General features: G+C 35.5%; 2 pseudogenes, besides 1 other annotated feature; one reads left to right on the forward strand and one right to left on the reverse strand.

Annotated features, from left to right (window-relative positions):
• Window positions 25,749-26,287: an enhancer, noted in NCBI's record as "NANOG hESC enhancer chr3:175778986-175779524 (GRCh37/hg19 assembly coordinates)". NCBI's record gives its function as "activates a minimal SCP1, AML or CMV promoter by ChIP-STARR-seq in primed H9 embryonic stem cells {active_cell/tissue: H9 hESC(primed)}" and the evidence as "EXISTENCE:reporter gene assay evidence [ECO:0000049][PMID:30033119]".
• EI24P1 (EI24 pseudogene 1) lies at window positions 32,387-33,451 on the reverse strand (annotated as a pseudogene).
• On the forward strand, window positions 33,658-33,803 carry EI24P6 (EI24 pseudogene 6; annotated as a pseudogene).

The raw sequence follows: 72,089 nt of genomic DNA on the forward strand, positions 1-72,089 counted from the left end.
ATTTTCAAGTATACAATAAATTATTATTGACTATAGTCAACATACCGTACAATGGATCTCCAAAATTTACTCAAGTTATCTAACTGAAACTTTATATTCTTTGACCAATACCTCCCCATTCCCTGCCTACCTGTTCTCATCCCTCAGCAACCATTCGTCTCTTTCCCAGTATGACTTTGATTTTTTAGATGATTTTATAAATTTTAGATTTTATAAATGAAATCATGTATAAGCCGTGCCAGCTTATTTCACTCAACGTACTGTCCTCCAGGTTCTACCATGTTGTCAGAAATGACAAGATTTTCTTCTTTTTTAAGGCTGAAGAGTGTTCCTCTATCTCTCTCTCTGTGTGTGTGTGTGTGTGTGTGTGTGTGTGTGTGTGTGTGTATTACATTTTCCTTACCCATTTATCAGTCAATGAACACTTAGGTTGATCTGTATCTTGGCTATTGTGAATAATGCTGCCATGAACATGATCGTGCAGATATCCCTCTAACATATTGATTTTGTTTCCTTTTGACAGATGCCAAGAAACGGGATTGCTGGATTATATGGCAGTTCCATTTTTAATTTTATGAGGAATCTTCATACTGTTTTCCATATTGGCTGTACTAATTTACATTCCCATCAACAATGTACAAGTGTTCTCTCTTTCCCAGATCCTTGCCAACACTTGTTATCTTTAGTCTTTTTTTGTTATAGCCATTCTAGCAGTTATGAGGTAATATTTTACTGCATTTTGAATTTGCATTTCTCTGATGTTTGTTAATGTTGAACTTTTCCCTCCCATATATCTGCTGGCCATTTGTATGTCTTTTTTTGAGAAAAAATGTCTATTTAGGTCGTTTGATCATTTTTTTGAATAGGTTATTTCTCAACTCTTCCAAACAGTTGAAGGACAGAGCACACTTAAAACTCATTTTATGAGATCAGAATTATCTTGATGCCAAATCTGGACAGGGATACCACAAGACAATAAAATCACAGGCCAATGTCACTGATGAACATAGAGGCAAAAATCCTTGACAAAATACTAGCAAGGCAAAATCCACAGCACATTAAAAGGATCATACACCATGATCAAGTAGCATTTATCTCTGGGATGCAAGGATGGTTCAACACAAGCAAATAAATCAATGTGATGCACACATTAACAGAAATAAAAATAAAAATATAGTCATCTCAATAGATTCAGAAAAATCATTTGACAAAATTCAACATCCCTTTATGATGAAGATGCTCAACAAATTAAGCACAGAATGTACCTCCATATACTAAAAACCATGTATGACAAGCAGAAAGCAAGCATGATATTCAATGGTGAAAAGCTGAAATCTTTTCCTCCAAGATCAAGAACAAGACAAGGATGCCCACTCTTGCCATTTCAATTCAGTATTGTATTAGTCCGTTTTCATGCTGCTGATAAAGACGTACCCAAGACTAAAAAGAAAAAGAGGTTTACTTGGACTCACAGTTCCACATGGCTGAGGAGGACTCAGAATCATGGCAGTAGGTGAAAGGCACTTCTTACATGGCAGTGGCAAGAGAAAATGAGGAGGAAACAAAAGTGGAAACCCCTGATAAGCTCACTGGATCTCATGAGACTTATTCATTATCATGAGAATAGCATGGGAAAGACCAGCGCCATGATTCAATTACCTCCCCCTGGGTCCATCCTACAACAGGTAGGAATTCTAGGAGATACAATTCAAGTTGATATTTAGCTGGGGACATAGCCAAACCATATCAATATAGTACTAGAAGTTCTAGCCAGAGCAATTAGGAAAGGAAAAGAAATAAACTGCTTCAAGTTGGAAAGAAAGAAATAATATTTTCTCTGTTTGCAGATGACATGATCTTGTTTATACAAAACCCTAAAGACCCCAACACAAAAACTGTTCAAGCTAATAAACAAATTTAGAAAAGTTGCAAGATACAAAATCAACATACAAAATAGTAGTGTTCTTGTACACTAGCAACAGACTATTTTAAATTATTTTAAATGGTTATTTGAGTTTTCTGACCAATAATAGTAAGATAATAATAATGGTAATAATAATGGCTACAAATTGGTCCTTTCTATTTTTACTTATATTTTATTTAAATATCAGACATATTATTCTTATATTGACTTATCATGGTCAAAGGTTACTTCAAGACAATTCGTAACATGGGAAAGAACACAAGGCTAGTACTTCAATAGCACACTCTGCTTTTCCAATATTTTTAACATGTGAGTTTACTAATGTTCATCCTTAAGGTATCTCATAAAGGTCATATCCACAAAAAGAGTCATCCCCATTTTATGGGTGCAGTGCAGATCTAGCCTAAGATCTCTGCTGAAAATTGAGCATGTTCATATGTGGTGCAACACTAAATGATTGTCAAGGAGAAGGAGTAAAGATGAGAGAATTGTTGGCCAACTCCCTAAAGAAACATTTTTGAAGTCTTAACATTCATTTATATTTCTACTGCCTTGTAATAGTTGAAAAAGCTCAGACAAAAACTTTAGCCTTGCAGAATTAAATGCTATAAAAAGGCTTTTATTTTCTTGCAATTGTTTAAATTCCTTATACGTTTTAGATAATAACCCCTTGTTGAGTATATGTTTGCAAATATTTTCTCCCATTTCATAGGTTGTCTCTTCACTCTGTGATATCTGCTGTGCAGAACTTTTTGTTTGTTTCATGCAATCCCATTTGCCTGTTTTTGCTTTTGTTGCTTGTGCTTTTGGATGCGTTTTTAAAAATCATTGCCCAAACCATTGCTGTGGAGCATCTCTCTTCTGTTTCCTGCTAGTAGTTTCACAGTTTTCAGGTCTTAGGTTTCAGTCTTTAGCTTATTTTGAGTTTGTTTGTGTGTTGTGAAATAAGGGTCTAATTTAATTCTTCTGCACGTGGTTATCCAGTTTTCCCAACACCATTTATTAAAGAGACTGTCTTTTCTTCATTACGTGCTGTCAGCAACTCTGTCAAAGATCAATTGACCATAAATATGTGGATTTATTTCTGGGCTCTCTATTCTGTTCCATGGGTCTTTGTGTCAGTTTTTATACCAGTACCATGCTGCTTTGGTTACTATGGCCTGATACTATATTTTGAAATCAGCGTGATGCCTCTTAAAAGTTTTCTTGAGGCATAATAAGCATACAATAAACTTTGCATGTTTAAAGTAGACAATTTGACAAGTTTTGACATATGTAGACAGCTTTGAAAATATCACTATCATCAATATAATAAACACATTCATTACTCCAAATGTTTCATTTTTCTTTGTAATTTCTTCCTCATATTTCTTCCTATGCTCTGCCTTTCCAGCAATCAATTATCTACTTTCTGTCAACATAGATTAGTTCTAGCATTTTCTAGAATTCTATGTAAATGGAATCACACAGTTTGTATTATTTTATCCCTGGCTTATTTTATTTTGCATAATTATTTTGAGATTCTTCTATGTTGTAGTGCAGGGGTCAGCAAATATTTTTATGCAAAGGGCCATACAGTAAATCTCCTAGGGTTGGTGGGTCATAGAAGGTCTCTGTCTCATCTTCTTTGTTTATTTACAACCCTTAAATATTTGAAAAACACTCTTAGCTTGTGGATTATACTAAAAGAGAGCATAGACCGTGTTAGCCCAGGGTCATAGTTTGTCTATTTTGTTGAAGTTCTTTCCTTTTCTTAACAGTTATTATTCCATTTCATGGAGAAACCACCTTTTGTTTATCTATTCATCTATTGGTGAATATTTGGTTTGGTTACAGCTTTCGGTCATTAAAAAATAAAGCTGACATGAAGATCCCTGTATAAGTCTGGGTGTGAACATTTATTTCCCTTTCTCTATGCTAAATACATAGTACTAAAATGCCTAGCGGATATATTTTGGAAACTGCCAAAATATTTTTCAAAGGTGTTCGCACCATTTTTCTTTTGCGCCAACAGTGTATGGAAGTTCTAATAACTTTACATTCCAGTCAACAAATGATAAAATTAGTCATTTAAAATTGTAGAAATTTTAATCAGTGCATAGGAGTAACCCATTGCAATTTTAATTTGTATTTCCCTACTGTCTAATGATGTTGAGCACTTTTAATGTGCTTAGTGGCCGTCTATATATCTTCTTTGGTGAAGTGTGTGTTCTATACTTTTGTTTACTATAAAGAAAAAAACTAGGTTGACTGTTTTATCATCGGCTTTTGAATACTTTTTATGTATTCTAGATTTAAGTTCTTTATCAGATTTGTGATTTGTAAACATTTTCCCCAGTCTACAGCTAGTCTTTTCATTCTCTTACCAGTGTCTTTTGAAGAGAAATATTTAATTTTGATTACCTTCAAATTATTATTTTTTAATGCATTGTAGGTTTAGTGTCTTATCTAAGAAATTATTTTCCAACCTAGTCACAAAGGTTTTCTCCTATGTTCTTCTAAAAGAAGTTATCCTTTTAGGTTTTACATAGTTCATGATCCAATTTTACTTAACATTTTGAGAATGATATATGGTATAGATTGGTTGTAGCACAGACATACTGGTGATGAATTATTTTAGCTTTCAGATGACTGAACAAGTCTGTACTTTGCCATTATTTTTGAAAGATATTTTCACTGACTATAAAATTCTAGATTGCCAAATGTTTTTTCAATAATCTTTTATTTGACTGCTGCTGGCTTACATAATTTCCAACAGATTTCTGCTATCTTTTTTATTTTTTGTCCTTTGTATGTAATTTGTCCTTTTTTTCCACTGGATACTTTTATAATTTTCTCTTTATAAATGATTTTAAGGAATCTGGTTATGATGTGTCTTGGTATAGTTTTCTACACAATTCTTACACTTTGGATTTCTTTAACTTTTACACACATGGGCTTATAATTTTATCAAATTTGGGAAATGTTCAGTCCTATTCTCTGAATTATTTTTTTCTTTCTTTCTCCCACTTCTGTCTCCTATGATTACCTTAATTATTTTTTATCTGGCCACAAACTAAAGTTTTACCTTAAGATTTACCCAAAAATAATTTCTGAGTTTCATAAAGGCCAAGGAAAATGGAGAAGTATGAGCTATTATAAGATATAAAATGTCCATATAAAAAGCACATCATTTCTCACAAAAACTGAGATATTCAAGCAATGGGTACTGTGAGTCCCAGGAGGGCAGTACTCATCACCTATGGAGTTTGTCACATTTTCTATATTTACCATGGAATAAATTAGGATTTTAGAATTTTGGTAATTTTGAAAAATAAAGCTATAGTAGTTCCCCCAAAATGTACCACTTTCTTTAAGAAGAAAATGTTCATTATATCCCATAAAGTTTTATAGACATCACCAATATTCAGGAAGTGTCCTGAGGGGGAAAAAGGGCATATTACAGCACAGAAATTGGTTAAGAGACAAAATCAAACATGGTAAAAAATGTCATCAAAACAATTAATAGAGATGATAAAAATTAAACAAATATTTGTTTATCCTAAATCCTCAGTTATTTATTATTGAGATAAATTATCTTACATACTTCCAACTCTCAAATAGAATGAGAAAAAAAAACTAATGAGGTCCCTTCATATGGAGCAAATTTATAACATGTGAAAGACATTGAATATTAAATGTACCTTTGTAGCTTCACAAAATTTATTTTAGCTTTATATGGAAGACCGCAGCAGTGGCATAATTAGTGAGGTTTTATAAAGAGAAATGCCTTCCATTCCTATTCATTTTTCCAGCATGGTTAATATTAATGGTTGAACGGAAGGACATAGTGCCTGGCACCTAGTACGTACTTTAAAAATGTTTTTAGAAATGAATGTCGCTTCTTCCAGATCTTCAACCATCATTTTTTCAAGATCAATTCTAGGCTGAGCAAGAGTGAAACTGGAAGTGAGAGAAACAGATATTGCCAGGATGGTGAGTGAGAGAGAGGGATTAAAACAGACAGAGAGGGGAGAATAGCAGTAACATGTTCTCCATTGCCCAGGACTGTTTAAGATGTGTATATGCTGATACAAATATCCGCATCCTGGCATTGGAGATAACAAATTTTGACTTCAGTTTGAAAAGTTGTAGCTTACTGACATATTCATATATGCAAATTATTTGCATAAACATTGTATTAAGAGAATGCATGAGACAAGATTCCCTCTGTGGCCACAGAGAGGTGAATGTGCTAGTGGGACTATCGCTATCACTGGCTTTACATGACTCTACTTGGAATGGCTGCTCTTTGTCTGGCCTCAAAATGTACTCCTTGCATCTGTTACCATGACACATACCTTTCCTAACTTCCTCATGCATTTAGGAATATTTCATTTATCCAAGTATAGTAAATAGTGAAAAATGAGCTCATGGTTTGGTCAAAGTCTCTCAAATTGTAAAAACACAATTGAATCACTGAGCATTACTAACATACATCATAAAATCACACGTATCAAATAAGCAAACAAACAAAAAGCCAGAGTCAATTGACAAGCGGAGGTTAAATCCTTGCAACACATAGCAATACAGGTCCTATGTTTGGTATCTGAACTTCTTAAAAACTTTCTGGAATTTCACCAAGTCTGTCTCATCAGAATTCATTTCCCCTGCCAAAGCATTCCATAAGTGTGGATGAGATAAAACTGCAACACAGAAACATATGGGCAGAAGATAAAAGGAGATCAGTGAGCAGGAAAATATGTTTCTTAAAATCTGTGCTGCAGTCATTTTTCTTCTCAGTTTTGTTGTTTGTTATGCCTTTGAATGCCCATAGACAACATTAAGAGTGTTTCTACACAACAGCAAAAGAATAAATCAGTTCAGACCAAAAAGAGTCAATTGCATTAAGAAAATAACAACAAAACCAACATCCACATCAACAAATGATGTCAAGTTGTTTGGTGTTTCATAAGAAATTGGTTGATTTGTTTGTTTTGTATGCACAGCCAGAATGACTAGTGACAAAGGTAGGTTCTTCATTTATAATTTGCTTTACCTGTGATTATAAGTGCTTTAAATATCCATGTTCTATTGTGCTTTATGCAGTGTTTACTGTCACATGTCCTCTGTTTTCCCCAAAGTACTATGTATGAAAACTGAGTGAGTTTTCATAAACAGGAAAATGAAATTTGAGAAACGGTCTCATGTTATAACTAGGCAGGCTTCCTTGAGTTAGTGAGATGGCAAATAGATATTTTTCTGAATATCACTTTTCCTAGAAACATTTATTTTCTGTGGTGTAGGTAATGTTAAAACCATTGATTTAAACTATTTTCTTACTTGATTTTTCTCAGTAATAAATTCTCAATTCTGTTTATTTTGCTCTTTTATTTTGCTACAAATGGTTGAATAAATTCTCCAAGCCACTGATTGGCAGTTGGGGTAGTACTTACTTGTCTCAAGTCCAAGATTTGCTAGGACAAATCTATTATGCTATTTTGTTAAATAGTGCCCATACATTCTGAAGTATTCTAACCATCTAAGTTATGAAATAAAAAATTGAATCCAAAAATTGAATTAAATAAGCAAGAGCTTTAACAAAAATGTGCAGATGAAAATAATTGTTGGTAGTGAAATGAAGAAACTTGTTGAAAAGTTTCATAATTGCTTTAAAGAAAGCAAACATGCTCACCTTTTTATTTTAATTCCATAGCTAAACACATAATTTACATATTAGTTGTGCCTGTCAAATCTCCAAGAAAAAAATACACCTCCTAATGAATAAAGCTTCTTGGACATAACCTTAAGATAAACTATCCTTGAGGGCAACTTTAGCTCCCAGAAATTGAGCCAAAACATGGGTAATCAGAGAAATTAGAAGAAAATAAGGTGCAGTGTTTCAAGAGAGGAAACAAACTAGCAATAACTTCATTTATTCACATTTGGTTTTTAATTTCAAATCCTCAGATTCAACTAGAAACCTGAGAATTTAGAATGACCTGTCTTGCACTGCAAAAGGCAGACTTCCCACAAAGATCTGTTGAATTAATGAATAAATGAGTGAATGGATATGCTTAAAGCTGAGTTCAATAAACTAACTGGAAAGAAAACACACTGTCTCCATTTGTTTGGGCCACTGTAACAAAATATCATAAAATGGGTGGCTTATAAACAACAGAAATTTATTTTTTACAGTTCTGGATGCTGGGAAGCCCAAGATCAAGGTGCTGTCAGATTTGGTATTTGGTGAAGTTCTGCCTTCTGGTTCATAGGAAACTCCTTGCCATGTCGTCATGTGTAGAAAGGGCAAGGCAGCTCTCTGGGGCCTCTTTTTACAAGGGCACTAATTCCATTCAAGAGGGCAGCCCCTTCATGATCTAATCACCTCTGAAAGGCCCCAGTTCCTAATACTATTATATTGGTTATTAGGTATCAAAATGAATTTTTTTGGGCAGCACAAACATTTAGACTATAATTCTGCCTAATGGGTTTTTTGATCTTCAAACTATCTTTGAAATATAGTTATTAATAATAGTTGCTAATTTAATCAATGAATATTTGTTGAGCCTCTGATCCTATTGGTCCTAGAGATACTTTGGTAAAGACAAGGCAAAACAAAATATATGTCTTCTCCCCATCCCTAAAATGGAAATATAGGAGATGACATCAGAAATGATTAATATCTAAGCAGAGAACTAAATCAGGTTCATGTGCTGCAGAATAGGATGGACTCTTCAAGGTGATGGCAATTAAGCTGACATTTGAATGATAAGGAGAAAATAGCCATACAAAAATCGGGAGAATATTATGACAGGCAAAATAAAAAGTTAAGTAAGGAGCCATTAGATTAGAATGTGTTTAATATCTGTGACTGTCATGGTAAAACAAAAGTAGGCCCATGTATCTAGAGGTTAAGGCAATAATCCATAACAGATGGTGGGGTTCAGATCATTTAAGGGCTTTTTAGAAAGGGGATAGGTGGGGTGGTTTTCATGAAACAAGTGGAGGAGTTCAAAAAGAAGATGTCACATACATATATATATGTGCATACATATGCTTATTTGTTTGTTTTATCTCTGAATCTGGAGTAATTTTATCCCTGAATCTGGAAAGAATTCCAGGTTGGAAATAAAGACAGTTGAGCCACTACATATACAATAGATATTTGAGTCATGTGGTTCCAGGTTTTAATCTAAAGTGTGATAAAAAGGAAACTGAAAAAAGAAAGGGACAAAGAAATGAAGTCTTCAGAGGAAGCTGAGAAATTGATCACAAACACAAAGCGCAGAAAATATTTGATGATTTTGATACGTATTTTATTTTTCAATCAGTAATTTTTAAATAAATGACAAAAATTTTTAAAAAGTCATAATGTTATCTAACTTACATAGTGATTGCTTCTATGGAAAAGTGGGTCAGTGGTTTTGACATATATGTAAATTTATAGGAATTAACAGTATTAGTGACTTTTACTGGGCCATGGGGTTTTGCACATTTTTGAGGAGGATATTCAGAATAACTAAATATTCATTATTATTCAGTTCCTCAATATATTCAGTTATTCAATAAATAAATATTATTATTTATTTTGATTTTTAAGTTCCTGCCTAGAAAGAGTCCTTAAAATTAGAAGGCCTTCCTGAAAATTTTAATGTCCATTTATTGCTGAATTGGTTTACTTATTTTGATGCAAGATCAAATAAGTTAAATAAATGTCAGTCATATTTTCTGATTTAATTTTGAAGTTTCTTATATTGATCAAGAAAATTGATTATTTAAGATAACAGAGAGGGGGACAAGACAGTTTTCCCAATTGTTTAGGTTAATTGTTTAGATGGCTATTTAACTCAGACATGCTAAATAAATTTCATCTAGTAAAAGTATTTTAAAATTTAAGCTGATGCTTTAAAAAATCACTTACATGTTAAAATTGGGTAGAAAAAATTAAATAACATTATGGCCAATATTTTCTAATCGAATAATTTTAAACTAAATATCATAATTTTAGTCTTATAATAATAAGACTTGTTGAGTATTCTCCACTGGTAAAACTTCCAAGTTATTTGTGAGTGGAACCATGAAATATGTTTTCATTTGTTTTCTGTGATGCAAATTGCCACATCACTCACATATTCAAAGTGTATTTTCCCTGTGTCCAGTGTTTTAGTGTAGTTAAGAAACTCCCCAATTTAAAGCAAATGTTCACCCTTTATAAATAAATAGACCAATTAGGAAGTCAAATTCATCATTTGAACAATATCTGAGCATGTACTACATGTCAGTTTTGGTCATATTTGATCCTAGTAGTGAGTTCACTGGATATCGTGCAATTAGTAACATCATTGATAGAGTATGAGAGAGTCAATTAAGCATGCAGTATTTGCACACAAGCTATGTACACAAACCATGATCTTTTGGCATTGTAAAGTCTTCCATGGTATGTGGAGATGTAAGAGAACTTTCAAGTCATCTAAATTTATATTTCAAAGCATACAGAGCTCTTTTCTGTATCATCCTTGTTGCAGTTCTGCACAAGTTGTGCAGACATTGAGTGTTAGCAACTGGCAGAAAACTCACTTTTTGATAGAGTAGCCCATTCTATTGTTCAGTACCTGGACATAGCTTATGTTAATTGTATCCTCATTTTTTTGATATGATTGTAAGAGATTTTAGTTTGGTTTTAACTTTTCTTGGTTTATTTTCACATATATTGGAGTTCTCGCCTTCTGAGGAACTTAAAATGTCAATTTTAGCTCGTAACTCTCCAGAAATAGGAACTGTATCTTTCTATTTTAATCACAGTTTTAAAATATATGGAGAAGCACACAAATATTTTTATGCCTTTACAGTGTTCATTTTGTGTATAATTTTAATTTTTCTTTACTTTTTATATTTGTAAAAGGTAAGCACTGTCTTATGTATATATTTAAAAACATATTTGTATCTTTACATTTATGTCTATGTCTGTAAAGTGACTAGATGTCTAATTCCAAGGTCTTGGAAACCAATTGTTTAAATAAAGTCCAATTTTTTTAAAAAACAAGAATTTGTGGAAATTAAAGACCAGTTTTTGCATTGGATTCCAGGCCTTACATTTTGCAAATTTGGAATCGTGCTGATTTTTTAAGTGAGGAAGCTGTACTTCCTGATTTATTGGCTACATCACTGAAGAATAGATGAACTTGTATGTGTAACAGATTATTTTTTATTCTTAATTTTATATTTTTGAGAATTAGACCAGATTTTTAAACTCCCAAGGGTTTATACAATCATATGTCAACAGCCATAAAAGAAACCGCTCTTGCAACTATACATACATGATTTACTTATTTAGCATTCAGAGAATGTGGGGCTATTGTGCACCAAAAAGCTATAACATTTTCACAGAAAATTTAGTGTTTCTTCCTGCTGCCTACTGTAATTGATGTGATAAAAATAGCAGGCCTGAACTTCAGCCTATGTACTCAGAGGGAATTCTTCCATAGAGTTACACTGAATGAGGTTGGAGCCCAGCATATTTATCGCCATGGTAATATGAAGATATGATCATATTCCTGCCTATATTAGATTGCCAAAATGCAAGAGGCAGGACATTTGCTGCATATCCATCTGTCAACCCGTCAAGTGGCTCAGAGGTGAAACAAACATGGATGACCCAGATATTCCAGCAGCTTTTCTACTACCTACTTGGTATATCTTTGGAGAGGACAGGAAGAAGAAATGAATGGGATAATACAATATTTTAAACTGAGAATATCATAATTTATTATCTATACCAACACCTCAGTATTAAAATTAGTAAGATGCATGATTTAGAAATGCTGATGTGGACCATGTTATTTCATGGAATACACTGGAAATTTTAGTTAGGCCTCAACTATGACTTTTCTAAGGATGAATTCAAGATTTTTTTAAAGTTAACAATACCTTAATGTATTTTTACAGTGTAATTTTTGCAGATAAAATTCATGAGCCTATTTGATGTAGAGACTTAAAGTTTCTTATGAATTTTTCCATAGTATTTCCACTCTCTTATCCTATTGTCCACAATATTTCTATTTATCAGTAATATATTCTCTAAAAATACTTATTTTATTATGGTGTTTCCCTGAGGGACTTTGAAAGAATAATGTTTCATATGTTATTCCAACAGCCAAATAAAATGTGAGAGATAGAAACAGTTGTTTTTTTTTTCAGTGATGAAAGATAGTTTAAAACAATGAGTACAAAGAAGCAACTGATATATTCTCAGGATGAAAAAATATCTCTAAATTTTTAAAAAATCAGTTGCATATGAAACCAATTCTATTATCACGATATTAAGATGGCAGGCATCCTTACGGGATAGTACCACATACATTGCCATATATTGCTGTTTTCTAAGTGGCCTCTCTGTTTTGTCAAAAAGCCTTTGAACTTTTATAAGTCATGGCCAAGAATTCAAAATCCTCCCAGAATTACTGGTCTTTTAAACATCTACATATATTCTCTGACAGTTGTCTTTTGCAAGAATGATCTCATCTTCTTACATGAAGTATATTCTAGCTATATGTCTGTTTGACTTGTATTATATAAAGATCATTATTCTCTAACAGAATGTCTATTAAATATTTCTTGTTTGATGACCAATACATTTTGAAATTCATCTACACAGAAATAATATTGACGATTTTGCGTGCTTGTCTATGCCTTTTTGAGAACAGGGCTTTGCAATCAAGCTCATTCTCAGGGTACCATTTATCAAAGTTCTCATGCCATTATGAATTTTTTAAAATTGGTATTCATCTGCCAATCTCAGTCATAGTATTCCAACAACAGACTTAAGAGGGAGTTCTCATTATTCTTCTTGTCTACATATGAGGAAATTGAGTGTAGGTGAGATTAAGTTGAATTCCCATGGGCTCATAGCAAGTCAACGACATATCTGTGATTCAGACCAGGCTATTTAGAAGAAGCATTTCTTTCACTAGGCAAGCTGCACTGGGTATCACTCAAAGTATGAAAGCTGGGCTGTTACTGGGGTCCTGAAATCTGACTGGCTTCTCTAGCTTTAGTTCCCATCAACACATACTTTCTGTTTAAATGACTATTATGTCATAATAAGATTTTATTCCCTTGAGGAGAAAAAAGGACATCAAATTTTGCTATAAAATGATGTGAATAGCTTTAAACAAACAAATCCAAGAAAAGTTAAAAGAACATTTAGAGATTTTTCAATACCCTGCAGTCAAAACATAGATCTATATCTGTAGTTGAAGAAGTTGGATTTATTGCTTGTTGCGGAAGACAAATTCTGATGCAGAGATAGAAAGATTATATATGTTACATAGAAAATTACACAAGGAAAACAATGTGCCACCAAAGTTCAGTTCTTTGGACTCGATTAATTAATTAATTGAAGAGATATATTACAGCCCATATTCTACATACTAAGTCCTGGTTATCTATCTGTTATATAAATATAAATGTATCATTTTGGTTTAAAATATGAGAGAACTTTCTGATAGCTTTTATGTATAAATTTTGGCTTGGTGACTAAGACAATTAGAAAAGTTTCTGTATTTTTCCATGCCATTCTGTAACATAAACACCCTACAACTTTTGCTCCTTCGTGTTTAATCCCTGAAACAGAGAAATCGTTGCATTACAGTCCTGCTTTCACATTAGCAAATTGTTCTCTGAGCATATGAAATGGAAATTTAGTGGAAGACATTGATTTTAAAATGCTAATTGACTTAGAGTATCTATTAAAAAGCCCAATTAGTCAAAGACTAAACAACCTGACAAAGAAAGTAATAAAAACTACAGTAGCTGTGGGGTACTAAAGTATTTGACACTGCGATTAATTTGAACATTCACAACTCACCTCTGAAGGTATGGGTAATTAAGAATAAGCTGGGGGCAGATTTCTTTATCCTCTCACTCTAAATCATTCATGGGGCAGTTCTCATTATTTCTATTATCCCTACTTCCTGGTCCAGTACCCTTATCTTTGTTACTGTAATCTTCACAAAGTTAAACAAATCATCATTCTAGGTTGATAGATCAATTTTTGGATATGGGGGATATGGGGGATTAAAATATCATCTACAATTAGTCTTACAAAAAAGCCATTTTTCAATGATTCTAAAAAGTGAACTAAGAGATTCTAAGAAAACTTCATCTAGAGATGTGACATCTACTATTTCTGAAATCCTGATGTAAATGATCAAAGGGCTACTAAAGTAGAGGAGAACATAAGGGAAAATATTATCCACAAAAGGCAGAACTTAAGAATTTCTTCCATGTATAGTGCATATAGGATCAGATTGAAAGGAACAGACACATTTACCCAAAGCTGCCCTACCAGAGAAGATGGTTTCTTAACCACACGATGTAAACAGAGCAGAATTTGTCCAAGATGTTAAAATCTATAATTTCTTTTTGGCAGGATATATTTGAATAATGACACTAAAGCCATACTAAAGGAAAGACAGGCTTAAGGAAAAATAGGCCACCTTCCTTGGAACAGCACGCTAGCATATAGGTTGCATTAGGCTTTCCAAAAGCAAATGGGACGATCTGTGATAGGAAGCGTCCCAGGTGCAAAGCATTTGGCTCAAAGGCTTTGTACTAATCAATGCTGAAAATGGCCCTATAATGTACCAAGTATGGAAGCTGGACCAAATAGAAAAAATTATTTTAATTGTATAGTAAAAGCTCTCTGCTGGCACAGTGTCTTTCTTAGATGTAAAGAAGAGATTAAGTAGAGAAATTTCAGTTCTGAGACTTATAGAGCCCAACCTCAGCTTCACTGGTGGCTGGATCACAGACCTGGTAATGGACTCATAGTAAGTAATCATCTAGCCATATAGGTCAAGAAGAAAAGGCCACAAACATGGGGAGGAGTTATTGATATAGTGACAAAGTCTGGTTTAATAAATCAGTGAATTTTGAGCTCTACAGTCAGAGGACACAGAATAGTTCCTTTTATTACCCTTGGAACATTACCAAATTTTGATTATATTACTCTTGCACATCTAAAAACTCAATACATATGAATAATCAATCCTACAAGTCACATATTTTGAACAAAATATAATAAAACTGGAAATTAATAACATAAAATATGAAACATAGCAACTCATACACATTAAGAATTCACGTGAAAAAATTATCATAAATGACATCTTATTTAGAGTAATTAAATTCAATAAAAGCATTACATATAATAATGTATGGGATGTAGCTAAATCTATAATCAGAATAAATAATCAGCTCTAAACAGTTGACCTATAAAATGTGAAAGAAGTATTCAACTGAAAAATGTTTGCAATTATAATAAACATAAGTAATGTTAAATAAGAAATTAATAAATATGGCTGGATTGAAAAGGAAAAAAAAAACTAATAGATAAATCCAGGAGCATGATGTATTAGAAAAGATAAAATTAATAAATATATCTAGGAGCTTTAAAATGGCCAATATAAAACACACAAACAAAATGTTATTTGAAGATTGAGAATGAGAAACAGTTTAAAATCTTTAATAAATAAATGATGAAAAAAAATTTAAGAAATATAATTTCTACTTCTGGTACTATGGCAGGCCAGATATCCCTAAAGTTCTTTGCTCAAAATACATCTAGATTCTGTATACATTTTAACACTCTTCTAGACTTTCTGGAAAGTAATGGAAATGACATTAAGTAATGTCATTAATGTTTTACTTAAAAATAAATTAACAAGAAAAATAAGGCAGTGTTCACAAACTGAAAGGGAATAGAAAAAAGGTTCCAAATGTATATCAAAATGATTGAAAATTAGTTTTCTTTACAACATTGACAGAGATTGATTTACTTCTTTCCCAATTTGATTTTCAATCATTTATCAGCAATGTATAATGGTCTTTCCTCCTTCTTGTTTCTTTTGCATTCATTGGTGGTAAATATCTTCATTTTATAAAACTTTCATATGTCTATGAATTTTTTTCTCATTGGCTTTCTCAGACTTTTTGTTTTTCCAGGAATTTTTAATATCCAGATGTTGTATTTCCCTAATACAAAATCATTGACCAAGAAATTATTTCCAAATTCAAAGTCATAAAGTTTTCCCTTAATGTTTTCTTCTAAAATTTGTATAGTTTTGTTATATTTGGGTCTTTGATACATTTTTAGTTAATTTTTGTATACAGTATAAGAAAATGGCCCAACTTCATTTCATTTGTTTATAGATATCAATTTTCCTAGAAAGGGAACTAATTTTTTAAGGAAATGTTTTCATAAACTATTTTGCTTCTCTATTCAACATTCCATTTGCTAGAATTCACATGATAAATTCTCAGACAATAAAGATTTTCTATAATTTTTATTTTATAAGTTAAGAGAAAAGACAAAATATCTTTCCTAAATTTTCATCATTTGTTTAGTCCACCATTCAACAAGAAACTCCGGTCTCCTACTTGTGATTTAGTTATGCAGAGGAGGAGGAAGTAATACAAGTGCTCTAACTGTTTAGCGAGGCTCTCAGTTTAATGTTCATTCCTACACCTCACGTTGTATTTCTCGTTATTATTTCATTGTTTCTGGCTCACATTATTGAAGAATAGAATATTGTCTGAGCTTTGCTCCTGGGAAGTGGTCCAAGAACAGTACTGATTTCAGAAACATGCCGATTTCTAGAGATACAAAGCGTTCAACACTTTATATAGGGTTTGAAAGTTTAATATGGTTAGATAGAAAGAAATTATGAAACTGTACATGCCGGAATTAACTTTCAACTATTATTGGAAGAATTCTCTTCCTTTTCAACATTAAGGCTTTAATTAATTTTATTGATGCATAAAAATATTTTATTAATTATATATAATGCTTAAAAATATTATATTTAGAGATTTTTGCTTTTTTGATGCCTTTGAAATCATTAAACTGTTCCTTTTACTTTCTAAGTAATGACTTTCTATATTATGGCTGTCTTCCTCCCACAAAATTCTAATTAAAAAATAGATTTAGAGAATTACAGTACTTGAAATTCTATCGTCACCTCATTCACTGGAATTCTGTAAGACAGTTGGCTGACAGAATTTGGCCGGTTGCTTAAATATCAGATTAAGTAAATGGAAAATAAAAGCAGTAGAAACGTTTGCTTTCTTCTACATCAACTCTCCAAATGTTATGCCACTAGTGAGACCACTTTAAAAGCCGCATAAGAAATTATGTCTTAAAAATGCAAAACTGATCAAAGGCTAGAGGGATCATTACTGAAAATTCTACCCTGAAGGAAAAGGAATGGGTGGGCTTGAATAAATATATGTGGTCAAAGCCAGAGCTGAAGACTAATGAAAGAAATAATCTTCAAAACCTACACCTTACAAAGAGGTAAGTTATATTGTAGCACATAAAGACCTTGAAAATCTGAAAAAGTAACTTACAAAGAAGTCCATAGAACTGAAGCCCTCCTCAAGTCTCCTATGATGTCCATAAATGGACTCTGCATATTGTAATGTTGTGTGTATTTTCCTTCCACCTGAACTCAATAAGGAAAATCCCAGAGGCAAGAGAGGATGCTTTTCTCCCTTATAATCCAGGATAATACAAGGGGAAAAAACTGAAATGTTTATATACCAATTTTCTATAATAAAGCTAATAATATGTCAGAAAAGTAAACATCCAGAGTTTTTTTCAAAAGGTGATGTGGAAATAATCCTTCATGAATAGCATTAGATACAATTTTTGGTAACATTTTTAAGATAAATTATTGTTCTCAGATGAGTGTCATGCTAAAATGAAATGGGAAATTAAATCTAGTTTTAAAGGAAGGAAAGAACATGGAGTAGGAGGAAATAACTGGTGATATGAAGTGGTTCCTCTCAGCACTGAAAACAATGAATTCTGAAAGAAGATTATACAATTGATGCTGTTGCTTCCACCTTGTGTGCTCCATTTTTTCTTCACAGTTTGATATTTGAGCATCGGGTAGCAGAGAATTATATTTCCCAAATCCTCCTAACACCTGGTCTTCATATGTCTTATTAACTGTTAAAGAAAGATGGACTGCAGCAAAGACTAAATGGTATTTATACAGCAAAGAAAACCTGAAAGGACCAAGTAAGACTTTCATTAGTAGAAATAATGGGAATAATAATAGTGAGCATTTACTTATCATTAAATGTTCTTCAGGCATTTTGCATATAATAAGAAATGTACTTATTCTCTCTGTTCTATAGATGATAAAGCTGAGGATGAGCGAGGGTGTGTAACTTATCACTTCCCACAATTGCAAAACATCAGAGACAGTATTTGAACCTAACTAGTCTGACTCTGGAGTCGAAGAGTTTAACCAGCCTACCACATTAGCTGTCTCCAAACAGAGCTTTTGATTAATACACTCTGGTCCTCACAGATCTTGACATAAGAGATTTTTACACCTACACAAAAACCACTTAAAACAAAATGCACTCAGCAATGTCACTCCTAGGTATATACTCAAGAAAAATGCTATATATATATATATATACGTGTATATATATATATATATATACGTATATATATATATTCCACAAAGACATATAGGCATGCACAACAGCACTATTTTTCCGAAAGCTAGAAATTACCCAAATTGTCATCAACAAAAGAATAGGTAAATAAATTGTGGTTTATTTTCACAGTGGAATACTGTATATTGATGAGAATGAATGAACTACAGCTACATATGACAATAGAGATGAATATCATAAAATGCTGAGCAGAAGAAGGCAGATACAAAAGAATACACCCTGCATGATTGCCTTTTTATGTAGAGATCAGAATAGACAAAATATTGTATAATGTTAGAAATGATGATAGTGGCTATCTTTAGGATAACTAGTACCTAGAAATGAGTGCATAGTTGCTTCTCTGGGGTTCTGGTAATATTCTGTTTATTCATCTAGATGCTGGGTACAAGACATATTTGATATTAGAAAATTCATGAAGCTGTTCTCATGTATGCATTGCATATGTCAATCAAAAGGCTTTTTAAAAGTACAATGCATAATCAAAGAAAAGTGTGATTATGCTTAATTTATAACCTATGAATAGATATTTTATTTGAAATTGGTACCCCCTCAGACCTGCACAGTAAACAGCCCTTATATGTAACTACATTTCCAACATCACACTTAAAAAGATATCTGTATTTGCACCCATTTTTCTCCCTACTTTTTAGAAAAAAACAAAATTTCCTCTTAAAACATTGCCTTCAATAATAAAAATTGGAAACAAATATTCATTATTGTGGGAATGGTCAATAAAAAGACATGCATATTAAAAAGCCATTAAAAAGCAGCCACTAATAAGAATGTGGTACAAATGCACACTCACCTGCAAAGATACCAATGATGTGTCCTTTTTCTAGTCTAAATTGCATAATAATATGTACATAATGATTTATTTTTTGTAAAAACAAAATGTATACATATATGTATACATGCATGTTTGTAAATGCACTATTAAAATATAGAAAATCAAATTAATATATAGCAAACTGTTAGTGGTATGTGGAGGAAGGTAGGCTTGGGGTTGTTTGGGGTAGAATTGGAGGATTCATATTGAGAGATTAAAGTCTAAAGATGTTAACTTACCGTTTTTTAAAACTTTTTAAAATTTAGACTCTTTTTGCTGTTTTGTGTTTTCAACAGTTTAAAAACATTTTAAAATGAAAAATAATTGACTTTTTAATAACCTCTTAGGTTTTCTGGAGATTTTCTTTCTTAATATTTCCTATCCTGCTCCCCCGATATTTTTACTTTTCTTCTCCCCTCGTTTCTTTCCCTCAGTTTAAAAACCACATTCAGGTCTTCTCCCAAATAAAAAGAAAAAAATAAATATCCATCAATTACAAATGACCTCTTAGCAAACTATCTCATATCTTTCCTCCCATTTATAGTCAGGTTTTCTTTTCTCTTCTATGATTTAACCCCTTGAAATTAGGCTTCTACCTCTGACTTTTGATTACACTATCTCTGACAAAGTTCATCAATGACCTCTCACCCTCTTAATTAATCCAGTGGACTATTTCCATATTCACATTATTTAGATTTAATGGCCCTTGACAATAGTGCCCCTTCCATTCTCTGAAAGCCCGTCCTCAGGTTTTGAGTTAGCAATCTCTTCCAATCTTCTTCCTACTTCTCTAATGATTCCTTGTAAGTCATCTTTGTGGACTCACTTCTTCCAGCTCTTTAAATGATGGTGAATCAAAGGACCTTGTTCTCAGCCTATTTGGCTCATACTTTACACAATCTCAGAATACAGAAAAGACACTTTCGACTTCCATCACTATATGCTCATGAAGCCCAAGTCAATGAGTCCAGACATGAAGTGCAAGACCTCTGTGAGGAAGCACTCACTGGATATTGTCATGTGGATTTCTCCTACATAGGTCAGAAAGAACATGTCTCAGGTTACCCTGCTTCTCTCCTTTAATCGCTAGCTCAGTTACTACCACAGGCTCACTGGGTTTCTTAGCAAGGAATCTGGGTGTCTGTCTTAAATTTAGCATTTACTCATTTTACCTCCACGTCTTATTTATTAACAAGTCCCACAGATTCTAATCATAACAAGTTTTGTGTAACGTATTATGTTACACATATGCATTTGTTACTCATATGCATTTGTTACTCATATGCATTTGTTACACACGTGCATTTCCACTGTGGGTGTTTTGATTCAAACTTGCATCACGTCTCATTGAGACTACCGCTCTGACCTCTGACTCACCTTGTCTACTTGTTTTCATCATCCATCTGTACACTGCTGCTGATCTTCCTTATAACGAGATCTGCTCTCATTACTGCCAATAATTGAATACTTACAATGGTTCCCATTGTGTACAGACTATCCCACCAACCATTTTTGCCTTATATTTTGCCATGTCTTTCTTCTTCACATACCTATAACTGGCGGCAAGCCCAGCTAATTACAGCTACTTTAATGTACCATGTACCTCTGTGCATTTGTCCACTGGACAAAGAAAACTCACCTTTTCTATTTACTTAGTTCCCTGGCATCTTTTGAACAGGTTTTCAAAGACTCTACTGGGAAAAATTATATAATTGCTTTGTGTATCCCTGATATCCTAAGACTAACTCCAGAATTCTAAATTCCCAAACAAGCAAATATCATCATCCAAGCACACCAGTTTGCATTTTACACAATCTGCTTCTAAGGCAACTAAATGCTTAAGATGGCAAATCTCATCTCTGCTATGTGGTTGGACATCTTTGTTCATTTATATGCTAATTCAAATGGAAAGCAATACGTTGTAACGATGATGGTTATTCCAGAAGACTGTGTGCCTAATACCTTTTTAACACATAATTTAATATTATAATTCAGGGACCAGCAGTAAAACTTGATTCCTTCTGTTGTTTTGCAAATCTTTTGATTATTTCCTTAAGGAAACAGTGTCAAACAGTGACTTCTCAGTTGAAGGGGCAACAAGGTCTTACAATCTGTTCTGGCTCATTGGGCTTCTTAGCTATACACACAAATGTTGAACAAAGTGAAATGACTATGTAAAACAAGAAAAAAAATGAATGATGGAATATAAAGTGGAATTCTGCTCACACATCATAGAGCATAGTTTTCATAAGTGAAAGAACCACTCTTTAATTATAAGGCTCACTAAAAGAGTAATTATTTTGGCTTCAAAGAATGTTTTAATAAAAATCCATAATCAAAGCATTTAATTAGTAATTCTTCATAGCAACAATGGACTGATATCCTTATGACATTACTTTATAAACATTAAATTGATTTTAAAACCCTGCCTGTGTAGATAGTGACTTTCATTATTGCCATTGACTAAATAGACACTAGATACTAAAAATTTGAAGTGCCTATGAATACCAGTTACTTACAATGGATGAAAGACAAAGATTAACTTATATTTTTTAGTCTGTCTGTGTTTCATAGAGTAGAACTAAATAAATGTAACTTTGTATTTCAGCATTTTTTTACTTTCATGTTTGCCAAAATTTCAGACAGTTTAAGTGGCAGCATTCTAATTTTAAATGATTTCCTGTCCTCTAGTCCACATTCACCATCAACATTATTAGAGATGATCTTTAAAAGTAGCTAGAAGTAATCTATATTGACCAGCCATCACACAGTGATAGCACCACTTAGCCATCTCATTCACAGGGCACCTGTGTTATATTCCCTTGTTCTATAGTTATTAACTGTGATTTATTTCTCCAACATAAGTGTAAATTCCTAAAGGGTATGGATTATGTCTCATATATCTTGATACTCCCAAAGCAACTAGTATAAAACCCTGCACATAGCAGGTACAGTGTAAATGTTTGTTAATTTATCGCCTGGGATACAGAAATAATTAGAGTAATAGGGCTTTTTTTTTTTGAAGAGCTGAACTTTAATTATTACAGAAGAGGAAGAAGATGTTTAAAATGGTTGGGGAATGGAAACAAAAAAATGAAAAGCAAAAGCTACAATCTAGATTGCAGGGCATGTAATCATGTTGCTTTGAGTGAACAAAACTTGTGCTGTGCATATGGTTTAAAAAGACAACACCGCAGAATACAAGAGACTCCATCGTGGAAACTCTTAACTAATCTTTGAAGTTCTATATAGTGATTTTAGAAAGTGCTGCAAAAGAAGAATCAGTAGGCATATACAACTCTAGATATGAGTGAAGGTGAAAGCATTCAAAAATTGCATCCAGATTTTAACTATAAAAGCTGAAGACTCTAGATACATCAGATATAGGACACCTGAGATTATCCCAGCCCAGTTCCTATTCAGGGGCAGACTAGCTGTCTGGAATATTGCTGAGCACAGGGTACCTCAGACAACTAAAGGGATCAAGGCCTCTTCCATATTTGAGAATCCTGATGTATCAGTCAGTTATGTTAGCATCAGTAAGAAAAAAATCTCAGGAGCATACAACAAGAAGCACTGTTTTCTTGCACACATGGCTGTGGATCAGCTAGGGTGGCTCTACTGAGGCTAATCAGTCAACTTTGCTTTAGGCTGTAGATGTATGAGTATGTTGGATGGCTCTGCTCTACATGTCTCATTTTAAGCCTCTAGCTAAAGGGTCAGTGCTTACCCAGTATACTTTCCTGTTTTGGCAAAGGCAGAACAATCAGGCTAGCTCAATTGCACAAGCACATTTCAATCCTCTATTCACAACCAATAACATTCCATTGATCAAAGCAAATCATATGACCAAGTCAAATGGCTGAGTGTGGGGAAATATACACTACTCAATATGAGGCTATGTCAAGGATACAGAAGTATAAGACTACAACAGGGGAGTGAAGAATCAATACCAATAAATCAGTTTCTTATATCTAGTATTTTAAAATTCCAGAAATTCTGGAAGCCTGTTATAGAATGTTAATACACTCTAAAGGTTTATGTTTAATAAATGAATACTTTGAATATACAAACAAATACAATTACTTTTATAAGCTCATTTGGATATTTCAAAATTCAAAATGTGAATTATTAGCATGGTAACATTAAGGGGAAAATTTCATTAAAAAAGTTACAAAAAAGTTGTGTGTGTGTGCCAACAGTGCAAGCCCAGGTCTTCAATATACTCATCATAGCCATGCCTGGTAGATGTATACATAGTCTACAGCTTCTATAGATTTGAATGTCTTATAGCAAGTTCATTTTACCTATCATGTTTTCTGATGATGCAATAGATATATAAGTCATGCAGAGCCATAAAAGTAATTAATGTAAGACCAAAGTTTCCTTGAGGGCAAGAATAGATCTTTCATTTTTGTATAGCCAGTGTGTATAAAATTCCCATAATATAAAAGCAAATGATGGTTGCATAAAGAATGAATGAACAAATGTAGTTTTGCTTTTGCAAATGTGATTTAAAGAAGGACAGTGTTAAATAGTGCATTAATTTTCCTATTAGACTAGATGGTTGTTACCAAGGGCAGAACTGACTTACCTCGGTTCTTGTCAGTATTCAGAGTCTTCTTATAATGTTTTAGGATACTTGAGCATAAGGTAATATAAGTATTTTCTTGTAATATAACCCAAATGTTTTAAGGCCTCATAAACTTGCTTATTTATTCAACAAATATTTTAAAACACCTTGTCTGTTCCAGATAAAATTAGGGCACTTGGATACTATAGTGGAGAAAAGGTCAGAAAAGATCTTTCCTCTTAGAAAGCTCACATTTTTTAGGAGGAAAAAGACAATAAATTTTGGAAAGGAATATAATAAATAAATAAATAATTTAAAGGGATGAATGGTGTAATGATAATTAAAATAATTTGATGTGTTGGAGTGTGGGGGGTATTTAATTTTGACTTCATGATTTTGGAAGGCATCTTGGGAAACTGATATTTAAATTGAGACTTGTGAGAAGAGAGACATGTAAAGATTACAGGAACCCATTTCAAGCAGAGGGGGCACTTTGTGTGAAGGCCTCAAGAAAAAAGTGAGCTTAGCATATTTAAAGAAGAGACAGAAGGCCAGAGTGACTACAGCAGGTTGGGAGAGAGAAAGAGTAGGATGAGATGTATTAGGAGACCAAGAGAATGCTTTGTCATGCCGAGCTTTATAAATCAGGATAAGGAGTTTGCATTTTAGTGTAAATGATGAGAAGACATTTGAAGTGAGTAAAGACTTGATTAGACTTCTATGTTTAAAAGATAATTAAGAGTGCTATTTGAAAAATCAATTTTAGAAGGACAGGGGCAGTCTGGAAAGGCAACAATCAAAACTTTGACTTGAATCCATTAGGAGTAGGAGTGGAAAGAAAATTATAGCTTCAAAAATACGCTCTGTAGGTTGAGTCTGCAAGATTTGCTGTTAAAACTGATATGGGATATTAGTAAAATAAAAAATCAAGATTAATTATTAGATATTTGGCTTTTGTAGTAGGGTGGATGGTGGTGGTATTTACTGAGATAGAGACAACTGGGGAACAAAAAGTTAAAGCAACTTTCCATTGTTAATTTTAAGATTCTTATCAGAAATACATGTGGAGAAATATATTTTATATATGTGATATTAAAAAATCTGTATTTCAGGAAATGGTCAGGGCTAGGAATAAAGTGTCATTAACATATAGATGTTATTAAAATGTCATGAGATTGAATGAGACGATTTAGGGAAATTTTTCACTTAGGGACTAGAACTGGTCCAAGAATGAGCCATAGTGCACTTCAATATCTCAAAGTTGAATAGAAGAAAAGGACCTACTAAAAGGGACTTAGAATAAATCAATGAATTAGGAAGAAAAGAAGCAAAGCATACAGTCACAGTAGCTAAGAGAAGAAAGGGTTCAAGAAGAAAAAATATCAAAAGAAAGCAAGAGAGTAAATAATAAAAATGTGACTGTATTAGGGTCTCAGCAAGAAATAGATGGCATATGCAAATTAAGGTAGTTCAAGAAGATTTAGTAAAAAGAATTTTTACAGAGATATTTACCAATTGTCAGTTCATTTTATGCTGCTATAAGAGACAAGCTTAGATTGGGTGATGTATTAACAGGAATTTATCATCACATGGTTCTGGAGGGTGGGAAGTCCAAAGCACTGCCATCTTGTAAGTGGCAAGTGCTTCTTGCTGGATCATCACATGGTAGAAAGGTGAAAAGAGAGTGTGTGTGTGACAGAGAGAGAGAAAGAGAGAGGTAAAGAGGGGGGCAAACTCATTCCTTATAAGGAAACTACTCCTGCAATAAAGGCATTAATCCATTGATGAGGACAGACTCCTCATGGCATAATCACCACTTAAAGGTCTCACTTCTTAATACTGTCACAATGGCTATTCAATTTCAACATGAGTTTTGGAGGAGACAAACATTTCATCCATAGTACCAGGTGTAAGGGAACTGCAAGGATTAGTAACAACAAAGTTTTACTGTTAGATCCAAAGCAACCAGAGGATATAGTGGTTATAGAATGTGAAGGGAGTTTCCTATAATGAAGTCTATTATTTTTAAAAAGTAGCATTGGTCAAAGAACACAACTTACAAGTCCTTGTGAACAGTGTCAGGCCTCTGAGCCCAAGCTAAGCCATCATATCCCCTGTGACCTGCACGTACACATCCAGATGGCCAGTTCCTGCCTTAACTGATGACATTCCACCACAAAAGAAGTGAAAATGGCCTGTTCCTGCCTTAACTGATGACATTATCTTGTGAAATTCCTTCTCCTGGCTCATCCTGGCTCAAAAGCTCCCCTACTGAGCACCTTGTGACCCCCACTCCTGCCTGCCAGAGAACAACCTCCCTTTTTCCTTTACCTACCCAAATCCTATAAAATGGCCCCACCCCTATCTCCCTTCACTGACTCAGCCTGCCTGAACCCAGGTGAAATAAACAGCTTTATTGCTCACACAAAGCCTGTTTGGTGGTCTCTTCACATGGACGCAAGTGAAATTTGGTGCTGTAACTCGGATCGGGGGACCTCCCTTAGGAGATCAATCCCCTGTCCTGCTCTTTGCTCCGTGAGAAAGATCCACCTACGTTCAGGTCCTCAGACCGACGACCCCAAGAAACATCTCAACAATTTCAAATCCGGTAAGCAGCCTGTTTTTAGTCTCTTCTCCAACCTCCCTCACTATCCCTCAACCTCTTTCTCCTTTCAATCTTGGTGCCACACTTCAATCTCTCCCTTCTCTTCATTTCAATTCTTTTCATTTTCTGGTAGAGACAAAGGAGACACGTTTTATCCGTGGACCCAAAACTCCTGCACCGGTCACAGACTAGGGAAGGCAGCCTTCCCTTGGTGTTTAATCATTGCAGGGACGCCTTTCTGATTGTTCACCCAGGTTTCAGAGGTGTCAGACCACACAGGGACACCTGCCTTGGTCCTTCACCCTTAATGGTAAGTCCTGCTTTTCTGGGGGAAAGGCAAGAAACCTAACCCCTTCTCTCCATGTCTCTACCCCTTCTCTGCTTTTCTGGGGGAGGAGCAAGAACCCCTCAACCCCTTCTCCTTCACCCTTAGCGGCAAGTCCTGCTTTTCTGGGGGAGGGACAGGAACTCTGACCTCTTATCTCTGTGCCCCGATCCCTTATTTCCACCCCCCAACCTCTTATCTCTGTGCCCCGATCCCTGATTTCTGTGCCCCGACCTCTTATCTCTGCACCCCAACCCCTTATTTCCGTGCCTCGACCCCTTCTCTGCTTTTCTGGAGGGCAAGAACCCCCCACCCCTTCTCCGTGTCTCTACTGTCTTTCCTCTGGGCTTGCCTCCTTCACTATGGGCAAGCTTCCACCTTCCATTCCTCCTTCTTCTCCCTTAGCCTGTGTTCTTAAGAACTTAAAACCTCTTCAACTCTCACCTGACCTAAAATCTAAGTGTCTTATTTTCTTCTGCAATGCCACTTGACCCCAATACAAACTCGACAGTAGTTTCAAATAGCTGGAAAACGGCACTTTCAATTTTTCCATCCTACAAGATCTAAATAATTCTTGTCGTAAAATAGGCAAATGGTCTGAGATGCCTGACATCCAGGCATTCTTTTATACATCGGTCCCTCTCTAGTCTCTGTTCCCAATGCAACCCCTCCCAAATCTTCCTTCTTTCCCTCCCACCTGTCCCCTCAGTCCCAACCCCAAGCATTGCTGAGTCTTTCTAATCTTCCTTTTCTACAGACCCATCTGACCTCTCCCCTCCTCACCAGGCCAAGCTAGGTCCCAATTCTTCCTCAGCCTCCGCTCCTCCACTCTATAATCCTTTTATCACCTCTTCTCACACCCAGTCTGGCTTACAGTTTCGTTCCGTGACTAGCCCTCCCCCACCTGCCCAGCAATTTACTCTTAAAAAGGTGGCTGAAGCTAAAGGCATAGTCAAGGTTAATGCTCCTTTTTCTTTATCTCAAATCAGATAGCATTTAGGCTCTTTTTCATCAAATATAAAAATCCAGCCCAGTTCATGGCTCATTTGGCAACAACCCTGAGACGCTTTGCAGCCCTAGACCCTAAAAGGTCAAAAGGCCGTCTTATTCTCAATATACATTTTATTACCCAATCTGCTCCCAACATTAAATAAAACTCGAAAAATTAAATTCCAGCCCTGAAACCCCACAATAGGACTTAATTAACCTCACCTTCAAGGTGTACAATAATAGAGTAAAGGCAGCCAAGTAGCAACATATTTCTGAGTTGCAATTCCTTGCCTCCACTGTGAGACAAACCCCAGCCACATCTCCAGCACACAAGAACTTCCGAACGCCTAAACTGCAGTGGCCAGGCATTCCTCCAGAACCGCCTCCCCCAGGAGCTTGCTACAAGTGCCAGAAATCTGGCCACCATGCCAAGGAATGCCCACAGCCCAGGATTCTTCCTAAGCCATGTCCCATCTGTGCGGGACCCCACTGGAAATAGGACTGTTCAACTCACCTGGCAGCCACTCCCAGAGCCCCTGGAACTCTGGCCCAAAGCTCTCTGACTGACTCCTTCCCAGATCTTCTCGGCTTAGCGGCTGAAGACTGATGCTGCCCGATCACCTCGGAAGCCCCGTAGATCATCACAGACACCGAGCTTTAGGTAACTCTCACAGTGGAGGGTAAGTCCGTCCCCTTCTTAATCAGTATGGAGGCTACCCACTCCACATTACCTTCTTTTCAAGGGCCTGTTTCCCTTGCTTCCATAACTGTTGTGCGTATTGACAGCCAGGCTTCTAAACCTCTTAAAACTCCCCAACTCTGGTGCCAACTTAGACAATACTCTTTTAAGCACTCCTTTTTAATTATCCCCACCTGCCCAGTTCCCTTATTAGGCCGAGACACTTTAACTAAATTATCTGCTTCCCTGACTATTCCTGGACTACAGCTGCATCTCATTGCTGCCCTTCTTCCCAATCCAAAGCCTCCTTTGCGTCCTTCTCTTATATCCCCCAACCTTAACCCACAAGTATAAGATACCTCTACTCCCTCCTTGGCGACCAATCATGCACCCCTTACCATCTCATTAAAACCTAATCACCCTTATCCTGCTCAATGCCAATATCCCATCCCACAGCATGCTTTGAAAGGATTAAAGCCTCTTATCTTTTGCCTGCTACAGCATGGCCTTTTAAAGCTTATAAACTCTCCTTACAATTCCCCCATTTTACCTGTCCTAAAACCAGATGAGCCTTACAAGTTAGTTCAGGATCTGTGCCTTATCAACCAAATTGTTTTGCCTATCCACCCCATGGTGCCAAACCCATATACTCTCCTATCCTCAATACCTCCCTCCACAATCCATTATTCTGTCTGGATCTCAAACATGCTTTCTTTACTATTCCTTTGCACCGTTCATCCCAGCCTCTCTTTGCTTTCACTTGGACTGACCCTAACACCCATCAGGCTCAGCAAATTACCTGGGCTGTACTGCTGCAAAGGTTCACAGACAGCCCCCATTACTTAAGTGAAGCCCAAATTTCTTCCTTATCTGTTACCTATCTCAGCATAATTCTCATAAAAACACACGTGCTCTCCCTGCCGGTCGTGTCCGACTAATCTCTCAAACCCCAACCCCTTCTACAAAACAACTCCTTTCCTTTCTGGGCATGGTTGGATACTTTCGCCTTTGGATACCTGGTTTTGCCATCCTAACAAAACCATTATATAAACTCACAAAAGGAAACCTAGCTGACCCCATAGATCCTAAATCTTTTCCCCATTCCTCTTTCCATTCCTTGAAGACAGCTTTGGAGGCTGCCCCCACCCCAGCTCTCCCTGACTCATCCCAACCCTTTTCATTACACACAGCTGAAGTGCAGGGCTGTGCAGTCAGAATTCTTACACAAGGACCGGGATCGCGTCCTTTTTGTCCAAACAACTTGACCTTACTGTTTTAGGCTGGCCATCATGTCTCTGTGCAGCAGCTGCTGCCACCCTAATACTTTTAGAGGCCCTTAAAATCACAAACTATGCTCAACTCACTCTCTACAGCTCTCATAATTTCCAAAATTGATTTTCTTCCTCACACCTGACACATATACTTTCTGCTTCCCAGCTCCTTCAGCTGTACTCACTCTTTGTTGAGTCTCCCACAATTACCATTGTTCCTGACCCGGACTTCAATCCGGCCTCCCACATTATTCCTGATATCACACCTGACCCTCATGACTGCATCTCTCTGATCCACCTGACGTTCATCTCATTTCCCCGCATTTCCTTCTTCCCTGTTTCTCACCCTGATCACGCTTGGTTTATTGATGGCAGTTCCACCAGGCCTAATCACCACACACCAGCAAAGGCAGCTATGCTATAGTACAAGCCACTAGCCTGCCTCTTAGAACCTCTCATTTCCTTTCCATCATGGAAATCTATCCTCAAGGAAATAAATTCTCAGTGTTCCATCTGCTATTCTACTACTCCTCAGGGATTATTCAGGCCCCCTCCCTTCCCTACACATCAAGCTCAGGGATTTGCCCCCGCCCAGGACTGGCAAATTTGCTATTCTACTACTTCTCAAGGATTATTCAGGCCCCCTCCCTTCCCTACACATCATGCTCAGGGATTTGCCCCTACCCAGGACTAGCAAATTAGCTTTACTCAACATGCCCTGAGTCAGGAAACTAAAATATCTCTTGGTCTAGGTAGACACTTTCACTGGATAGGTAGAGGCCTTTCCCACAGGGTCTAAGAAGGCCACCATGGTCATTTCTTCCCTTCTGTCAGACATAATTCCTCGGTTTGGCCTTCCCACCTCTATACAGTCCAATAGCAGACCGGCCTTTATTAGTCAAATCAGCCAAGCATTTTTTCAGGCTCTTAGTATTCAGTGAAACCTTTATATCCCTTACAGTCCTCAGTCTTCAGGAAAGATAGAACAGACTAATGGTCTTTTAAAAACACACCTCACCAAGCTCAGCCACCAACTTAAAAAGGACTGGACAATACTTTTACCACTTTCCCTTCTCAGAATTCAGGCCTGTCTTTGGAATGCTACAAGGTACAGCCCCTTTAAGCTCCTGTATAGACGCTCCTTTTTATTAGGCCCCAGTCTCATTCCAGACACCAGACCAACTTAGACTGTGCCCCAAAAAACTTGTCATCCCTACTATCTTCTGTCTAGTCATACTCCTATTCACTGTTCTCAACTACTCATGCATGCCCTGCTCTTGTTTACACTGCCAGTTTTCACTGTTTCTCCAAGCCATCACAGCTGATATCTCCTGGTGCTATCCCCAAACCGCCACTCTTAACTCTTAAAGTAAATAAATAATCTTTGCTGGCAGGACTATGCTGAACCTCCTTACGCACTCTCTAATCAGATAGCCCAGGTCCTCCCAATTCTTAGTCCTTTAGTACCTGTTTTTCTCCTTCTCTTATTCCATTTAGTTTTTCAATTCATACAAAACTGTATCCAGGCCTCACCAATAATTCTAAATGACAATTGTTTCTTCTAACAACCCCACAATATCACCCCTTACCACAAAATCTTCCTTCAGCTTAATCTCTCCCACTCTATGTTCCCACGCTGCCCCTAATCCCACTCGAAGCAGCCCTGAGAAACATCGCCCATTCTCTCTCCATACCACCCCCCAAAAATTTTCACCTCCCCAACACTTTACCACTATTTCATTTTATTTTTCTTATTAATATAAGAAGACAGGAATGTCAGGCCTCTGAGCCCAAGCTAAGTCATCATATCCCCTGTGACCTGCACTCAGCAGATCTGGCTGTGAGGTCCTTTCTCCTGCCTCATCTCTTCAGGATGTATATATCTATATCTATATCTATATCTATATCTATATCTATATCTATGTCTATGTCTATGTCTATGTCTATGTCTATATCTATATCCATATCTATCTATCTATCTATCTATCTATCTATCTATCTATCTATCTATATTTTTTGCAGTGGAGCAAGAGAGACGAATACCTGAGTTACCTAACCTGAGATAAATGAAACAAGACTGCAGTGACGAGGAGCAACTGCAATTCTCCTTTACCTCCCACATCCAATGTATGTGCTTCACAGAAAAATGACAAAAATAACAAATCCACAAAATACAACAGCTAGAATTACAAGATCCATTTATCCAAGGGTGGTAGAAGGCAGGAAGGAAAGGTGAGAGGGTAAGTGTCACAAGGAGAAAAACAAAATACTCAAATCAGTCCAGGCATAGAGAAAATAGCTGCAGAAAAACCTTTGGTCGTTTCAGACTCAATGGTGGTGTTAAAATTCCACGCACTGGGCCGGGCGCGGTGGCTCACTCCTGTAATCCCAGCACTTTGGGAGGCCAAGGTGGGTGGATCACCTGAGGTCAGGAGTTCGAGACTAGCCTGGCCAACATGGTGAAACCCTGTCTCTACCAAAAATGCAAAAACTAGCTGGGCATGGTGGCGGGTGCCTATAATCCCAGCTATGCGGGAGGCTTAGGCAGGAGAATCGCCTGAACCTGGGAGGCAGAGGTTGCAATGAGCCAAGATTGCGCCACTGCACTCCAGCCTGAATGACAGAGCAAGACTCCGTCTCAAGAAATAAATAAATAAATAAATAAATAAATAAATAAATCCACACACTGGTGCCAGGAAGATCCTGCCTTACAGGCACCAGAGACAAACATTCCAATTCCTCAGAGAGAAGAGAATAGCAGAGGGCCCTTGGCAGAGTGGGTCCTGCCTTCCCTGGCAGGGGGAGGTGAACAGGGTAAAGAGCTGCCACAGTCTCCTCCAATCCCACCCATCTCCTTTGGATGTCAGGCAGCTCCACGGCCTGCAGCAGCCTTCAGTTTGGCAGGAGATAGATGTGGTGATGGGAACTTCTCTGCAGAATTTGAGCTGCTCAGGACAGACTGCAGGTAGACTGCCTTGTGGAAGAGTCTGTTGCTTAACAAGACCACCGAGGAGAAGAGGCACAACTGGAAGAGGCTGATAATATATGAGGGCTGCAGTGCTGTGAGAAAAGCCAAGGGCAAACCAAATCCAAAGTAGTAAGGCCAATTCCTTTCTATGTTAGACAACCGCTGATGCATTTCAATTCCTTTATTGAACCAAAGATATTTGAAGTGGTACAGTGAGAGAGAAGTGACATATGCAAGAGACTAACCAGCTGACTAACAAGACGGATGGGAAAGAGATTCACAAACATTCCCTGAATCAGGAAAAGAGCCTACAGCAAAAGGGCGAACACCATGTCAGTAAAAGGATGAAGACCATGTCAGTAAAAGGAAGAAGACCATGTCAGCAATTCCCACTAAGGACTGGGTGAGGCTTTCTCCCTGATACCTCAAATGCCAGGTCAACTGTATCCTGGAATCAAATGGCATTCACAACTTTGCAAAGCACAAACCAGTGGAGCACCCAAAGAGCACTGGAAATTGACGTGAGGAAGAATTCCAGCCATGAGCAAACATCTCCATGTAATGATCAACAAATCGGTCACCAATAAATCGGTCACCAATAAATCGGGCTGTTACTGACTGAAGCACAGGAATAAACACCCCATGAAACAAGAGGAGATTGAAGCCCATTCTAAGGGCAACACTGGAAAATTCTGCTAACAATACATGGCTCACTTTCTTGCTTCCACTCTATACTCTGGGCTGTTTTCTGTGCTAGGAGCCTACTTGCCCTTCTGGGCGCAGTGGTCCCGGCCCTGGGAGCACCCTGGTGGGGCTGGCGGCCAGGGGTGGAGGAGCTTATCGGGGCAATGGGTGGGCGAGGGGACTGGCCAGAGACCTGGTGGTGGAGCGAGTCCTTCATGATGAGAGATCTGGGGACACTTCTGTCTTCTCTGTGTAGTTGATAGTGTGGGTGGTGAAGAGATGGTTTACTGACTGTGTCAAACCTTTCTCCAGGACCTGGACAGGAGAATCAAAGACTCCATCTGGGGTGTTTTTACCATCTCAAAACTAGATGCTCAAATCCAGCAATAGGGAGAGGCGCAACGTCGAAGAAAGGCAAGTAGTGTCCTAGCCCAGAGAAGGGCCCAGGGTATGCATTATTTCTTAAGGCAATTGCATAGCAAAGATTTTATTAGGATTTGGAATGTATTCACCTATTTTTGCAACATTACCAAATTTTGCTATTCTGATAGCGATGCCTACCTAGAGGAGTTGTTGGGGTGAAATAAATGGTACATGAGCTGAATTAAAACATATTTCTTAACTAATGATCAGATCTAGATAAACTTAATTTGGTGAGAATTTTTAACTTTGTAGTAATTTACTTCAACTCTTAAGTAATTCATAGAGGTGAGGTGTTTATACAGTAAATTATACAAATGAACATTTGTAAAATGAAATAAAATAGAATCTGATGAAAACTAATCCTTAGATATCAACAAAATATATTTTTATTATTTGCAAAACCAATTTTTAAAAATAAAATACCTGATACAATTTATGCTATGATATGAAAAGAAAATTTGATTCCTTATTTTTTCCTAGAACTATAATCATTATTAAATTCATATAAAATATTTAACAATAAACAAAGAACATAGAAGATTAGAAGCATCATTTTAATCTAATAATTCAATGAGGTTGTAAGAACATAAAATCTTATGTATCGGGAGAAGTCATTTAACTTTCTATGTCTTTTCTTTCCTATTTAACTTAATACTATTGACATATTCACAAGGTTGTTGAAAGGTATGAGTAATACAAAAATTGTAAAGTAGATTAGAAATATAAAGTGCTATGTAAACGCTCAAAGATGGCTATGCTTCTGTGAAGAAAGCCTAAATTTCTATTTATTTTATCAATACAAAATGAAACAGTCTCATATTACTTGAGTGTTATGACAGAGAAATCAAAAGCAAATTCTTTACATAATGAAGAAATAGTTGACTTAAAATGAATGATGACATGAAATTTCCATATTTCAGCTCTTACCTGACCTTTTCATATTATCTAAAATCTTTCCCTACAATAAATGGCTACTTAGTCATCTAGAAAATCAAATTTAGTTGGGCCAAATACTTTGTAATAAAACTGTCCCATAAACTAAACTTTCCTCTGAAGAAACTATTCATGAAAAGAAATATAAGTATGAGTTGAAATATTGTCCTTGAGGGAATAATTTAAACTTATCCAGATAATTATTGTATTGATCTTTGCAAAAAAACCCTTTAGTCTGTTGGCCCCGTGTGTGACCCTAGCTGACTCCGTTAATGCTGAGCCTCAGCTTCCACAATTTCAAAAGCAAGGAGAATGGTAAAACCTGCCTTAAACCTCACAGGGTAATTGGAATGTGATTAGATATGTGGGTGTTTGTTTAACGTATTTCATGTATGTTTACATGCAAAGAATAAAGATGCTGAAAAACTAGGCTCTCACTGCTTTATTATTTTGACTTTGAATCTCTCAGGAAAAGCAAAGTATCAAGTTATTGCATTTACCTTACTTGCTCCCTCTCTCCGGGGACAAAAATTCAAAATAGAGAAATTTAATTAACAAACATATTCTAATTATTCTTTGTTTACTTTTTTAAAGGAAAAAAACAAAGAGTTAACTTGTAGACATAGATTTATATAATAAAACATTAAAGCCTAGTGAGAGCCTACCAACTTGAGGATATGTTGCAAACTGTGCAAACATTATACTTAGTTTTTAACTAGTTTGTCTCTCCTGAGGTTTAGTCAATACATTGGCACCCCCAAGTCCTGTTTGATTTTGCCTCCCTTAACCATACCCGTAAGTGCTAGATGTGGGTCTTTATGAACTGACCAAAGTAAATTTGAATTTTTGGTATATATATATCTCAGTAGATGTAAATTAATAAATGTATATTTATTAAATGTTATTTATTAAATTAATAAACATGTATTTCCTGAGTAAGCATTCTTTAGAAAATTTAATTCAATTTATTCAAATAATATAAAGGGATAGAAAACAAAGAAAAGAATAATCCTAGGACTGTGGATTTAGAAGCAACCACTGTTAAGTTGGTGTAGGGGTGTGTGTGTGTGTGTGTGTGTGTGTGTGTGTGTGTGTGTGCATATACGTGGGTAGTATATAATAAAATAATGTATTATTTTATTTGTACAAAAATTAGATTATCTTATAGATGTTGCTCTGTAACTTACTTTTTTTCATTTAACTGCTCATACATCTGTTTGTCTTTCTATCATCTACCTATTTGTCTTCATGATCATCTTTTACAATTACTCTTCCCATCCAAACTTCTACAGTGGGGTGTAGTAAGAAAGAGTAGACAGCAAATCTATGAATGTCAATTCTCAATGCCCAGACAAGAAACGGGCATCAGGAAAGTTTGTCATCAGATAGCAAGACCCGAACCAGCAAGCTCAAGGTTGGGGGTACACTGTGGTCCAGTGAAGAGAGTATGGTAAGAATAAGAGCAGCTCAGTGGTAGATGATCAAGAGAGTTGTGTGTGTGTGTATGTCTCTGTGTGTGTGTGTGTGTGTGTTTATTAAACATAGAAAATTGGGTAGAAACCCAATTATCAAAATTCAAATCTGAGGCTGTATGCAAAGCAGAGTGGGGAAGAAAGACATTCAGATTCAGGAACAAGGAAGAACTCTAACAAAGAAAACTGACATTCTCCTATTTCCTCAGATATATTAAGCTCTTCCTCATGCAAAGCTTTCAAATGTGCTTTTTCTTCTGTCTAAATATATTCCTCCTGCCATTTCTTAGTTGACTTTCTCATTCTCCATCAGATACTTTCCTCGGAGGAGCCTTCCAGGTTTCTGTAAGCTAAATTAGGTCCCCCTAACATCCTTTATTACCAGTTAGATTTTGATGCATAACAAAATAACTCAGATTTAGTAGCTTAAATAAAAACTGTTTATTTCACTCACAATTCTGTGTATCAGTATTTTGGCCTGGGTTCAGCTGTATGGTTCTTCTGCCGGTCTCAGCTGGGCTCACTCCTATCTCTATGGTCAGATATAGGTTCTGAGATCATTTGGCAGTTTGGCTTCAGCCTGGCTGGTCCTGAATGGCCTGATTCACATATTTGGGGGTTGGTTGTCTGAAAAATGGAACATTTTAATTCCCCTCTATAGTCTCATGGTGGTTTCAAATTCAACATATGGCAAAAGAGAAATCCTCAATATGCAAATACTTCTCAAGTCTTTGCTAAAGACTTATTGGCCAAAGTAAGGTACATGATTCACCTAAGTGAAAATTAGACTTTATCTCTATATGATATGATCTGCAATGTCCTATTATAAGAGCATGAATACAGAAAGAGGAAGTATTTGTGGCTATTTCTACAATCTACTAAATATTCCCTCATAATATCCTAAAATTTTTCCTCATGGTACTAATATTTATACTTTATTTGCCTAATTATTTTTAACTTATGTTTCTACTACTAGACTATAAGACTATGAATATTATATAAACAGAAACCATTTCTATTTTTCCCCAAACTATTTTAAGTGCCAAGCCAAGGGTCTGCCTGATAGAAAGCCCTTTGTAATTCGTTATTGAATAGATGCATAAATGAATCAGAATTGGGGCATAAAATTAGGGTTTGAATTCTAATATTGATATCCCAGTCATGAGTCTCAGAGTGCTGCATCACAGATGCATAGCAATTTCTTTCTTATTATTATTTAGTTTACATAAGAGAAAAATTCATTCATTCTTGTTTAATCCATTTGTATTTCATTTACAGTGGAATATGAGTCATAACTGATCAGTAAAGGAATATGTAACAAATAGATTTGTAAGAACTATAATCTCAAACATCTTTTTTGTTATATGACTATTTAGGCTATAACACAGTTGTGGGCTACTGGAACAAGAAGTTGGAAATAATCATACAGATATGACACCAATAAAATTAGGTTTTCCGTACTAAAATAGTTGTTTATATTTGCATTTAAAATACTTTATTAATCCCTTTTTATTTTATCATCATCAGATCTAGGAATGAAGTTTCTGCTGCATTAACACTGTAGGTTCCATTTATTAGCCACTAAGATTTTTTGAGACAAAACTTCTAATTTTGAGTATCCTGTCTGGTTTTAATAGCTAGATTACTTTAACAGTGACTTGTTTCCTACCTCATAATATTTTTAATAAGAAATGGATATGTAGATGTTTCTAAGATATTAGTTCCATTTCTTTTTTAAAAAAGTTCTATTTCAAAATAACAGTAGATTCTCCTATAATCTACCCATAAAGGGCATCTACTCAAATGGGTGACTTGTTTATATGCACTAATAGTCCTGTGGTCTCAGTTATTTCTCAAGACAACTGTAATCCATATAACCAACATCACTTTAACTAACACGAAAATAGAATTCAGTTAAAATCTCATTTGTCAGCAGTCTTTTCTGTTACCCTATCTCAAATATATTTTTATAATTTGAAGATGAACCATGATAAGATATATAGTTGCCGGTATTTTTACCAGAGGCCTACCTAATAGATCAAAAATACTGTTTGCTTTTGATAGTCTTAGCACAAGTATATATTTATAAAAACCTCTTGAGTATTTGAGACCCTGAGTTCTCCTTTTCAGTTTCATTTTGAGAAACAATTATTGTCCATAGTCAAACTGCTTTACCTGCAGTTTTATTTTATTTTATTCACACCTGTATTTGGATGTAAATATGACTAATATTAAAATGTTTTTGTAAATTCTGATGAACAGAGATGCAAAAATAAAATACTAGCAAACTAAATCCAATAGCACGTTAAAAAGATAATATACCATGGTCAAGTGGACTTTATGCAAGGGATGCAAAGATGGTTCAATATATGCAAATCAATAAATGTGAAACATCACATAAACAGAATCAAAGACAAATACCCCATGACCATCCCGATAGGTGCAGAAAAAAGCATTTAATGAAGTTCAGCATCCATTTATAATAAAAACCCTCAACAAATCAGGCACAGAAGGAACATATATCAAAATAATGAAGGTCATATGTGGCAAATCCACAGTCGACGTTATACTAAAAAAGGAAAAGCTGAAGGCATGCATTCTAAAAACTGGAACAAGAAAAGGATGCCTGCTTTCACCACTGCATGCAATATAGTACTGGAAATTCTAGCCAAAGCAATCAAGGAAAAAAAAATGAAAGTCATCCAAATTGGAAAAGAGAAAGTAAAATTATTTTTGTTGGCTGATAATATGAGCTAACATCTAGAAAACCCTAAAGACTCCACAAAAAACTCTCAGATTTGATAAATGAATACAGTAAAGTTTCAGAATACAAAATCAATGTAGAAAAATCAGTAGTATTTCTAAAAACAAATCATAATCTTGCTGAGAAAGAAATCAAGAAGGCAATCCCATTTACAACTGCTACAAAATAAAAATAAAATACCTATGAGCATACTTGACTCAGAAGGTAAAAGATCTCTACAAAAGAAACTATAAAACAATGAAAGAAATTGTAGATGACAAAAACAAATGAAAAAACATCCCATGCTCATGGATTGGAAGATTCAAAGTCATTAAAATAACCATACTGCCCTCAAAAATCTACAGATTCAATGCCATCTCCATCAAAATAGGAATGTAGTTTTCACAGAATTAGAAGAAATAATCCTAACATTTATATGGAACCAAAAAAGAGTCTGAATAGACAAAGCTAAAAGAACAAAGCTAGAAGCATCACATTATCTGACTTCATTTATACTACATGGCTATATTAACCCAAACAGCATGGTACTGACATAAAAATAGACACATAGGTCAATGGAATAAAGAAGCCATAACTAAAGCCACATATCTACGGCCAACTCATATTTGACAAAGTCGTCAAGAACATACACGGCAGAAAGCACACTCTTTTCAATAAATAGTGCTGAGAAAATAGGATTGCCATATACAGATGTGTAAAACTGGACTCCTATCTCTCAGCATATGCAAAAATCAACTAAAGATAAAGACTTACTTGTAAGCTTTTGACTAATAAATTTAACTATAAAAACACTAGAAGGGAATCTGGAGAAAACTCTTCTGGACATCAGTCTAGGCAAAGAATTCATGACTAATACTTCAAAAGCACAAGTAACAAAAACAAAAATAAGCAAATGGGTCTTAATCAAACTAAAAAGCTTCTGTACAGCCAAAGAAATAATCAACAGAGTGAACAAAAAATCTGCAGAATGGAAGAAAATATTTGTAAACTGCACATCTGAATAAGGACTGATATCCAGAGTTTACAAGGAACTTGATCAACTCAATAACAACAAAAATAATTCCATTAAAAAGCAGGCAAAGACATTAAGATACATTCAATAAAAGTCATACAGATGACCAACAAGCATATGAAAAAAATGATTAACCTTGCTAATCATCAGAGAAATGCAAATCAAAGCCACAATGAGATATCATCTTACACCAGTCAGAATGGCTATTATTAAAAATACAAAAAGTAAATTTTGGCAAGGATGTTGAGAAAAGGGAACACTTATTCACAGTTGGCAGGAATGTAAATAGTACAACTGCTATGGAAAACAACTGCTATGGAGATTTCTTAAAGGACTAAAAATAGAACTACCATTTTATCCAGCAATTCCACTTTGGGTATCTACCCAAACGAAAAGAAATCATTACATCAAAAAGACACTCATACTCATATGCTTATTGCAGCACTATTCACAACAGCAAAGATACTGGCTAAAGAAAATGCAATATATATATATGCGCACAATAGAATGCTATTGAGCATAAACAAGAATGAAATTATATCTTTTGCAACTACATGGATAGAAATGGAGGCCATTATCTTAAGTGAAACAACTCAGACAAAGAAAGTCAAATACCACATGTTCTTATTTATAAGTGAGAGCTAAATAATGTGGATACGTGGACACACACTAAAAGCCCTGACATCACCACTACACAATATATTCATGTAACAAAATCATACTTGTACCCCATAAATTTACACACATAAAGTAAAATAGAATAGGAAACATCAAAGTACAAATTGCTCATTTTATCCATTCAATTAATGTGCTCCTTTCTAGATGACACCATCTTTTAAGTTGTATAATTATCAAAGCAAATTGAAGTACATTTTGTTCATGCAGGATATTTGATTTTTAATACAATTTACATTGGATGAGAATTATATACACCATATACAATGAAGATAAAAGTTTGTAATATATATTATCCTGACTTTTCAGTTAACCAGAAAACATGCTGATACAACTTAGTATGAAAGGGCTCTAAATAACAGGACCTTACAATAGAATGGAGTCTCTACCCATTGCCCAATTTCTTTGCTCCGGATTTCAAGTCTTTTTACTTGTTTTTACTTGTTTGTGATTCTTCCTTGAATAAGAGGGATAGACAAAAAATGATATGCTTAATAATGGAGGCAGGGCTTAATCTCAGTTTGGAATAAGGAGAACATATAAGAAGGAGAATCCACAAGAAAAAAAAAAGAGAAAGAGAATAGGTTCAGAATTTCTGGAAAAGACATGAACTATTCTAGTCAACATAAATGAATTAGAATACTTTAATACTTTTTCCAAGGACAAGAAAATTAGGAATGAGTTGACTCTGCTGCATACAGGAGTTGACGAGATAGGAGATGGGGAAAGGATAACTTTATTTATCAAAGAGAGGGGAAAAGCAAGCCTAGCAATGGGGTCCCTATCAATGGGGCCAAGTAATTATGGCCAAGAACAAGAGGAAGTGAGATTAGATTGACTTTAGAGAAAGAAGGGAATGAGATCTTGCAGGGCCTCTTCTATCAAGATTCAGACTTCTCTGTGAGCTAGGAAGTCATAGGTGCTGCAAAAGTGATGTGATTTATCTACATTTCTAAAAGAAAAATTCTAACTGTTGGTGTGAGAATAAGTTGTTTAAAAGATAAAATTATAAGACCATGACCCAAGAAACAGAACAGGGTTACAATTATACCAACTAAACTTCTGCCTCCGTTTTTAAATGTTTATGACCATTTTTTTTTCAAGACAGAGTTTTTGCTCTTGTTGCCCAGGCTGGAGTGCAATGGCATGATCTCGGCTCACTGCAACCTCAGCCTCCTGGGTTCAAGAGATTCTCCTGCCTCAGTCTCCTTAGTAGCTGGAATTACAGGTGCCCACCATCACACCCAGCGAATTTTTCTATTTTTAGTAGAGACGGGGTTTCACCATATTAGGCAGGTTGGTCTCAAATGCCTGACCTTAGGTGATCCGCCTGCCTCAGCCTCCCAAAGTGCTGCCTTTGACACACTGCTACAAAGCCATTATCAGAAGGCCACCACTGCTGCTGTTACTGTATTGCCTTGCTTCCCACTCTAAAGCTATCCTCATATGGACTGATAACATGAGCTGTCCTTGGGATGCACCTACAGACATGCTCTAAAGCTATTACTGCTTGCCTAAGGCCTGCTCAATGACTATTAGATTGAATTGGGAAGGGAGGGAAGAAGGAAGGAAGGAAGGAAGAAAGGAAGGAAGGAACTAATGAAGAAAGAAAAAATGACAAAGCGAGGGAAAAAGAAACGGGAACATGTGGTAGTTGCCGATTAGTTCATCAATTACACAGAAAAATATATAAAATATGAGAAAATATAAGAAATATTTATTTTATACCATTTATAATAGTTAAACCCATTTAACCATTTAAATTTTCTTTAAATTTTAGCTCAATATTATTAAATGTTAAAAATAAAGTTTTATTTACATTTAACTCTACTTTGCAAATGGTCAAAAATATTTATTTGATTTTTAGTCAATGGAAGTTATACCTTTTATAGTAGTAGTGAATTAAGACTTGATAATTGAAGTGACTCATTTCCTTAAGAAATGAGGAACAGATGGCGATCTATCAGCTTGTTTCCCCTCCACCCAAGATATAGACATGGCTTCTGTTCAAGAAGAGCTGGCAACAATGTCTCCAAATGTAGGGTGACTGGTCATGAGGCCAGCCAGAGACCCAAGAGTGAACCCTATGTTCTTAGGGAGAGGTGCTGCAACAGACTCTGGGCCAGAGCTGGCGGGAGCATGTTATCTCAGGTGTATCTGTTTCATAGACTCACCACCCATCAAATCAGAATCTGATCTGCCTCAGGAACAAACCCTGTCATTCACCATAGGCTTCCACAGGTTCATTAAGTGGTGTGTGCCCTTCTCCTTCAAAATTGTAGGATGGTACCCCACAGAACCATCTTACCTCACTACATTCATAGGATCATTACTTTCATTCTTGATTCAGGCTCTTCCTTAGCCACAGCAGACCACCTGAAGTCTCTCCAGCTGCAGCTTCACTGGAAAGGTCCCAAGTCTGCACCCAACTAGTAAGCCAGCAGTCCCAGAAACAGCAACAGGAGGAGGCCACAGAGCTTTACTCAGTGTTTTTATCACCATTTTTAAAACAACAGCTGCAGCAACAACTATTGCTTCTGATAGTGATATGAATAATAATTGTACTTACAATGATGATAAATTACAAGAATTATAACTGTTGACATTTAGTTTATATATAGATTTAGTATTTATAATGTTCTACAATTTACTTTCAGTAACATATATATGTTAATTTGCCATAAACATCAGGACCCCAAAACACTTCACCTGATGAATGAATCTCACCTGTGGACCCATGACTACCCAACAGCCAGTGCAACCCTTTTGCCACTCCATCCCCAGGCCTAGGATATGGGCAACCTTCTGAGATGATGTCATAGCCTGACATGCACATGATCTGTTGAGATCTTAGATCTTAGAGCTCTGCTCTGGTAAAATCAAAGGACAACTTGAAGACACTCTCAGCTGTTCAGCTAAACTGCAGAAGGAGGAAATGTTTTTTCAACAGATCTATATTTATGTCACTTGCTTTCAGAGTATGAGGTTGTTTCAGGCACAGTATTTTGATTTAGTCTGTGTTGAAAATCATAAATAGCCTACAAATACCAAAAAGGAATGAAAAGAATTTGCCGACATGTGGAGTGCATTATACATGTTTTCAAATTTCTCCTGTGGTGAGAAATGAAAAATATAATGTTAGGTCTTGATTTTCTAAACTCAGTGCTCTGCCATTTCCCCAGATTATTCCAAGTCCTTGCAAGACACTTCAGAAGCCTTCTCAGGAGGGGATTATTCCCAGTGCTGAAGAGTACTAGATGGACAAGAACCTCACAGGAATCCGGCTTCCATTGTGGAAGTGTCACTCTCCAGGACCTTGCAGGACTAGGGGAGCTGTGTGAGTCATGTGGTCTATGGAGGTACCCAGACTTTGGAGTCAGGGAGATTTAATCCTGAGTCCCAGCCCAGCCACTTAGTGGATGTGGGGCTTTGGACAAATTCCTTGACCTAGAATGGTCATGTAAAGTATCTGAAAGAAAATACATAATGATATTGATTGCAAAAACAGCAGCAGTTCTTCATTCCTCCTTGTATACATACATGTCCTTAGCCACGTAGTTTTATAGCTCCCCCCAGTACAGAATTTGTTTCCCAAAACTTCAATCTCATTGGCCTTATTTGCTCTGGCCAATAGAAAGCTATGAATATGACAGTGTACCAGTTTGGGATCTAGAGACAAAAGTTGTTCAATGTGTCTGCTTTTTCTTTCAGAACTCTGCCATCTCCACAGGAACAAACCAATGTTAACCTGCTGGAGCATTAGATACCATGGGGAGGAAAACCAAAGCACCTCAGTTGACAGCCAGCTCACCACTAGAAGCAGAGCTACCTATTCAACTGGCAGCCAACCACATATGCCTGAAGGAGCCTAGCTGGGACCAGAAGAATGGCCCAGCTGAGCCCAGCCGAAATAGCTGGCCAGCTCAGTCATGAACTAATAAATTTTGGGGTGTTTGTTTATGCAGTAACAGCTAACTAATATGTATACCCAGTGCAGATAGGATGTCAAGATTGAATGACAGACTGATTACTGTTTACCTGGTAAACAGAAGGCACCCTGTAGGTACTGATATTCTTCCCCCTTTTTTAAGGTTGTATCTCTTGTCAGATGTTGTTGAGTTATACAGAAATGCATGTAGACATGTATGCATGGGATGTGCTTAACCTCACATGGTCCCCATGCCACAGAAAGAACCACAGTGTGACCATTAGGACCAGGGTCAAATTACAAAATAACAAGTTTGCCTTTAACCTATTTCCTCCCCATCTAAATTCCAGAGGTCAAGGCTGTGGATAAATCTGAAGACCTGGGCTCCCTTCTCTGGGGCCTTATGTCGTTTGTTCACTGTCTGAACTTTGGAAGGGGGGATAGGTCACCCTGAAGCATTAGGTGGGAGAAAATGTTCTACCTGTGGACACTTCCTGCTTGCATCTCCCTTCTCTTTCTCTCTCTGCCCACTGTCTCTCCCACCCTTGGACCTGAGGATAGATATTGGCTGGAAGAGGGTGTTCCCTTCTTTCCTCTGGCAGAAAAGGGAAATTATGCCCTTCATGTCCCTGAAGTCAGAAGAGTCAGAGCCCCCAGAGCTGCACTTCAGTGTGGCAACCGCTGGCTACATGGGGCTACTGAGCACCTGCAATGTGGCTGGTCTGCATTTGTGAAGTGGTAGAAGCTTCAAATACAGAGTGACGTTGAAAGATTTAGTACCAAAAAACCCTTTATTAATAATATTACATCAATTCCATATTTACATAACATTTCGGATACATTGGGTTAAAGTATTAGAATTTTTTAAAAAAGAAATGAGAAACAAAAGAGTGAGTACTGGTTTTACATAGAGGTATGATCCTTCATATATTGAGCTGGGTTTTGTAGCATAACTGATGGCAAACTGATAAAGCCACACTGCGTTATTCCTGTAGATGCCCTGAGTAATGAAGGATTTAAATCATCAACACTTAGACGGCACTTACAACTCCTTGAAAGATAGCTTGTCCATATATAATTTCATTGGTTGGCAATGTCTTAACTTTTTAAAAAATGCTGCTCAACTGTGACCTGGCTTCATGTGCTCAATTATATTTAGAAGCAAAATCAAGTTGAAATCATGGTAACCAAACCCCACTTGCTCTGAAATTTTCGCCAAAAGTCGTTATCTACTGTCGTCATGATCCCCTGCCTAATCTGACCTTCATAGTTTACTCTTTCAGGGTTCTTAATATCACTTGGTTGTATAAACTTATAAGCTTATTTAAAGATACACTGATGCCTTATGAAAATGTGGTTTTCTGAAAGTACTTCATCTATTTTAATGATAAGAATATAATCTAGGGCCAAAGATAATTAAAGATTAACGAGACTCTTCCTCCATGTCTTTGCTTCAACTCCTTTCATCATGCGAGTTGTTTCCATGGGGATTTTTCTATTTGTCCCTCTTAAACATGCCATGTAGTAATTTTTGCAACCAAATTTTAATGAAAATTGTGCAGTGTAAATTTAGAAAAAAAGGAAGGAGGAAATAGAGGAAAGAAGACGGGGTGAGGAGAGTGAGCTAGAGAATTTGAAGAGAAATTTAAATACTGATAATGTTTTGGTGAGAATGGTATACATTATTATGCTTATTCTCTGAAATATTTATCTGGAAAGTATACTATTTCTTATTCAACTATTAGAGACAAAATGTACAACTTTGTGTGTTTTCTAAAGATATCTGTTTAATATATACAAGACCAACCAAATTCTAACTATTAATAATTGCCTTAAATGCATTTCTAAAATGTGTAAGTATGTATTTGAACCTGTTGGCATTTATTTCAGTAAAAACCTTAAGAAATTTCAGGTGCATCAGCCATTCACCTAAATTTGTAGTTCTGGAATAGCTGTTGGGTTTTCTAACATGTTTTCTTATATTATTCCTAAATAACTTATAATTTTTCCATTGACTATTTCACCATCTATCTATCTTGCAGCAGAGAAATTTTTGTAGACTAAAAGCTTTTAGTAAACGGCCAAAAAAGTTTCACCACTGCTCTGTTGCTATTGAGGCAGGATGTGAATAGGCTTTCTCTTAAAGGTTCGGTTGGAAACCCACAATCTCAAATTCCATTTATTACAGGCAATCAGTGTGTCCTTTGCTGCCACTCTGCATCGTCTGCTCAATCAGGGCATTGGTTGATAGCAGCAGGCAGCAAAGCTGCCCAGGCTTAAGCCGATAGCAAGAAAATGAAATGAAGTGTTCGTGGCAATTATCAGAACAAGCCAGGATTACGGGAAAAAATACAGCCAGAATGAAAAGATAAACATTTCTTTGATTTGAAATACCTAGCCAATTAAAGCTAAAATTGCAGGTAGGTTTTTGTTTGATTGTTTTAGTTTTGCTCTGAAATATTCAGAATATTGACTCAATATTCATGTTCATTTTATTAGTGAAGATTTACATTTGTATAATAATATGATGGGAAATGAAGTTTTGTGCTACATTTGAATTTTAAGGAAGCGTAAAGTGACCAAACAGTGGACAACAACATTCCGTATATAAGAGCATTTGAGTAGTTAAAAAAAAATCATTAAAAGATAGTCTGTATTCACTGCACACCCTAGGGCAGCAATATGACATTGTGCTAAGTATTCAAAGTTGAAGCAAGGAGTCCTGTATTCTGATTCTGGATCTGGCACTTGCAAAACTCATACGATCACTGATAAATCATGATATATATTTTAACCTTAGCTTTTACATCTTGAAAATGAGACTTAAAAATGAATACTACCCTATTTACCTTACACAGTAGTGAGAAGATTGAATGATAAAATGTGAGTGAAAGACACTAATATATTTTAAGATTCCACACACACTATGGTAAACTCTAAGGTATAAATCCTTTTCATATGCCATCTTTACTATCCATAGTAAAACTCATAGAGCAAATCACTACCTACAAACATAATTTTGGAAAGAAACATTGTAACTACCTAACTATAATATAAAGATTAAGTAAAAGTAAAATAATTAAATAATATATGTTTCAGTACATAAATGTTAGAAAACAACATTTCTAGAAGACGTTATAAATGAACCATATATGTATACAACTCTGTGTAAGATTACTGAGAAAGGCTGGGCAGGTTGGCTCATGCCTATGATTCCAGCACTTTGGGAGGCTGAGGCTGGTGGATCACCTGAGGTCAGGAGTTCAAGACCAGACTGGTCAACATGGCGAAACCCCATCTATACTAAAAATTACAAAAATTAGCCGGGCACGATGGCGTGCACCTGTAATCCCAGCTACCCAGGAGGCTGAGGCAGGAGAATCGCTGGAACCCAGGAGGCAGAAGCTGCAAGCTGAGTTCGTGCCACTGCACTCCAGCCTGGGTGACAGAGAAAGACTCTTATCTCAAAAAAAAAAAAAAAAAAGATTACTGAAAAAATTATAGCTACAAATGCAGACTGACACAGCGAGGTTGTATAGGTTATTCCAAAATCACAGGCAGTGCTGTTTGCATTGATGTGATTTTATAAAATGATGAAAGATCCTTGCAAACTTTTAAACCAAGAAAATATAGCCCTCTCTTTATTTGCAAGTGTTCAGCATTCCTAAAAAATTCCACATCCATCAAATGGAATAAAAATAAGTTGAATTTATTTGTAATGTAACATAAGTCTCTAGACTAAAATGTAACATAACAAATGGTATAAAAATAAGTTAACTTTGTTTGTAACGTAACATAAGTCTCTAGGCTAAAATGGTTTTAAACAGGCTTTTCATTACATAAAAATTTGGTGGGACATTCCAAATTTGTTCAGGGTATGACATAATTCAGTATTGTGCAGGTATATTGAAAATATTGTAGGTTGTCTAATATATCTGACCACCACCGAGTGAAGGCCAATATTCAATCATTTGATAATCAAAAACATACTTATTTTGCAAACGCTTCCTCTAGATATAACCACTGTCATTGAAAATTATGGGTCTTTAGAACAATAAAAATATCCAAATTACTGTTTTCCCCAATAATAAGTCTAATATATAGAAACCTATCAATCATGTTTTTATAATGATAGATGGTTCATTTTACTCCACATTTGACTGAAATGCCAATTAAATGCATGTGGAAAATTCATTAAATCTTCTTTTTATTTTTGGCCATCAACCATCATAAACTCCCAGTTTTATAGAATCATCCAACTCTGTAGTACCTCAGATTCTTTAGATTCAATTTGTTCTATATGTAATTCACTATTCTCACAAATTCTTCTTGTATAATTATTATATGATGTATGTCAGTGAATGTACCTTCCCTGACCCTGCATTCTCTGGTATTCCTGTTTCTAATCAACACCTGTTAATTCAGTAACTTTACTACTGTTTATATTAGAACTATCCTCTCCATGTCCATTTAGACTGTACATGTTCAGGTTCTCACCATTCTTCAAATACACTTTTGCAACAGTTTCTTCCTAAATGGTGATTGTTTCAAATATTTGTCTAAGAATGCCATTGTATTCTTTAATCTTTTCCATTTCAGGATAGAGTTAGTTTGTATTGCTAGGCATTCAAATGACTCCAAGATAGGTATTTTGTCCATACACTATATAGATATTTGGCAGGATTCCTCTTGCATTCTAATTCTTTTTGATAAAAGAAGGAAGAAGAGGAGGAGGAGGAGGGAGGAAGGAGGAGGGGGAAGGAGGAGGAGGAGGAAGAGAAAGAGAAGGAGAGGCAGCAGCAGCAGCTTACAATTCCTGACATACTTTTAGTTGGTTTATACTTCTGTACCTTTGCTCAAAATGCTGTTTATGTGAAAATTTCTACCCAAATCTATTTCTACTCTATTTTAGATTTGCCTGTAATGAAGATCAATCCATCTTTCATAGCATAGAGGTCTTAGTCCATTCAGGTTGCCATCAAGAATACCATAGACTAGGTGGCTTATAAACAACAGAAATTTATCTGTCACAGTTATGGAGGCTGGGAAGTCTAAAAACAGGGTGATGATAGTTTCAATATCTTGTGATGGCTGGGCACACTTTTTGGTTCACAGATGGCCATCTTTTTGCTGTGTCCTCACATGGCTGAAGGGAAGAGGCAACTTTATGGGATACTTTTTATAAGGGCACTCATCTCATTCATGAAAACTCAACCTTTATGACCTAGTCACCACCGAAAGGCCTCATCTCCAAACACTGTCACATTGGGAGTAGATTTTAACATACAAATTTGGGGGAGTCACACAAGTCCTTTTGTTTCCCGATGCATATAAGTTATGTTTAAACTATAATGTAGCCTATTAAGTGTGCAATAGCAGTATGTCTAAAAAACAATGTACAGACTTAAATTTATAAATAATTTATTGCTAAAAATGCTAGCAATCATCTGAGCCTCCGATGAGTTATAATCTTTTTGCTGGTAGAGGGTGTTGCCTCTTTGCTGATGCCTGCTCACTGATCAGAGTGGTGGTGGCTGAAGATTGAGGTGACGTAGCAGTTCCTTAAAATAAGACAACAATGAAATTTGCTGCATCAATTGACTCTTCGTTTCACAAAAGATTGCTCGCTAGCATGTGATGCTGTTTGATAGCCTTTTTAAAATTTATTTTATTTATTTATTGGTTTATTTGAGACAGAGTCTCACTCTGTCACCAGGCTGGAGTGCAGTGGTGCAATCTCGGCTCACTGCAACCTCTGCCTCCCAGGTTCAAGCAATTCCCCTGTCTCAGCCTCCTGAGTAGCTAGGATTACAGGCAAACACCATCATGCTTGGCTTTTTTTTTTTTTTTTTTTTTTTTGTATTTTAGTAAAGACGGGGTTTCACCATGTTGGCCATGATGGTCTCAATCTCCTGACATCATGATCCACCTGCCTTGGCCTCCCAAAGTGCTGGGATGACAGGCGTGAGCCACTGTGCCTGGCCTGTTTGACAGCCTTTTACCCATAGTAGAACTTGTCTGAAAATTGGAGTCAATCCTCTCAAACTCTGCCACTGCTTATCAACTAAGTTTATGTAATATTCTATATCCATTATTGTAATTTCAACAATGTTCACAGCATCTTCACCAAGAGTAGTTTCTATCTCATGAAATCAGTTTATTTGCTTATTCGTAAGAAACAATTCCTCATCTATTCCAGTTCTGTCATGAGATTGTAGCAATTCCGTCACTTCAAGTTCCACTAGTTCTCTTGTTATTTCCATGACATCTGCAGTTACTTCTTTCTTGAACATCTAAAAGTCATCCATGAGGGTCAGAATCAACTTCTTTCGAACTCCTGTTAATGTTGATCTTTTGACTTCCTTTCATAAATCATGAATGTTCTTAATGGTATATGGAATGGTGAATCCTCTTCAGAAAGTTTTCAGTTCTTTTTGCCCAGATACATCAGAGGAATCACTATCTATGGCAGCTCTAGTCTTACAAAATGTATTTCTTCAATAATGAGCCTTGAAAGTTGAAATTACTCTTTGATCCATGGGCTATAGAATGGATATTGTGTTAATAGGCATCAAAATAACATCAATTTCCTTGTGTATCTCCTTCAGAGCTCTTGGGTGGCTAGGTGCATTGTCAATGAGCAGTAATATTTTGAAATGAATCTTTTTTCTGAGCAGTAGGTCTCAACAATGTGCTTAAAATATTCAGTAAACCATGCTGTAAACAGGTGTGCTCTCATCCAGGCTTTGTCAGATCCAGGATCTGGGGAATAGTAAATGAGGATGGGCTTCCACTTAAAGTCACTGGATACATTAGCACGGAACACAAGAGTCGGCCTGTCCTTTGAAACTTCAAAGCTAGGCATTGACTTCTCTCTATCTATGAAAGGACTATATGGCACTTTCTTCCAATAAAGTCTATTTATTTTACATTGGAAACCTCTTTAGTGTATCCACCTTCATCAACAATCTTAGCTAAATCTTCTGCATAACTTGCTGCAACTTCTATGTCAGCACTTGCTGCTTCACCTTGGACTTTTAAGTTATGGAAATTCTCTGACACCTTCAAACTTTTCTTCTGCAGCTTCATCAACTCTTTCAGCCTTCATAGAATTGAGGGTTAGGGTCTTGCTCCAGATTATGTTTTGACTTAAGGAAATGCTATGGCTGGTTTTGTCTTCTATTCAGTCCGCTGAAACTTTCTTCATATCAGTAATAAGGTAGTTTTTCTTTCTTATCATTCATGTGTTCACTGGAGTAGCACTTTCAGTTTCCTCCAAGAACCATTTCTTTGCATTCATAACTTAGTGAGGAAAATATGCCAAAAACTGAGAGGATTAAAAACTAGGCCTTTTGTACCAAGAGGCTTATATCTTTCTCACTAAGTTTAACTATTTCTAGCTTTTAATTTAAAGTGAGAAACGTGTGACTTTTTCTTTCACTTGAGCACTTAGAAGACATTGAAGGGTTACTATTTGACCTAGTTTCACTATTGTGTCTCAGGGAATAGACAGGAAGGGAGATGGGGGAAGGGCTGGTTGTTGGAGCAGTCAAAATACACATAAAATGTATATATTAAGTTTGCTGTCTTATTAATAAATTACTGTCTTTTGGGGAGGTTTGTGATGCCCCAAGACAATTATAATAGTATCATAAAAATACCTGATTATAAATCACCATAACAGATACAATAATAATGAAACAGTCTTAAATATTGAGATAATTATTAAATGTGACACACAGACATGAGGTGAGCACGTGCTGTTGGAAAATGGCACTGATAGACTTACTCGATGCAAGATTACCAGAAACCTTCTGTTTATAAAAAATATGATACCTGAAGTGCAATAAAATGAACACAATAAAATGAAATTTGCCTCTGCTTTTTCACTCGTGAATTTTCTCTTTTGGTTTAACTTGTTAAAGACTAATCAATAATTATTTCTTACTCATCTCAATCAATTTTTTTAAATCTATTTTAACAACCTATAAAGTCTAACATAGTATGTAATTAGTAAATAGTTATTAAAATATATAAATGAATTTAAGCTGGTATGATATAAGTTGGTAGGCCTTAAGATCTAGCAAAAGTATTTAGCTTTTTTTAAAAAATTTTTGCTAAAAAGTAAAGCGAGACTCACCAAGAAGCCAGAATGGTTTGCAGAGTATGTGCAGCTTCTCTAGGGTTTAAAATTTGACGGATGTCAATTGTATAATCTTAATATTTCTTAAGAGTGATCTGATGACACTAAAATCTCTAAGAGCAAAAATGAGGTGTCTTTTCAATAAAGGTTGACACTTATTAAATAGCTTGGGTCCTATTTTTTTTTTTTTTTTGCTTAATCTGATTAAGTCATGCCTTGATAGTTCAGCAAAACCATTTTTTTATATTTAGCTTTTTAAAAAATCAAATAATTATTGTATGTGAATACAGCTTCAGGGAAAACACAGCAATACATTTTTGAGACAAAAAGTTATCTTTGTACTATAGCTATTGTGACATAAAATGGGCTGTCAGGGTTTGCCAAGAGCACTGTAGAAGGGTGGTGAGTCTATCAAGTCAAGATTTCCTCAATTCTCACTTAATTAAAGTCACATCTCAAGTTATTTGCTTAATATTCATTGTGGTACTTTATGGAAACCAAAGAACTATTTTAGCTGCAATTTGTAACTATGTCAGATACATTACGTTTTCATGAAAAATAATTAAAATTTTTGTAAATTTGAAATTAACTAATTTAGAGGTGGATAGGCAGTAATCTTTTTATTCTTCATCATAAAGGGTTATGGCTGACATGCCTATAAGAAAAGATAAGTGCATGCAAGAAAAGCATAATAAATTTATTATGTGCACACATGTTCACGGAAGTCATACAAAACATGAAAATTCAAAGAAAGGACCAGATGGTTGATGCCTAAATACCCTCTTTATTGGAAGGGGATTTGAAGAGGGGGCCTGTAAATAAATGGACCTGAAGATTAGGCAATTGCTTGTAAATGATTCTCTTTGGAAATTGAATTGGGACCTGAGAACATGTAATCATTTGGGACAAAGTTCATCTGGGCTTTAGGTTTGGTGTTTAATTTTCAACCTCTTTCTCTTTGATGTAAATTTTAATTTTATCTAGTTTATGAAAGTTCATGGAAGGGATCAAAGACAATTGTGTTTCTCTTTAAAGTTCTGGTTTCTAGGTAGATAAGGGAACTTCAGAGTGGCCTTATCCTGTGTTTTAGGAGAGACAAAGGATTGAGAGACTTGCAGCGTGGTCAAAGAGACTTGAGGCTGTTTCTTTATTTCAGTCGGTCAAAGCGCAACATTGGGTGTATTGTTTTCTGAGTCCCAACACTCTATATATTGTCATCATCTCTGAATGAGAGTGTATTAGGGTCAGTATTTGTTATAAACTTTCTTGAATTTAGACTGATTTTTAAATTCTCTGTAAGAAAATTGGGCCTTTAAAATAACATGTTAGTCTTATTTGATTTGACATATATGTTTAATTATATCCTAGATTATTAAGTATATATATTCATATATATTTATTTATAAGTATACATTTATTTATTATATTATATATATTTATGTACCATATACAGATATTATGTATATTATACATTTATGTAGTTGTGTTTATATATATATATATATATGCAACTATCCAGCTGCCTAGCTAGCTATAATTTTTGAGAATTCCCTGGACTTTAGAGAAAAGGATTACTAATTTGCTTATTATTTTAGTTAGACATATCAGTTTGAATTTTTTGAAACTTAGTACATGCACTAATTTAGTATTATAATTACATGAAAAAGAGGAGGAAGAGTGGGATGCAGAAAATGAGAAGGAGGAGAAAAGAAATAAGAAGGAAGAGAAAACTTTGGGAGGCCAAAGCAGGTGGATCACCTGAGGTCGGGAGTTTGAGACCATCCTGATCAATATGAAGAAACCCCCGTCTCTACTAAAACTACAAAATTAGCTGGGTGTGGTGGCATGTGCCTGTAATCCCATCGGCTTGGGAGGCTGAGGCAGGAGAATCACTTTAACCCTGGAGGTGCAGGTTGTGATGAGCCGAGATTGCGCTATTGCACTCCAGCCTGGGCAACAAGAGCGAAACTCTGTCTCAAAAAATAAATAAATAAATAAGGAAGAGAAAGGGCAAATGCAGAAAAGAAATGTAAGAAAGGGTGGGTGTAAGGATGGAATGAACTTTAAAAGAGAAAGGAATGGAAAATACAAAATACAAGGGAACAGGCTTGACTTGAATTGTTGCTACCTGAGAGTTCACTTTATCATTATTCACAAAACTGTATGTGTGTATTGGGAAAAAAAAAACAAAAAACAAAATACAAAAAAACAGAAAAACAGAAAGTATAAAAGACAAAGGGGAAGAGGAAAGAATTGAGAAAAGATAATCTACTCAATAAGAGTTCTGAGAAAAGATAATCTACTCAATAAGAGTTATAATAATTAGGTCTCCATAGAAGAAATAAAATTAGACTGCTTTTTTACACCTCATATACAACATATAAATTCCAGATGTGTTAAAGATCAAAATGACTAAAAAGAAACTTTCAAACATTTAAAAGCTCCTATAAAAGAATGTTTTACAGCCTTAAAATAGGAAAAAATTATTTAAAAAACAAACACATGTAAGCATTCATAAGAAAAAAGGAAATTATTTCATTAAAGTCAAATAAAAAATGAAAATCTCCATCATAAGAAAATTTAAAACACAAGTGCCAGACTGAGAAAACAGATTTGCCACATATGTAATAGCCAATAAATTTAGATTATTCATTCGCTTTCATACCTTCTTCCTTTAAGAAAGAGATCTCTCCAAACTTTTAGCTGTACACATGGCCTCCCAGCTGGAGATGCTATCTCTCAGGCTTCCAAGCACCCACCTGGGCCTTGTGACCAAGCCCTGGCCAATGGGAAAAAAGCGGGAGGAGTGTTGACTGTGCACTCTGAATAGAATCTTTGACGTGGAAATGACTTACCATCATTTTCCTCCTTACACTTTCTATTGGCTGGAAATGATAAATAGCCTTGATGCCAGAGACAGAAGCCATGTCTTGAAGATTACAAAGCCATCTTGTCTTCAACTCTGGACTGCTTTGTGGGAGAGAATAAACTTCTTGCTTATTTAAGTCATTGTTTTTTTGTATCTCTTTCTGATAGCAGGCCAAATGTAGCTTTTCTCTAACTAAAATTATTAACACTGTATCACAGAAGCATAAACTGATACTTGAAGAAACTTATATCAAGGATATATCAAACAAGAAGTGGCAAAGTGAAATATAGTGGTGTTTCTGACTCCAAAGCCTGTGTTCTTCATACCTTAATCCTAGGCAGGGAAAGTCTGGCCCAAGGGCATAAATTCTCAAATGTGACTGTAAAGGGCAGTCTCAAAGCGACTGCTAATTAAAACCTAGAGCATATGAAAATTCTAATTAGGAAATATTTGGCTCCTTTATATATTTGTTTTAAAAGGTCTCAGACATTGTTCTAGGATCAATGCTAGGGGTACTTTTTGGGATTTAATGTGGCTAGTAGGTGATGTGATTACAAAGTATTCTTCTCAGTCATTCCACCACATCCACCCCAACAGGAAGATAAAATATTTTCTTACCCTGATGGAAAGTTAGCTCTTATAAGTCACAGTTAAATTTCCTCTCTCTCAGCCTATAGCACATAAAGTATTACCAGTGTATTAGGAAAGAGACTGATAGAATCAGTTTAATTTTCTCAGTGTTCTAATGAGGAAAGTATCAGGCAGTGAAAGAGTTTATCAACCAATGTTCCAAACAACAGTGACTGCAAGATTTTTCCACGTGGAAGTAGAAATATAATAAATCTAGGTCAAAAAGAGCTATTTGGTTACCAAGCAGTGATTTGGAACCAAGGCAGCAATTTTCTCTCAATCTGAAAAGGAAAAGTATTTTGTTCTTGTAGCTGATTCAATTAAAACAAGACACATGAAAACATTACATTTTTTTTCCCTTGATGCCAGAGTTGCAGAAAGACTGAAGAGATACTTAACAGGGCAATATTTCAGTCATAAAAACTAATCTGCTTTGTCATTGAGGTGTTTAAGGGAAAATTCAACACCACCAAGCACGTTAGTGTGGCCCAGATGCACAGCAGATTCTAGAAGCACAATGCTAACAGGAGCTTTCATCAGCAGGAGATCCTTTTACTTTCAGAATAACTATCATCAAATAAAGACAAAGTAGTTGAGAGGAAAGCAGACGGTTAAGAAGGAAAATTGAGCACTTTAGTTTGCCAAGGAATGTATTTATAAACATGCTGAGCAAAATAAAAATTAATGTTATGATTTTGAACCTTTCATGTAAATTACATCTGAATACTAATATGTGTATGTATATGTATATGACTATGTATAGATGTAAATATGGAATATTTAACTTCCTTAAATGAATGTATACGTATATGACTATGTATATATTTACATCTATACATAGTCATATACGTATACATTCATTTAAGGAAGTTGAGGTTAGTTGGGAGTATGGATACTTATATCAGAGAACAAATTCATTATATGTTTTATTAAGTGTGCTTTGGTTGAATTCTAAATATTTTTATAAACTATAATTTTGAGATTGAGAAAAATCAATATGCAAGAAATATTATGAAGTCTTCTAATAGCTTTTTGAAGGTGTAACTGAAATAAAACGAACCGTATATATTGAAAATGTGTAACCTGATAAGATGCAATATATGTATGGACCTGTGAGACCATCATTTTTTTTTTTTTTTTTTGAGATGGAGTCTTGCTCTGTCACCCAGACTGGAGTGCAATGGTGCAATCTCGGCTCACTGCAACCTCTGCCACCCGGGTTCAAGCGATTCTTCTACCTCAGCATCCTGAGTAGCTGAGATTACAGATGCTCACCACCCAGCCTGGCTGATTTTTGTATTTTTAGTAGATACAGGGTTTCACCATGTTGGCCAGGCTGGTCTCAAACTCCTGATCTCATGATCCACCCACCTTGGCTTCCCAAAGTGCTGGGATTACAGGCGTGAGTCACCGCACCCAGCCTATTTAATATATTCTTAACTCCGAAAGTCTTCTTGTGCCCCTTTAGTGTTTCTCATTCCTCCCTCTCCCTATTCTAGCCACCCTCAGGCAGCCACTGATTATCTATGTCAATTAATTTATATTTTCTATAATTTTATTTTATTTTATTTATCTATTTATTTATTTATTTATTTTTTGAGACAGAGTCTCGCTCTGTCACCCAGGCTGGATTAAAGACTTAAACGTTAGACCGAAAACCATAAAAACCCTAGAAGAAAACCTAGACAATACCATTCAGGACATAGGCACGGTCAAAGACTTCATGACTAAAACACCAAAAGCAACGGCAACAAAAGCCAAAATTGACAAATAGAATCTAATTAAACTAAAGAGCTTCCGCATAGCAAAAGAAGCTCATCAGAGTGAACAGGAAAACTACAGAAAGTGAGAAAATTTTTGCAATCTATCCATCTGACAAAGGGCTAATATCCAGAATCTACAAAGAGCTTAAACAAATTTACAAGAAAAAAAAAAAACACCATCAAAAAGTTGGTGAAGGATATGAATAGACACTTCTAAAAAGAAGACATTTATGCAGCCAACAAACATATGAAAAAGAATCTCATCATCACTGGTTATTAGAGAAATGCAAATCAAAACCGCAGTGAGATACCATCTCATGCCAGTTAGAATGGCGATCGTTAAAAGTCAAGAAACAACAGATGCTGGAGAAGATGTGTAGAAATAGGAATGTTTTTACATTGTTAGTAGGAGTGTAAATTAGTTCAACCATTGTGTAAAACAGTGTGGTGATTTCTCAAGGATCTAGAACCAGAAATACCATTTGACCCAGCAATTCCATTACTGGGTATATACCCAAAGGATTATAAATCATTCTACCATAAAGACACATGCACAAGTATGTTTATTGTGGCACTGTTCATGATAGCAAAGACTTGGAACCAACCCAAAAGCCCATCAATGATAGACTGGATAAAGAAAACGTGGCACATTTACACCATGGAATACTATGCAGCCATGAAAAAGGATAAGTTCATGTCCTTTGCAGGGACATGGATGAAGCTGGAAACTATTATTCTCAGCAAACTAACACAAGAACAGAAAACCAAACACTGCATGTTCTCACTTATAAGTGGGAACTGAACAATGAGAACTCAGGGGAACAGGGAGGGAAACATGACACACCAGGGCCTGTTGAGGGGTAGGAGACTGGGGAGCAATAGCATTAGGAGAAATACCTAATGTAGATGATGAGTTGATGGGTGCAGCAGACCACCACAGCACGTGTATACCTATGTAACAAACCTGCATGTTGTGTACGTATACCCCAGAAATATTATTTATTTTCATATATTGATCTTTTATCTTACATCCTTACTAAACTCACTGTAATTCTAATTGCTCTTTCGTAGGTGCCACTGTGTTTGTACATAGGCAATTATATCATTTGCAAATAAATAGTTTTGTTTCTTTCTTTCTAATCTGAATGGCTTTCATTCTTGCCTATTGCACTGACTGGAGCTGCAAATGCAATGTTGAATAGTAGTTGTGAGAGCAGAAATGCTTGCATTTTTTATCTTAAGAGAAAAGCATTCATTTTTTTTCACCACTAAGTACAATGTTAGTTATAAGTTTTAACATAGGTGTCTTTTATCAAGATAAGAAAGTTCTATTTCTTCTTTGCCGAAATCTTCTTTCATGTATAGATATTAGACTTTTTAAAATGCTTTTTCTGCATCTATTGAGATTATTATAAGACTTTTATTTTTAATATATTATTTGGCGAATTACATTCATTGATTTTGGAATGTTAAACCATGTATTGCTGGAATAAACCACTTACTCTCATGATGTATCATCTTTCTATATCTTGTTGTGTTTAATTTGTTAACATTTAGTTAAAATTTTTTGGATATATATTCATGAAGATTATTGTTCTATAATTTTCTTTTCTGATAATGCCTTCTGATTTTGTTATCAAAATAATGCTGACCTCATAGAATGATTTAAGAAAATTCCCTTTTGGTCAATTTTCTGGAAGAGCATGCGCAGAGTTGGTATTATTTCTTCCATGGATATTTAGTAGACTGTCCCATTGAAGGCTTCTGGGACTAGTGTTTTCCTTTGTGGAAGGCTTTTAACGGCAAACTCAATTTTTAAAAAAATATGGGGATATTTGGGCTAGCTATTTCTTCTTGAGTCAACATTCTTCTTGAGTCAACATTCTTCTTGAGTCAACATTCTTCTTGAGTGAACACCTTGTGATCTTCAAGGTAATTGCTCATTTAAATCTAAGTTACAGAATATACTTGTACAAAGTTGTTGGCAATATTACCATATTTTTCTGTTAATATTCATGGAATCTGTAGTGATGGTGCCTCCTTCATTCCGTATATCATTTTTTGTGTCTTTCTTTTAAGTTTTACCTGATTAATCTGGCAAGAAATTCATCAACTATGTTAATCTTCTCAAATACTTACTTTTTTATTTTATTGATTTTCCTCTTTCTATGTGTCTGTCTCTGTGTCTAGCTCTCTCCCTCTTTGATCCTTATGATTTTTGTTCTACCGGTTTATATTTTATTTACTGTATTTTTCTGTTTTTCTAGGACTTAATCAATTTGAGAATTTTCTTTTTTAAACCAGGCATTTACTGATATAAATTTCCCTTAAATACTATATTAGATCCATCCTACAAATTTTGATGTACTTTATTTTTATTTTAATTCAGTCCATTGTACTTTCTATTTTTTTGTTTAGATGTGTTCTATTTAGTTTCCAAATACATGTTTGGCAATTTTCAAAATGTGTTTTTCTTATTTATTTCCAATTTCATCCTATTTTTATCAGAGAAAATACATTATATTATGTAATATCTTTTACATTCATTGATACTTCTTCTGCAGCCAAGAATATGTTTTATGTTAGTAAATGTTCATTGTGCACTAGAAAAGAATTTTTAGTCTGTTTTCATTGGGAAAAGCATCCAAGCCTTCTTTATCTGTAGTAAATTTCTATTGACTGTTGCTACCAATTTGTGATAATATCATCACCACCCACTTTCTTGCCATCTGGCTGCTTTTAAGATTATCTCTTTATGACTGGTTTTGAGCAATTTGAGTATAGTGTGGCTTGGGTCTTTTTTTTTTTTCATTTTTCTTGCGCTTTGGGGTCATTGAGTTTTTTTATCTATTGGACTTTATATCAAATTGGACACATTTTGATATATATTTATTTATTTATGTACCATTTCCCACTTTCAGGGTCTTTGGTTGTGTGTATATTAGGTCGTTGAGGTTTTCCTACAATTCATTCATGCTCTTTTCATTTTTAAAAATTATTTTTCTCTATGTTACATTTTGTTTACTTCTGTTGTTATGTCTCCAAGTTTATTAATCTTTTCTTTCTCAGTGTTTAATTTGTCATTTATTCCATCAGTTTATTTTTTTAATTTTAGACAATATAATATTCATTTCCAAGAGTTCACATTGGATCTTTTTTTTTGGAGATCTTATTTGTTTTCTTAACTTTTTGAACATATGGAATACAGTTAATATAATTGCTTTAATATCCTTGTCTGCTAATTTTAGCATGTTTCAGCTCCCTATCAATTCTCAAATTATTGATTAAGGTATTGATTATTATCTCCTTCTGAGCTGTGTTTTTACTGCTTCTTTGCATATAGAGTAATCTTTAATTGCATGCATGACAGGTGGATAAGTTACTTGGATAGAGTTTGACACTTATAAATCTTGTTTTATTTTTTGTTTGACAAATTGGAAGCAATGTTTGACTTAGGATAATTACTTACCACTAGTGAGGAATGGTATTTCTGAGTGTTCTACTTAATGATCCATAAATTATGAGTTTTTCTGGTCTGGCTGGTTCTATTTTTGTCGCTGTGCAATCCTGAGCACTATTCCTTTTGATCTTTTCAGTTGGTTATTTTTCTGTGCTTGGGCAGTTTCCTCATACATATGCCATATGCAGTAATCAATACTCTTCTGAATACTGAATAGAGATGCTCTGTAGATTGCCAGCATTCTTTTTCCTTGTAGCCCTCTTGTCTTGGTTACTTGGTCCTGAAAAATCTAGACACTTTGCTCTCCATGTACTCTCAGCTCTGTCTTAACTCCTGGCATCCACTGGGATCAGCATAGACTCTCTCTCCCAGCACCAAAGCTTGGAACATTCCAGGCAGTAAGCTGAGACTATTGTAGGGCACATTACTGTCAATAGAAGAGTTGAAAGAGCAAAACATTTAGTACAAGATTTGACCTACAGAGACAAATGTCTAGCCCTTTTTACAGATAATAGCATGTTAACTACCCAAAGGCAGGTGTCAGATTCCCAAAGTTTTCACTTATTAAATTATATTTCTGGTTTTCTCAAATATGACTCATTGGAGAGTTTTCAAATAAATTACCATTCTGAACTCTTTTTTGCTAGGTTTTAAGATTTTGTCAAAAGGTTTGTTATTATTTTGTTTGTTTAACATCGATCAAAGAACTCAATATTATATATGTCACAGATAAAGTGATATTGATAAAATTACCAAAGTATAACAAATAGGTCAAATTTGTTCATTTAGTCTTGAATCACTATAAATTTACTAAGAGTATTAACATCAACCATTCTTTAACTGATTTTCTCCAATTACTTAAACTTATAACATGTTTTAGCAATAGTTTACTTTTTAGGTAACTCTTTTTTTTCATTGATACTCTCCAAAAATGGATGCTCCTTGATATGTGAAAAAAATTATCATTCTGTTTTTGACCTAACATATTTAATACTAACTGTAAAAACCTTTTTCATAGGTTTCTACTTGTATTAGTCCACTTTTACACTGCTATGAAGAATGCCTGAGACTGGGTAATTTATTAAAAAAAGAGATTTAATTGACTCACATTTCCAAATGGCTGTGAAGGCCTCAGGAAACATAAAATCATGGTGGAAGATGAAGGAGAAGCAAGGCATGTCTTACATGCTGGCAGGAGAGAGAGAGAAAAGAAAATTGCCACACTTTTAAACCATCAGATATCATGAGAACTCACTCACTATCACAAGAATGGCATAAAGGAAAGCACCTTCATCATCCAGTCACTTCCCACTAGGTCCCTCCCTCAACACATGGGGATTACAAGTCAAGATGAAATTTCGGTGGGGACACAGAGCCAAACCATATGATTAAGCCCCGGCCCCTCCCAAATCTCGTGTCCCTCTGACATTTCAAAACACAATTATGCCTTCCCAATAGTCAAAGTCTTAACTCATTCCAGAATTAACCCAAAAGTCTAAAACTCACAGTTCCACATGGCTGGGGAGGCTCAGAAAACTTACAATCTGGCAGAAGGCAAAGGGGAAGCAAGGCATATCTCACACGGTGGCAGGAGAGAGAAGGGAGAGCACCAGACACTTAGCAAACAACCCGATCTCTTGAGAACTTACTATCATGAGAAGAGCATAAAGGGAACCGCCCCTATTATCCAATCCCACTAGGTCCCTCCCTTGATACTTGAGGAGTACAATTCGACATGAGATTTGGATGGGGACACAGACGCAAACCATATCACTACTATAACACTACATTAGATACAGTTTCTGTGAATTGACAGAAACAGATCTATATTGAGCCTTACATCGTTGTCTAATCAGAGGCATCTTTCTAGTCAAGAGTATGTCAAATTTTAGCAAGAGGGTTTCAGTTTTACTAAAGATGGGTTCTGTGAGACAAATCTGCAGTTCTTACTGAGAATACAGAAAATTCATATTGAACCATTTGGGGTACCTTAGCATGACTTCAGGAAAACTTTTCCATGAAAACCCCGCAGGCTGTGAAAGGAATATGCTCAGATGACAGCCTCATTGAGTTATTTGTGCAGCAACCCAGTATGTCTCTATGTCATGCCATCACTCTTCCTATCAAAAGTGGGGACAGAAAATAGTAGCAACAACAATAACAACAACAAAAAAGTGATTGTGAGAGGGGCTGTAAGTATTCTTTAAAGGTGTTTTATTTGAGAGAAAAAATTAGGAATATTTAGACAATATACAGCAGAGATCAGATCTCAAGGTATTGAAATATACTCTCAGAATTATAATTTATATATGTATTTTATGCCAAATATGGATTTTAAACAAACATTTTATAAGATTCAATAACAATGTTAAGAAGAAAAATTTCAATTGAAGGGATCAAATAAAATGAATATAAAATGGCTTTTTTCTTGACTAGTAAGTGGAGCATTACATAATTCATCAGAAGAGCCAGTTTTATAATCCACATAAATGAGTTTTATGATGATAGCAAATCAGAAGCATGTGAGAAATATTATAATCTGAGTCAAAATAATTTTACCACTAATGTCTCGTTTAGTTTACTGATAACTTAAATTTATTGGACTATTGGCTCACAGAGTCGGGAAACATATGCCAGTCAATAAACATTATGAAGAGTAAAAGAAACTCAGAAATCGCTGGAGAATAGTTCTTTGTTTTCTTGAGGTGAGTATAAAATGCAATATAATAAATCTTCTAAGGGAAGAGAAAGAACACAAATGAAAAGGAATTATATTTTACCAAATAGCCCTTGATAAGTTTCAGAATGAGGCTTTTTAAAGTAATAATATTATTGCTTTGAAAGTTTACCATTTAGAACAGGTCGGATGATACCAGAAGAAAACTGATGAGAAATAGTTAATGAAAGCAGAAAAGTGACCACAGTCATTGTTTTTATTTACGTATTAATTCATTATTATTTAAGTTTTCCTATTGTTTTTATTATTTTTGTGACAATAGTAATTGAGTTGCTGTCATTGGCTATAAAATTAGAAGATGCTTGGAAAGGATAATAAATATATAAATTATGTTTTGGGAGACTCAGGCTGGAAGTTATAATACAGAGAAAGAAAAAAGAAATTGGGGTTGAAATAATCAAAATTGATGAAGTTTATCTGGCATTGTTTTTCTTTGCTATTATCACAAATTTTTAATTTATACCTTAATATTAAAGTTGATGTCAGAGTTGTATTCAGGCCTAATTTATCTATCCTTAGTTCTAGTACCTTCTATTAGTGTCTTGAATAAAAAGGCAGAGAATACATAGCAGATCAACTGAAGGCTCTCCTGTATATATTAAATATTTTAATATTGACAATTTCATTTTGAAAACTAAGACAATGTAAGCACCAGTTATATGTTTGAGCTCAGACTGTTGCAATTTCCTGATTTGTTAAATGAAACAATTGATCATCTTTGTCCCTTACTCTCTTCACCTCTGAAAATGGTTTCAAATTAATACCTACTACTGTTTTTTTCTTTTCTCAAGTAGATAACTCCAAGTAAAACTTACTGCCTGCTCTTGGCATCATTCTTCTATTGCTTACCCACACTTTCCTTCTTGCCTTGCCCTTATCATTTACCACATCATGCGCCACACTATTAGGTTAGGATCACAAAGCAATGCAGTTATTTGATAAGAGACTTAAATTATCAACATTTTAACAGCACATTGTCAACTCACACATCTGTTCTGAACAAATACTGTAATCCACTGGGTACAGGTTGGCTGGGTGAACTGTACATTTGTGAATATCTGAATCACGTATTTGATGAGGAGTATCTATATTAACCTTCCTTTTTTATTCTATATGGGTTCTGAAATTGCAAGCAACTAAGAGTAGAGATAGAAGAATGGCATTGGTCTGTGATTGGGCAACAAATGCTAACTCTTTTTTCTTAAGTTCATGAACAGATGCTTTGAAGAAAATAGTTATCTCAGCCATTTTCTAGGGGAAAGATGACAAATGCAAACAAAAATATACCTTCCTGAGAGAGTCATGCACCATGATTCTTAGAGATAACTACTTCATATTTTGAAGGTAGGAGCCAAGTTCTTCATTAAATTATTCAGTAATATGCATCCTTCTAGTAATAGGAATATAGCAATAGAAACATATAAAGTCCCTGAACTCATGGGGCTTATATTCTACTGTTAGAGACAGATATTAAATAAAATAAATAGTAAAAATATATATAAGAATTTGGGTAATGGTAAGTGCTATGGAGAAAATCAAAGCTGGGGAAAGGAATAGAAATTGTTGATGTGAGAAGATGATATTTTACATTAAAGAAATACAATTAATGAAGACAAACACATGCAGATACCATGGAAGGACATTTCAGAAAAAGATAATAGAAAATACCTTGAGACATTAGAGTGTCTGGCGTGTTTTTGGGACAGAAATGAGGCCAATATAGCTAAAATGGAATAAACAAGGGAGAGAACAGAAGGAAAATTTAATAGGTACTAAAGTGTCAACCACAGAGAGTTTTAAAGGCTATTGTGGACTTAACCCTTTACTGTGAATAATATCAGAAGCCATTAGAGGGTTTTGTGCAGAGGAAAACATGATCAGGCTTAAATGAATGTGGTGGCTCATGCCTGTAGTCCCAGCACTTTAGGGGGCCAAGGTGAGAGGATTGCCTGAAGCCCAGGAGTTCAAGAAAGCCTGGGCAACATGGCAAAACCCCATCTCTACTCCAAAAAATAAAAAAATTAGCTGGGCAGGGTGTCGTGTGCCAGTAGTCCCAGCTACTCAGGAGGCTGAGGTAGGAGGATCGCCTAACCCTAGGAGGCAGAAGTTGTCATGTGCCAAGATGGGGCAACTGGACTCCAGCCTGGGTGACAGAGCGAGACCTGTCACACACATAAAAAAATAAAAAATAAAACAACAACAACAAAATGTGATCAGGCTCACTTTTCCAAAAGGTTACTCTGGCTATTTAACTGAAAGTAGACTGTAGGAAGCATGACAGAATCGGGAATATCAATTAGTAGGCTATTGCAAAAATCTAAGCAAGAGGTAAGAACAGCTTGGATTCATGTAGCAACATGAGAAGCAATGGAAAAGAGATTGGGATTTGTACATATATTAAAGATAGAGCTAACACAATTCTCTGATGGATTGGGCATGGAGCATGTACAAAATACAGCAATCAACAATGGCATTCAATTATTTGGCCTACACATGAAAAGAAAAATTGGGCTGCCATCAACTGAGATTGGAAATATTGAGAAATAAGTAGGTTGTAAGGGAGGAGATAAGGAAATATCGACAAGAAAAATTTTGCAAGATTGAAGCAGATTCAGAAAGAAGGAATGGAGGGAAATTGAAACAGTGGAATAGACTACTTTAAAGAGTTTTGTAGTAAAAGTAAAAGGAGGGATGGGACTACAACTGAAGGTGGAAATGTAGTTGTGGTTTTCTTTTGTTATGTTTCCAGATGGGGGATGTGACTGAATATTTGTTTGCAAATGAGATGTTTAGCAAAGAGTTAGAAATGATGTAGATTAAAATATGGGGAAATTGTTGAAACAACATAGGTTCTTGAGATAATAAAATTGCTATCATATATAGTCGATATGTTTATTTTCATTATTACTGTTGTTGTTATTATTTCAGATGGAGTCTCACTCTGTCACCCAGGCTGGAATGCAGTGGTGCCATCTCAGATCACTGCAACCTCTGCCTCCCAGGTTCAGGCGATTCTTCTACCTCAGCCTCTTGGGTAGTTGGGATTACAGGCATGCACTTCCATGCCTGGCTAATTTTTGTATTTTTAGTAGAAACAGGATTTTGCCATGTTGGCCAGGCTGGTCTCAAACTCCTGACCTCAAGTTATCTGCCCATTTCGGCCTCCCAGAGTGCTGGGATTACGGGCATGAGCCCGTATTTTGACTTATGGGACCTATTTAATGTCAGGCCAGAAATCATTCAGGTTAAGCCTGGTTATGCTGCAGTAACAAAATAAAATTGTAGCGTTTTATCACAAAATTAATTTATGTTTTACTTTGTCCATTGGGAGTTGACAATGGCTATTACTCATTTTAGTTACTCAGGAAACTATGTTATCAGAGGCTCCATCTCAAACATGTTTCCACAGTCAGTTTGAAGAGATTGGTGCAATGTTTCATACTGGCTATTAAGCATCTTCTTCCAGGAAACAATACACATTCAATTGGTTAAACTGAAAGTACAATTCTATCATGAGCCCCAGAAAGAGAGAATTGGAAATATTTAACTATTTTAAATGACTACCATAGTTGGCTAATGTGAAGCAAGTGTGCATTCTTCTACTAAATATGTCAGTGTGAGTTTTGTAAAGTTTAAGAATGAAAAGGAACTATAATAAAAAGTAAAGTCCATATTCTTATCAGGTAGAGGAGTATATTTTGATTAATAGATTGCAATAATCCAGTTAAGCAACAAATTATATCTCTTGATAAATCTTTCCCATTTATCTCCATGTCTCTCAATCAGCAGGTCAGCAGTGATGATTTCAGAGGCATGGAAATTTAATGTAATTTTGGAACCTTTAAGTTTTATGAAAATATTTTAAATTATGTTTGATTCTGTTTATTATCTGACATCTATGCATGGAGTATAGTTGTATTCATTCTATAGAGCTGCATGGTAAACTAGCACAAAACTTAGCAACTTAAAAGAATACAATTTATTATTTCATAATTTCTGAAAGTTGAGTCTGGCATGAGTCATTTGCTTTAGGGTTTCTCACAAGGCTGCAATCAAGGTGCTGCCTGAAGCTGTAGTTTCATCTGAAGACTCAACTGGAGAAGGACCCACTCTTAGGCTCTCTCACATGGTTTTTGGTATAATTTAGTCCCTCAAGGGTTGTTGAATTGAATGCCTCAACTCCCCTTTGGCAATTGGCCAGAGACTTCCCTCAGTTCCTTAACACTTAGGTCACACCAGATTGTTTCATCAGAGCAAAAGAAAGAGAAGAGAGAGAGGAATACAAAACTCTCAGTCTTTTATAAATAAATCTTGAAAGTTATACCTACTTACTTTTGCTCTATTCTATTTGATAGAAGCAGGTTACTAGGTCCAGCCCACACTCAAAGGGAAAGGATTATACAAGGGCATAGATGCTAGGAGAGAGAAATCATCAAGAGCCATTTTAGAAGGTTATCTACCACAATGACCAATACAATTTTCAAAGATTTTATTATTCAAAGGTTTTCTCATAATTTAAAGTACTCCAGTGAGCCAAAACAACAGGGGAGGGAGATTTTGAGTAATTAAAAGATAAAAAGCCAGAAACAAACAAACAAAAAACTTATAAACAAAAATAATTGATTTTTCAACATTACTCAGTGTATTAATTAGAAAGCCATTTTTTTGACCTGGTATAAAGACAAAATTCGATATCATATTGCATCTAAAAACTAAAATTTTCTAACACAAATATTTTTTTGAGACACAGTCTCACTCTGTTGTCCAGGCTGGAGTGCAGTGGCACAATCTCTGCTCACTGCAACCTCCACCTCCCAGGTTCAAGCGATTCTCCTGCCTCAGCCTCCCAAGTGGCTGGGATTACAGGCACGTGCCACCACGCGGGGCTAATTTTTGTATTTTTGTATTTTGTATTTTTGGCCAGGCTGGTCTTGAACTCCTGACCTCATGAGATCCACCCACCTAGGCCTCCCAAAGTGGTGGGATTACAGGCGTAAGCCACGCACCTGGCCTAAAAGAAAATTTTAAGTTAATAGTTAATAAGTGTAAAAAGCTCCTTTCCTGATTTCCTTACACTTTAATGAGATAATATGGTGATTTCATTCCAAGGCAAATTTATTGCTGATCTAAGAAAATGAAGCATGAATACCCATTATGCTTCTACACTATCAGTTACTGTGTGTTCCTTTAATGACAGTGCATGACCTTTGTAGATTTTCTAAAAAGGTATTTTTTTAAAAAGTAAAATGTTACCTGAGGCAAGACCAGGTTTTAATAAATAGATACACAAAAAAATAGTTCGCTGAACAATGATGACGTCCTCTTTAGTAACTATTGTGTTATTTATTGGTATATTATTTCATCTAGAAAATATTTATTGAACACTTGCTATGGGATAATAGCAATAAGACTACTCTTAGATTGGGATAATAGTAGCAAGGATAGGCTTTCATTAATAGGGACTATGCTTTTTCAGAAAAGAAAATAAGTAAACAATGGTGGTGAAATTTGATGAATGCCCTGATACTGAAAATCCATATGCTATAGGAACAAAGAGCAGAATCACCTCATTTCTCAACCTAATTACAGGGTCAATATAGTTCAAAGGGCTGGATCAGAGATTATATAGCCAAGGGGTATTATAGAGGATGCTAACAAAATAGACATTGCCCAACCCAGCAGCCCACTTTAATCTATATTTAGTCTTAATTATCTTTCATCAAAATGAAATACTACATTTTACTCATCATAAAGGTGTTTCTTTGGACAACAGTGACTAATACTCAGGAATACTATATAATGACTTTTGTTAATCTCTGCTCATGTGTTTGAAATTAAACAGCAATAACAGTGGGGCATCGGGTAATTTTTTAAAGTTATGGTATAATAAAGCATAGGCAAGCATTTAAACTTGTGAGCTTTAACTAACATTCTAACTCCAAACATTTTTGAATTTATGTGTTGCCAGTACTAAAAGTATTAATACTTGATTCCTCTGAACTTTAGTCACTTCAGTGATCATTTCTCCTTTCTTAGAAAAATACCCATAGAAGCATAATTAGAAGTTGGCAATTGATCCCTTGCTGTTCTCAATGAGAACATGGGTCAACAGTTCATTTCCTGTGAAGTATAACATTTTCTTTCAAGCAGTGGTCCGTAGCTGTTTCTGCTATTTCTTTAGCATCAGCATATTGTTTAACCTTGAGGTTAGCTGTTATGAGAGACTGCATCAATGTGTAAATGCTCTGTTTTGCAATGCAGAGGTGATATAAAAATATCTTTCTCTAAAGATTACATTAAGTTTCAGTAAAAATGATAATACCGTTTTGTACCTCTCCTTTGAGCTCTGTGAAGGATCTTATTGGATTTTATAATTTATTGCTAAAATCAGGCAATCATGAATGCAGATGCTATGGTGTTTAATCAAAGAATCATAATACAATAAAAAAACTGACCAGCATGTATGGTTTTTTATGTCATGTGTAGATGGGGGTAAGAAGGAGTATCTCTGAAGTGTCTGGCACAAAGTAGAGATTGATAAATATTGAGAGAATATTTAGTTAAATGAAATGATTCACATAATTAATATCAGAGGCACTGTTCTTCATTCTGGAAAAGGGCATTACATACTTTATAGAAGGTAAAAATCATGATTACATTACACAAGATGTAGGAACATGTACAATCTGAAAACCCAATCTGTCTCAAGGGAAATTTTCTGAACGTCTCACTAGGAATTCCTTATTTCTTCTGATGAAGAACAACAGAGATAAATATAAACGTAGCAGAAAAAATTCTAGCTGTAAAAAACCAACTCTCGATAAATGACCCAAAGATGTTGTGGACACAGTTAAGGAAATCTAAGAGAAATAGGAGTTGCTATTAAGCAAGTGGCCTAGGTAAAATTCAAAAGTTGTATTTATCAGACATGTGGAAACTTGGTATGGCATCTATGCTATCCAGGGTGCTGAGAGTTGTGAAAGAAAGTGCAGTTAGATGATGGGGACCTCTGGAATTAGGGAAAAAGTTATTGTAGAAGTCTTGGAAAAAAAGCTTACTTTTCTCTTTGACAATCTCTCCATCTTATTGGCTCTCTCTCTTTAAATCTGGCTTTCTTTGTATGTCTGTTTTTTTTCTATCAACTTTCTTCTTCTTACACATTGTCTCATCCCTCTTTCAAACCTTTTTTTCAATCTGTTTTTCATTTTTTCTATTTCTCCAACCAGAAGTTGGCTCAAAATGGACATTAGTTACATTTACTGAATAAAAATTCACATTAATGTCTCTAAATTCCAAAACCAAACAGTTGCATTTCTTTCATTTAAAAACTCTCTTCCTAAAATTACATTTATTTTTGTTTGTGTTTGTGGTTTTCCAGTGATTTTCTTCTGAAAGTCAGCAGACCCTAAACACATACAACAGAGTTTTTTTATATTTTTCTCTCAGAAGCTAAGAGTAAGGCATAAAATCAAACCTTTTAGATAATCTTTGCATCTTGGCTTTAGAGGTTATTACTGTCGCTAGACACATAATCTCCCCTCCTTTCTTTAGGAAAAAATATATATATAGTCAAAGAAAAAAAAGTGAATTAAAAAGGTCTTGGTTTACCTCCTAGCTGACTCATTGGCTTACAGAGGTCTTTTCTACTTCAATTATTATCTACTTATATAGGTATGATTGGGAGGATACCCTGCGTGTACACAGGGAGATGGGCTGAAATGTGTATAGTAATTTGAATGGTGTGCCCCCAAATTATTGTCTACCCAGAACCCCAGAAACTGATCTTATTTGGAAATAGGGTCTTTGCAGATGTAATTTAAGCGGAAGTGAGGTTATACTGGATTGGGCAATACCAAAGTCCAAAGACTGGTGTCTTTATAAAAAGAAGAAGGAGCACACAGAATAGAAATCCATATAAAG

Source organism: Homo sapiens, chromosome 3 (assembly GCF_000001405.40).
Source record: "Homo sapiens chromosome 3, GRCh38.p14 Primary Assembly".
Classification (NCBI taxonomy): Eukaryota; Metazoa; Chordata; class Mammalia; order Primates; family Hominidae; genus Homo; species Homo sapiens.